Consider the following 72,089-nt stretch of genomic DNA (forward strand, 5'->3'; position numbering starts at 1 on the left):
TGTCATTCTAACTGGTGTGAGATGGTATCTCACTGTGGTTTTGATTTGCATTTCTCTGATGGCAAGGGATGACGAGCATTTTCTCATGTGTCTGTTGTATGAATGTCTTCTTTTGAGAAATGTCTGTTCATATTCTTTGCCCACTCATTGATGGGGTTGTTTGTTTTTTTCTTGTGAATTTGTTTGACTTCTTTGTAGGTTCTGGATATTAGCCCTTTGTCAAATGAGTAGATTGCAAAAATTTTCTCCCATTCTGTAGGTTGCCTGTTCTCTCTGATGGTAGTTTCTTTTGCTGTGCAGAAGCTCTTTAGTTTAATTAGATCCCATTTGTCAATTTTGGCTTTTGTTGCCACTCCTTTTGGTGTTTTACACATGAAGTCCTTGCCCATGCCTATGTCCTGAATGGTATTACCTAGGTTTTCTTCTAGGGTTTTTATGGTTTTAGGTCTAACATTTCAGTCTGTAATCCATCTTGAATTAATTTTCATATAAGGAGTAACGAAAGGATCCAGTTTCAGCTTTCTACTTATGGTTGGCCAATTATCCCAGCACCATTTATTAAATGGGGAATCCTTTCCCCAGTTCTTGTTTTTCTCAGGTTTGTCAAAGATTGGATGACTGTAGATGTGTGTTATTATTTCTGAGGGCTCTGTTCTGTTCCATTGGTCTATATCTCTGTTTTGGTAACAGTACCATGCTGTTTTGGTTACTGTAGCGTTGTAGTATAGTTTGAAGTCAGGTAACATGATGCCTCCAGCTTCGTTCTTTTCGCTTAGGATTGTCTTGGCAATGCAGGCTCTTTTTTGGTTCCATGTGAAGTCAAAAGTAGTTTTTTCTAATTCTGTGAAGAAAGTCATTGGTAGTTTAATGGGGATGGCATTGAATCTATAAATTACCTTGGGCAGTGTGGCCATTTTCACGATATTGATTCTTCCTATCCATGGGCATGGATATTCTTCCATTTGTTTGTGTCCTCTTTTATTTCACTGAGCAGTGGTTTGTAGTTCTCCTTGAGGAGGTCCTTTTCATCCCTTGTAAGTTGGATTCCTAGGTATTTTATTCTCTTTGAAGCTATTGTGAATGGGAGTTCATTCATGATTTGGCTCTCTGTTTGTCTTACTGGTGTATAAGAATGCTTGTGATTTTTGTGCATTGATTTTGTATCTTGAGACTTTGCTGAAGTAGCTTATCAGCTTAAGGAGATTTTGTGCTGAGACAATGGGGTTTTCTAAATATACAATCTTGTCATCTGCAAACAGGGACAATTTGACTTCTTCCTTCTGAAATAAATACCCTTTATTTCTTTCTCTTGCCTGATTGCCCTAGCCAGAACTTCCAACACTATGTTGAATAGGAGTGGTGAGAGAGGGCATCCCTGTCTTGTGCCAGTTTTCAAAGGGAAAACTTCCTGTTTTTGCCCATTCAGTATGATATTGGCTGTGGGTTTGTCATAAATAGCTCTTATTATTTTGAGATACGTTCCATCAATACCGAGTTTATTGAGCGTTTTTAGCATGAAAGGCTGTTGAATTTTGTCAAAGGCCTTTTCTGCATCTATTGAGATAATCATGTGGTTTTTGTCTTTGGTTCTGTTTATATGCTGGATTACGTTTATTGATTTGTGTATGTTGAACCAGTCTTGCATCCCAGGGATGAAGCCCACTTGATCATGGTGGATAAGCTTTTTGATGTGCTGCTGAATCCGGTTTGCCAGTATTTTATTGAGGATTTTTGCATCGATGTTCATCAGGGATATTGGTCTAAAATTCTCTTTTTTTGTTGTGTCTCTGCCAGGCTTTGGTATCAGGATGATGTTGGCCTCATAAAATGAGTTAGAGAGGATTCTGTCTTTTTCTATTGAATAGTTTCAGAAGGAATGGTACCAGCTTCTCTTTGTGCCTCTAGTAGAATTCAGCTGTGAATCCGTCTGGTTCTGGACTTTTTTTGGTTGGTAGACTAGTAATTATTGCCTCAATTTCAGAGCCTGCTATTGGTCTATTCAGGGATTCAAATTCTTCCTGGTTTAGTCTTAGGAGAGTGTAAGTGTCCAGGAAATTATCCATTTCTTCTAAGTTCTCTACTTTATTTGTGTAGAGGTGTTTATAGTATTCTCTGATGGTAGTTTGTATTTCTGTGGGGTAGAGGTGACATCCCCTTTATTATATTTTAATGCATCTATTTGATTCTCCTCTCTTTTCTTCTTTATTAGTCTTGCTAGTGTCCTATCTATTTTGTTGATCTTTTCAAAAAACCAACTCCTGGATTCATTGGTCTTTTGGAGGGTTTTTTGTGTCTCTATCTCCTTCAGTTCTGCTCTGATCTTAGTTATTTCTTGCCTTCTGCTAGCTTTTAAATGTGGTTGCTCTTGCTTCTCTAGTTCTTTTAATTGTGATGCTAGGGTGCCAATTTTAGATATTTCCTGCTTTCTCTTGTGAGCATTTAGTGCTATTAATTTCCCTCTACACACTGCTTTAAATGTGTCACAGAGATTCTGATATGTTGTATCTTTGTTCTTTTTGGTTTCAAAGAACATCTTTATTTCTGCCTTCATTTCGTTATGTACCCAGTAGTCATTCAGGAGCAGGTTGTTCGGTTTCCATGTAGTTGAGCGGTTTTGATTGAGTTTCTTAGCCCTGAGTTCTAGTTTGATTGCACTGTGGTCTGAGAGACAGTTTTTTATAATATCTGTTCTTGTACATTTGCTGAGGAGTGCTTTACTTCCATCTGTGTGGTCAATTTTGAAAGAAATGCAATGCGGTGCTGGGAAGAATGTATATTCTTTTGATTTGGGGTAAAGAGTTATGTAGATGTCTATTAGGTCTGCTTGGTGCAGAGTTGAGTTCAATTCCTGGATATCCTTGTTAACTTTCTGTCTCGTTGATCTGTCTAATGTTGACAGTGGGGTGTTAAAGTCTCCCATTATTATTGTATGGGAGTCTAAGTCTCTTTGTAAGTCTCTAAGGGCTTGCTTTATGCATCTGGATGCTCCTGTATTGGGTGCATATATATTTAGGATAGTTAGCTCTTCCTGTTGAATTGATCCCTTTACCATTATTTAATGGCCTTCTTTGTCTCTTTTGATCTTTGATGGTTTAAAGTCTGTTTTATCAGAGACTAGAATTGCAACCCCTGCTTTTTTTTGTTCTCCATTTGCTTAGTAGATCTTCCTGCATCCCTTTATTTTGAGCCTATGTATGTCTCTGCATGTGTGATGGGGCTCCTGAATAAAGCAACTTATGGGTCTTGACTTTTTACCCAATTTTTCAATCTGTGTCTTTTAATTGGTACATTTAGTCCATTTACATTTAAGGTTAATATTGTTATGTGTGAACTTGATCCTGTCATTATGATATTAGCTGGTTATTTTGCTCGCTAGTTGATGCAGTTTCTTCCTAGCATCGATGGACTTTACATTTTGACATATTTTTGCAAAGGCTGGTGCCTGTTGTTCCTTTCCATGTTTCATGCCCTCCTTCAGGATCTCTTGTAGGGCAGGCCTGGTGGTGACAAAATCTCTAAGCATTTGCTTGTCTGTAAAGGATTTTTTTTCTCCTTCACTGATGAAACTTAGTTTGGCTGGATATGAAATTCTGGGTTGAAAATTCTTTTCTTTAAGAATGTTGAATATTGACCCCCACTCTCTTCTGGCTTGTAGAGTTTCTGCTGGGACATCTGCTGTTAGTCTGATGGGCTTCCTTTTGTGTGTATCCTGACCTTTCTCTCTGGCTGCCCTTAAGATTTTTTTCCTTCATTTCAACTTTGTGTAATCTGGCAATTATGTGTCTTGGAGTTGCTCTTCTCGAGGAGTATCATTGTGGCATTCTCTGTATTTCCTGAATTTGAATGTTGGCCTGCCTTACTAGGTTGGGGAAGTTCTCCTGGATGATATCCTGAAGAGTGTTTTCCAACTTCCTTCCATTTTCCCCGTCACTTCAGGCACACCAATAAGATGTAGATTTGTTCTTTTCTCATAATCCCATACTTCCTGCAGGCTTTGTTCATTTCTTTTCACTCTTTTTTCTACACACTTCTCTTCTCACTTCATTTCATTCATTTGATCTTCAGTCGCTGGTATTCTTTCTTCCAGGTGATCGAGTTGGGTACTGAAGCTTGTGCATTTGTCATGTAGTTCTCGTGTTACGGTTTTCATCTCTATCAGTTCTTTTAAGGTCTTCTCTGCATAGATTATTCTAGTTATCCATTCATCCAATCTTTTTTCAAGGTTTTTAGTTTCCTTGCGCTGGTTACGTAGTTCCTCCTTTAGCTCTGAGAAGTTTGATCGACTGAAGCCTTCTTCTCTCATTTCGTCAAAGTCATTCTCCATCCAGCTTTGTTCCATTGCTGGTGATGAGCTGCATTCCTTTGGAGGGGGAGATGAGCTCTGACTTTTTGAATTTCCAGCTTTTCTGCACTGCTTTTTCCCCATCTTTGTGGTTTTATCTGCCTTTGGTCTTTGATGATGGTGATGTATTGATGGGGTTTTGGTGTGAGTGTCCTTTCTGTTTGTTAGTTTTCCTTCTAATAGTCAGGACCCTCAGCTGTAGGTCTGTTAGTGTTTGCTTGAGGTTCACTCCAGACCCTGTTTGCCTGGGTATCAGCAGCAGAGGCTGCAGAAGACAGAATATTGCTGAACAGAGACTGTTGCTCTCTGATTCTTGCTCTGGAAGCTTCATCTCAGGGGTGTACCCTGCCGTGTGAGGTGTCAGTCTGCATCTAATGGAGGATATCTCCCAGTTAGGCTACTCAGGAGTCAGGGACTCACTTGAGCAGGCAGTCTGTCCGTTCTTAGATCTCAACCTTCGTGCTGGGAGATCCGCTGCTCTCTTCAAAGCTATCAGACAGGGGCACTTACCTCTGCTGAGGTTTCTGCTGCTTTTTGTTTAGCTATGCCCTGTCTCCAGAGGAGTAGTCTACAGAGGGAGGCATGCCTGCTTGAGCTCCGGTGGGCTCCACCCAGTTTGAGCTTCCCCAGAGGCTTTGTTTACCTACTTAAGCCTCAGCAATGGCGGACACTCCTCCCCCCCCAGCCTCGCTACCACCTTGCAGTTAGATCTCTGACAGCTGTGCTAGCAATGAGGGAGGCTCCATGGGCGTGGGACCCTTTGGGCCAGGTGTAGGGTATAATCTCCTTGTGTGCCATTTGCTAAGACCCTTGGTAAAGCACAGTATTTGGGTGGGAGTTACCCAATTTTCCAGGTGTTGTGTGTCTCAGTTTCCCTTGGCTAGGAAAAGGAATTCCCTTCCCCCTTGTGCTTCCCAGGTGAGGCGATGCCTCACCCTGCTTCAGCTCTCCCTGGCCGGGCTGCACCAGCTGACCAGTACCCATTATCCAGCACTCACCAGTGAGATGAACCTGGTACCTCAGTTGAAAATGCTGAAATCACCCGTCTTCTGTGTCACTCACGCTGGGAGCTGGAGGCTGGAGCTGTTCCTATTTGGCCATTTTGGGTGCCACCTCCTGAATATATCGTTCTGCTTTCTCCTGGCCTGTAAGATTTTTGCTGAGAAGTCTTGCTAGACATATTGGAGCTTCTTTATATGTTATTTGCTTATTTATTTTCTCTTACTGCTTTCCAAATCCCCTTTTTGTCTGAGCTTTGACAGTTTTATTATAATATGTCTTGGAGTAGTCTTAGTTGTATTGAATCTCATTGGTGATCTTGATCTTCTTTAACCTAGATAATTACATCTTTCCCTGGGTTTGGAAAGTATTTTGCTATCATTTCTTTAAATAATATTTCTACTCCCTTATTTCTCTACTCACTCTTGAATGCCAATAACTTGTACATTGTACATTTTATCTTTTGATGCTATCCCATAAATCCCATAAGCTTTCTCTATTCTTTTTAGTACCTTTTTCTCCTCTGTGTATTTTTCAATAATCTGTCTTTCTGTCTACATATTCTTTCTTCTGCTTCAGTAATTCTGCTGTGGATGCTCTATTATATTTTTCATTTTATTCATTGTAATATTCAGCTCAGCATTTCTGTTTGATTTTTATATTATTCTTTCAATTTCTTTGTAATAGTTTTTATTTTGGTTAGTTATTATTTTCCTTATTTTCTTGAATTGTTTCTGTGTATTTTATTAAAGTTTGTTAAGCTTCCTTAAAATAGTTGTTTTGTATTTGCTATCACTCAATTTATATATCTCCATCTCTTCAGGGGCAATTGCTGGCACCTTACTTTGTCCATTTGGTGATGTCATGCTTCCCTGATTGTTCTTGACCCTTATGGTTATAAGTTGACGTCTGCCTATTGAAAAGGTAGGTACTTAAATCAGTCTTCATAGTATTGCTTTGTCTAGGAATATTTTTCAACAATAATCCTGTCCAGGGATTTTGAACCAGTCATCTGGTGTGTTCCCTAAACTGTAATCCCTGCAGTCGTTGAAGACCTGGGGGTACTCTAAGCCTATGACTTCTGTGGCCAGTGCAGCAGTGGGTTGGAATTCTATGGCTTCTGAGACTGGGATAGTGCCAGGCTAGAATTCAGTGGTCCCTTCTGAGGCTGGCACAGCAGTGGGGTGCACCCAAAGCTCATGGCCATTGAGATCTCCATGTAGTTATGGGTTATTTGGAGTCCAAAGCTGCTATAGTCAGCCAGTGGTGATGCAGGCCAGAATTCAAGTCCATCTCATACATGTTTATGGGTTTCCATATGGCACTGAGGCAGATCTAGAGGTTCAGTTTAGAGATATTGGCATGTAGGTCTGTCTGGTGCTAGGTTTCACTATGGCATGACCCAGGATTGAGGTCCAAGCAAAGTCCAATGCTTACTTCTCTGTCTTTCCCTAAGATAGTATCTCTCTCTGCACTGTTCCCTGATGTTGGGGGATGGATAACATGTGTAAGGTAAAATTGTCCTTCCTACCCTCTTCAATGTGTCTTTTTTTATCATTATGTTATAACCAGGGGCTGTGATCACTCACCTGGTTTTCTTAGCTCTTGTAAAGATATTTAATGCACAGATAATTATTCAGATTATCCATTTCCTATGGGAGGAAAAAATTATCCATTTCCCATGCTTTTTTGGGAGAATGGTCACTGGAGAATTCCATTCCAATATTTTGCTCCACTTTCCTCCCAAATAAAAAGAAGACATTTGAGAAATCAATGTACATAAGAAAATAATAAAATGAGTTTCCACTTGTAAGTTAATAGCATGTTTTAGGCTCTAGTTAAAAAATGTTTTGTAAATTAGGTCATCCGGTTTATCCAGCAAACAGAAAAATCAAATAGTAAGAGGGTAATTAATTATTACTCATCTTATATGAGAAAATTAGAACTCATATTGAGATTGGTGAGTCAAAAGTCACACACCTTATCAGTGGCCAAATTAGTGTGCCTGGAATATAAATAAAAACCAGTCTCATCCCAATAAGCAGGCTTAGGTTCTATGGTAGATAAGATTGCATTGAACTGTGAGTTATATAAGCCTTTTTGTAGGCATATTTGGAGAATACATTATATTAATACTTTGATTCTTTCCCTAAGATGGGAAAATAAGAAAAAAATAAGAATCATGATGTGCACATATTATTCACTTTTATTCACCAAAATAACTAAATATTTAAAGCATTATATTAAAGCTATAGAATATATAAAGTTGAAAAGATGAATAAAACTCTTCACCAGACTCAGAGGAGTTTGTAATCCTCAAAGGGAGATATACACATGACTCAAGAAGGTCATATTAATTCCACTGTGGTAAATAAAGGAAGGGTTTGTGGAGTAGGTAGAGTTTAAACTGAGACTCAGAAGACGGACACGGTTTTTCAAATGAAAAGAGTGGTGCTGTTTTTTATGTGGAAGAGGGTACTGAAACACAGAACTTTAAGAAAAACATATAGGAGGGGCATAATGTGAAAAAATGAGCTAGGAGCTGACTTGCATGATAGCTAAATAGAAGAGTGAAAACAATTGTATTTTCATTAGGATCAGTCTTTGAAGTTGAGAAGGAGGGAAGATAGAAATCAAAACTATTGCTTTGGTGAAAGACAATACTATAGAAATAATAAATTGGGCCAGGAATGGTGACTCACACCTGTAATCACAGCATTCTGGGAGGCTGAGGAGGGTGGATGGCTTGAGTCCAGGAGTTCAAGACCAACCTCAGCAACATGGTGAAACCCCGTCTCTACAAAAAAAAAAAAAAAAAAAAAAAAAAAAAAAAAAAAAACAGGCATAGTGGTGCACACCTGTAGTCCCAGCTACTTGAGAGGCTGAGGTGGGAGAATCACTTAAACCCAAGAGACAGAGGTTGCAGTGAGCCAAGATTGTGGCACTGCACTCCAGCCTGGGCTATAGAGTAAGACCCTATCTCCCTACATCAAAAAAAGAAAAAAGAAAAGATAAACTGACTTATAAGTCTTTCAAGAATAATTTGATTATTATAGATTAGGAGATATTCTAAAATGATTCAAAAATAATATCTATGAAGTGCTATATTACTAAACAAAAAGGGGACTAGCTACTAAATATCAATTAATCCCAGGAAATACCAGTCAGTATATAGGTCCCACCATTTTCAGAGCATGATGGGGACAAAAATTGCAAAGTATAAAACATACTTATCCTCGTTATAAAAGCTCACTAATTCAGATGTCTGGATCCTATGGGAAGCTATGTTGGCCCAGGGACAGGACATGAAGATTGAGACAAGAGGACTGAAAGTAGGATGAGAAAGACAGTTTAACTGTATGTCTAAGACAAGTAGGAAAGGGTAGGAATACAGATGGTGTCAGAAATCTGATGGAAAATCAGGTAGGATAGTATGAAGTCAGAAGTTGGTAAAATATATCTTTAAAAAAGGGCACACAAATTCACTTAAAACACACACACACACATAAATATGAGTCATCTAAAGATGTAAAAATCACTAGGAAAAAAACCATAAGAAATTCACATTCCAAATAAGTAGCATTAGATAAAAGTATCGACAAGATCTGTCAAGGATAGAGGAGGCAGTGAATGTCACATGTTATTCACTCTACATAAGAATCAAAGTTCTTGAGTCAACATCTATATGTCCACGAGAGATCCATTCATGGCAAAAAAAAAAAATTATTCACGTTGAGCTGAGTCAGGGAAAACCAAGACATCTAACACATATATATGTATTAAACAATACAGGAATTGAGAAACATTTAAAATAATTAGAATTATATTTCTCATTTATTTGAAAACCATACCATTCTATGCTCCAGTGATTATGGCTTGTCAATTCGTACTCACCCAGATGAAGTCAGGAAAAACTTCCAAACAATTCTAGAATGCCAAAACACTAAGATTCCAGTCAGTGAAACAGAAAGCAGGAGCCAACGAGTAGATATCCCTATAATCAATTGAAACACAGAAGAAAGTCAACTCTAAACTTATTCTTACAGTAACAATTTAAATTTTCTATGTATCATAACAATTATTCTCCAATATAAATTTCTGTTTTCAAGATCACACCGCATTCATTTTATTTTTTATAACCTCCTCAGCAGGTTCTGGATTCCCTGCTTGATCTACTTGGTTCTCATACCATAAACAATGGCGTTCAGAGCTGGGGGAATGAGGTGGTGCAGGATGTTGAGCAGGATGGAATCCACAGGAATTGTCTTCCTGGCCAGGTTAGTGATGACCAGAACCAGCAGGACTGTGCTGAAAAAGAGGATTAGGATGAAGTGGGAACCACACGTGCTCAAGGCCTTGGCCATAGCACCCTCGGCCTTGATACTTAGCACAGTTTTCAAGATTAAAAAAATAAGAGAGAACAATAAGGATGAGGTCAGAGCCCAGGAGGGTCCAGCATGTAACAAACTGGTAGCACTGATTCAAGTTGATGTAATCACAAGAGAGTTTAAAAACAGACGCGTTAGTACAGATGCAGTTCTTGATGATGTGTCCTGCACAGTATCTGAGTCGAGAAGAAATTATGGGGATAGGCATAGTAAGAAGTCCATTCCTGACCACAACAAAGATGGCAGCCCTAGTGACAAATTGATCAGTGATGATGAATGAGTACTGTAGGGGCTTGCAGATGGCCACATAGCGGTCATAGGCTATGATTATGAATGTGCATGACTCCATAGTCAGAAAACTGTTCAAGATGAACAGCTGAAGGAAGCAGGCAGGGAAGCTGATTGACCTGAGATCAAACCAGAAGATGGCCAGGACCTTGGGGATGATGGTGAGGCAGAGTACAATGTCCAGTAGGGAGAGGAGGCTGAGCAGGTAGTACAGGGGCTGGTGCAGAGAGGTTTCCATACAGATGGTGGTTAGAAGGGTGGCATTGGCCCCCATGGCCAGGAGGAAGAGGAGGCTGAGGGGCAGAGACAGCCAGTGCTACCAGCTCTGGAAACTGGGGAAACAAATGAGGAAGAATTCAAAGACTGGGGAAGCAGAGCAAGATGGCCGAATAGGAACGGCTCCAGTCTCCAACTCCCAGCGCGAGCGACACAGAAGACCGGTGATTTCTGCATTTTCGACTGAGGTACTGGGGTCATCTCACTGGGGAGTGCCGGACAATCAGTGCTGGTCAGCTGCTGCAGCCCGACCAGCGAGAGCTGAAGCAGGGCAAGGCATCGCCTCACCTGGGAAGTGCAAGGGGGAAGGGAATCCCTTTTCCTAGCCAGGGGAACTGAGACACACAACACCTGGAGAATCGGGTAATTCCCACCCCAATATTGCGCTTTAAGCAAACGGGCACACCAAGAGAATATATCCCGCACCTGCCCGGGAGGGTCCCACGCCCACGGAGCCTCCCTCATTGCTAACACAGCAGTCTGTAATCTAACTGAAATGGCAGAAGTGAGGCTGGGGGAGGGGCGCCCGCCATTGCTGAGGCTTAAGTAGGTAAACAAAGCCACTGGGAAGCTCGAACTGGGTGGCGCTCACAGAAGCTCAAGGAAACCTGCCTGTCTCTGTAGACTCCACCACTGGGGACAGGGCACACCTAAAAAAAAAAAAAAAACAACAACACCAAAAAGACAGCAGAACCTCTGTAGATGCAAACGCCTCTGACTGACAGCTTTGAAGAGAGCAGTGGATCTCCCAACACCGAGGTTGAGATCTAGGAAGGGACAGACTGCTCAAGTGGGTCCCTGACCCCTGAGTAGACTAACTGGGAGACATCCCCCACTAGGGGCAGTCTGACACCCCACACCTCACAGGGTGGAGTACACCCTTGAGAGGAAGCTTCCAAAGTAAGAATCAGACAGGTACACTCGCTGTTCAGCAACATTCTATCTTCTGCAAACTCTGCTACTGATACCCAGGCAAACAGGGTGTGGAGTGGACCTCAAGCAATCTCCAACAGACCTACAGCTGAGGGTCCTGACTGTCAGAAGGAAAACTATAAAACAGGAAGGACACCTATACCAAAACCCCATCAGTACGTCACCATCATCAAAGACCAGAGACAGATAAAACCACAAAGATGGGGAAAAAGCAGGGCAGAAAACCTGGAAATTCAAAAAATAAGAGCGCATCTCCCCCTGCAAAGGAGCGCAGCCCATCGCCAGCAACGGATCAAAGCTGGTCAGAGAATGACTTTGACGAGATGAGAGAAGGCTTCAGTCCATCAAAATTCTCAGAGCTAAAGGAGGAATTACATATCCAGCGCAAAGAAACTAAAAATCTTGGAAAAAGAGTGGAAGAATTGACAGCTAGACTAATTAATGCAGAGAAGGTCATAAATGAAATGACAGAGATGAAAACCATGACACAAGAAATACGTGACAAATGCACAAGCTTCAGAAACCGACTCGATCAACTGGAAGAAAGAGTACCAGCGATTGAGGACCAAATGAATGAAATGAAGCGAGAACAGTAACCAAAAGAAAAAAGAAGAAAAAGAAATGAGCAAAGCCTGCAAGAAGTATGGGATTACGTAAAAAGACCAAATCTACGTCTGATTGGGGTGCCTGAAAGTGAGGGGGAAAATGGAACCAAGTTGGAAAACACTCTTCAGGATATCATCCAGGAGATCTTCCCCAACCTAGTAGGGCAGGCCAACATTCAAATTCAGGAAATACAGAGAACGCCACAAAGATACTCCTCGAGAAGAGCAACTCCAAGACACATAATTGCCAGATTCACCAAAGTTGAAATGAAGGAAAAAATCTTAAGGGCAGCCAGAGAGAAAGGTCGGGTTACCCACAAAGGGAAGCCCATCAGACTAACAGCAGATCTCTCGGCAGAAACTCTACAAGCCAGAAGAGAGTGGGGGCCAATATTCAACGTTCTTAAAGAAAAGAATTTTAAACCCAGAATTTCATATCCAGCCAAACTAACTTTCATAAGTGAAGGAGAAATAAAATCCTTTACAGATAAGCAAATGCTTAGAGATTTTGTCACCACCAGGCCTCCCTTACAAGAGACCCTGAAGGAAGCCCTAAACATGGAAAGGAACAGCCGGTACCAGCCATTGCAAAAACATGCCAAAATGTAAAGACCATCGAGGCTAGGAAGAAACTGCATCATCTAAGGAGCAAAATAACCAGTTAATATCATAATGGCAGGATCAAGTTCACACATAACAATATTAACCTTAAATGTAAATGGACTATATACTCCAATTAAAAGACACAGACTGGCAAACTGGATAAAGAGTCAAGACCCATCAGTCTGCTGTATTCAGGAGACCCATCTCACATGCAGAGACATACATAGGCTCAAAATAAAGGGATGGAGGAAGATCTACCAAGCAAATGGAGAACACAAAAAAGCAGGGGTTGCAATCCTAGTCTCTGATAAAACAGACTTTAAACCATCAAAGATCAAAAGAGACAAAGAAGGCCAATACATAATGGTAAAGGGATCAATTCAACAGGAACAGCTAACTCTCCTAAATATATATGCACACAATACAGGAGCACCCAGATTCATAAAGCAAGTCCTTAGAGACTTACAAAGAGACTTAGACTCCCATACAATAATAATGGGAGACTTCAACACTCTACTGTCAACATTAGACAGATCAACAAGACAGAAAGTTAACAAGGATATCCAGGAATTGAACTCATCTCTGCACCAAGCGGACCTAACAGACATCTATAGAACTCTCCACCCCAAATCAACAGAATATACATTCTTCTCAGCACCACATCACACTTATTCCAATATTGACCACATAATTGGAAGTAAAGCACTCCTCAGCAAATGTACAAGAACAGAAATTATAACAAACTGTCTCTCAGACCACAGTGCAATCAAACTAGAATTCAGGACTAAGAAACTCAATCAAAACCGCTAAAATACATGGAAACTGAATAACCTGCTCCTGAATGACTACTGGGTACATAACGAAATGAAAGCAGAAATAAAGATGTTCTTTGAAACCAAAGAGAACAAAGATACAACATACCAGAATCTCTGGGACACATTTAAAGCAGTGTGTAGAGGAAAATTTATAGCACTAAATGCCCACAAGAGAAAGCAGGAAAGATCTAAAATTGACACTCTAACATCACAATTAAAAGAACTAGAGAGGCAAGAGCAAACACATTCAAAAGCTAGCAGAAGGCAAGAAATAACTAAGATCAGAGCCGAACTGAAGGAGATAGAGACACAAAAAACCCTCCAAAAAATCAATGAATCCAGGAGTTGGTTTTTTGAAAAGATCAACAAAATTGACAGACCACTAGCAAGACTAATAAAGAAGAAAACAGAGAGGAATCAAATAGACGCAATAAAAAATGATAAAGGGGATATCACCACTGACCCCACAGAAATACAAACTACCATCAGAGAATACTATAAACACCTCTACGCAAATCAACTAGAAAATCTAGAAGAAATGGATAATTTCCTGGACACTTAAACTCTCCCAAGACTAAACCAGGAAGAAGTTGAATCCCTGAATAGATCAACAGCAGGCTCTGAAATTGAGGCAATAATTAATAGCCTACCCACCAAAAAAAGTCCAGGACCAGATGGATTCACAGCTGAATTCTACCAGAGGTACAAGGAGGAGCTGGTACCATTCCTTCTGAAACTATTCCAATCAACAGAAAAAGAAGGAATCCTCCTGAACTCATTTTATGAGGCCAACGTCATCCTGATACCAAAGCCTGGCAGAGACACAACAACAAAAGAGAATTTTAGACCAATATCCCTGATGAACATCGATACAAAAATCCTCAATAAAATACTGGCAAACCGGATTCAGCAGCGCATCAAAAAGCTTATCCACCATGATCAAGTGGGCTTCATCCCTGGGATGCAAGGCTGGTTCAACATTCACAAATCAACAAACGTAATCCAGCATATAAACAGAACCAAAGACAAGAACCACATGATTATCTCAATAGATACAGAAAAGGCTTTTGACAAAATTCAACAGCCCTTCATGCTAAAAACGCTCAATAAATTCGGTTTGATGGAACATATCTCAAAATAATAAGAGCTATTTATGACAAACCCACAGCTAATAACATACTGAATGGGCAAAAACTGGAAAAATTCCCTTTGAAAACTGGCACAAGACAGGGATGCCCTCTCTCACCACTCCTATTCAACATAGTGTTGGAAGTTCTGGCTAGGGCAATCAGGCAAGAGAAAGAAATCAAGGGTATTCAGTTAGGAAAGGAAGAAGTCAAATTGTCCCTGTTTGCAGATGACATGATTGTATATTTAGAAAACCCCATTGTCTCAGCCCCAAATCTCCTTAAGCTGATAAGCAACTTCAGCAAAGTCTCAGGATACAAAATTAATGTGCAAAAATCACAAGCATTCTTATACACCAGTAACAGACAAACAGAGAGCCAAATCATGAATGAACTTCCCTTCACAATTGCTTCAAAGAGAATAAAATACCTAGGAATCCAACTTACAAGGGATGTCAAGGACCTCTTCAAGGAGAACTACAAACCACTGCTCAGTGAAATCAAAGAGGACACAAACAAATGGAAGAACATACCGTGCTCATGGATAGGAAGAATCAATATCGTCAAAATGGCCATACTGCCCAAGGTAATTTATAGATTCAATGCCATCCCCATCAAGCTACCAATGAGTTTCTTCACAGAATTGGAAAAACCTGCTTTAAAGTTCATATGGAACCAAAAAAGAGCCCGCATTGCCAAGACAATCCTAAGTCAAAAGGACAAAGCTGGAGGAGTCACTCTACCTGACTTCAAACTATACTACAAGGCTACAGTAACCAAAACAGCATGGTACTGGTACCAAAACAGAGATATAGACCAATGGAACAGAACAGAGTCCTCAGAAATAATACCACACATCTACAGCCATCTGATCTTTGACAAACCTGAGAGAAACAAGAAATGGGGAAAGGATTCCCTATTTAATAAATGGTGCTGGGAAAATTGGCTAGCCATAAGTAGAAAGCTGAAACTGGATCCTTTCCTTACTCCTTATACGAAGATTAATTCAAGGTGGATTAGAGACTTAAATGTTAGACCTAATACCATAAAAACCCTAGAAGAAAACCTAGATAGTACCATTCAGGACATAGGCATGGGCAAGGACTTCATGTCTAAAACACCAAAAGCAACGGCAGCAAAAGACAAAATTGACCAATGGGATCTAATTAAACTAAAGAGCTTCTGCACAGCAAAAGAAACTACCATCAGAGTGAACAGGCAACCTACAGAATGGGAGAACATTTTTGCAATCTACTCATCTGACAAAGGGCTAATATCCAGAATCTACAAAGAACTCAAACAAATATACAGGAAAAAAACAAATAACCCCATCAAAAAGTGGGCAAAGGATATGAACAGACATTTCTCAAAAGAAGACATTCATACAGCCAACAGACACATGAAAAAATGCTCATCATCACTCGCCATCAGAGAAATGCAAATCAAAACCACAATGAGATACCATCTCACACCAGTTAGAACGGCAATCATTAAAAAGTCAGGAAACAACAGATGTTGGAGAGGATGTGGAGAAATAGGAACACCTTTACTCTGTTGGTGGGAATATAAAGTAGTTCAACCATTATAGAAAACAGTATGGCAATTCCTCAAGGATCTAGAACTAGATGTACCATATGACCCAGCCATCCCACTCCTGGGTATATACCCAAAGGATTATAAATTATTCTACTACAAAGACACATGCACACGTGTGTTTATTGCAGCAGTATTCACAATAGCAAAGACTTGGAATCAACCCAAATGTCCATCTGTGACAGACTGGATTAAGAAAATGTGGCACATATACACCATGGAATACTATGCAGCCATAAAAAAGGATGAGTTTGCATCCTTTGTAGGAACATGGATGCAGCTGGATACCGTCATTCTTAGGAAACTATCACAAGAACAGAAAACCAAACACCACATGTTCTCACTCATAGGTGGGAACTGAACAATGAGATCACTTGGACTCGGGAAGGGGAACATCACACACTGGGGCCTATCATGGGGAGGGGGGAGGGAGGAGGGATTGCATTGGGAGTTATACATGATATAAATGATGAATTGATGGTTGCTGACTAGTTGATGGGTGCAGCACACCAACATGGCACAAGTATACATATGTAACAAACCTGCACGTTATGCACATGTACCCTAGAACTTAAAGTATAATAAAAACAACAACAACAACAACAAAATATTCTAATAGTCATATTAAAAGAATAAAACAAAACAAGCAAAAAAAAAAAAAAAAAAGACTGGGGAAGTGGAGTTGTTGCTGGGTAATGTCATGAAATAAATTCTCAGCTGAGAAAACTTCACCTGAAATTGTGTTTGATAAGACACAGGAATTAGAAATAGAAAACAAAGCTGTTAAAATATTTGCTAACACTTTCTAATTTATAAAATGTATGAGATACAGATGACCAATCCCAAATGAAGGCAAACTTTAGTAAATATTAACACAAGTAGTGAAAGGTTTAGTAAATTATTTCTGAAGTTAATTTAGAAAAGCAAATAAAACAGACTAGACAAAGGTTTAGAAGGAAAATGATTTTTAAAAAGTCATTAAAACTGCTGTAAAACACAAAAAAATTCCAAATTATACTGGCAAAGCAAACTGAATAATTTGTAGATCCCACAGGCTAGAAACATCCATAAGTTTACAGAGTAATCTAGAATTAATAAATATGTCATAAAATAATTTAATTACAGGGTCCTTTCAGTAAGTAATACATAATTCGTTAGATAGGGGGAAAATAATTATTCCTCTCTTTTTATTATACACCAAAGTACATTTGAGATGGAAAAGATGTATAATATACTCCCAATCCTATTATAAACTAGAGGAAAATAAAAGTAAATATTGATTAAATATATAGAGGAACTCCCAAACTCCCTATCACTCTGACATATTGTACTGTGTCACAACCCATCCTAGACATACTTGATCCAAGCCTGCACAGGTGCAATTCACTGTTCCTATAGAAAGTTAGACTCAAAGGTTATCCTGTTTTCATTAACATTTATAACCATAACCTAAAATGAGAACTTAGTACACATATTGATGACAATAACTTTCTCTGGTTAATTCATTCCTCTACCAACTTCAAGCAATTTTTCATATTTTCTGTTATTTTCAAATACTAAATCTCCTCTTCTCTCAGATAATCTCTCTAACTGCTTCATAAAGGCAGTAGAAACATTAGATGCAAGTCCTCTACTTCCCGTGTTAGACTCATAAACTCACCATCATCTACATCCTTGCTCTCCTTATTGCACCAGCAGAGTCAAGGATCTATCCCTCCTCTGAATGGCAATCCTTGACCTCACAATTTGATTCTATTCACCTTGACCTTCTTAGGAATCCTGACTTATGAATTATCCAGCCCATTCCCTAAGTATTCAACTCTTCCTAAATCCTTCCCTTGGATATTCAAAATGTGCAAGTCTCTCGTATCTTAATTATTTTCTTAATCTATCTCACATCCTCATTTGGATAAAGACCATAATTTCATTTTTTTGAGAAAAATACCAATCTCTTTCTTCTTCCTATTTCACACCCAAACTTAAAGGACCAAAGGAGGCAAAGGACATGAAAAAGCAGAACAGTGACTGTTGGCTTCAGTAGTTCAATTGAGAAGTAGTCAGTGGGTGAAAAAATGGCCTTGAGGATGAGGAAAATTGGCATGTTTTAGAGGTATAAATATAATGATAGTGCTATAAAGGCAGTGATTAGACTAGTTGCATAGAAGAAGAAAAGGTAGAATTCTAAGACTGCACTGTCTTTTCTGACTCAAATGACTAAGAAAGTTTCACAAAACAAAAAATAGGCTCTCAAAAGATTTCATATATGTTGTGGAGGCAGATTATGGATCCAATTTTGACATGTTGAGTTTATTGGATCTGTAAACTATCAAAATATATATGAAACAAAATGTTAGAGAAAGCATTTTAAATTCACTTGAAGGTTAAAGAATTGGAAATCATCAACACATAACATATAGCTCAAACCATAGGACTTTAATAGATATACTTATGGAGAATATATAAATTAAAGACAAAAAGAGCATAAAATAGAACCCTAAGAAACACCTACCCTTAATCTTAGGACCGAAAGAGGTAAAGAGATTGCAAGGAGACCTAAAAGGAGTGAACAGAGACATAATTGAAAGTCAAATGGAGTGAACAGATATGCTCACATGAAGAATTTTAGTAACGTGAGAAAGAGATTATCCATTGTATTTGGCAATTAGGTAATCATTGGTGGTCCAAGCAAAGTTTCATTTGAAAAGAGAAATAGAATGCCGGAAGACAGAGAGCCAGCAGGACTGGAGTGAATGGACACAGAGAGGACTGATCACCTCATCGGAGATCTTCACTTCAACAAACAGTTTCACAAGGAGGGAAAACTGAATGCACAGGTAGAACAGCATGTATTAATGCATAGATTTTTTTTTTTTTTTTTTTTTTTTTTTTTTTTTTTTTTTTTTTTTTACAAAAAACAGTGTGAATACATTTAAACTGAGGGGCAAAAGACTAGGAAGAAAAATATTGGTGATAAAAATGGGGAAAAAAGATAAAGCCACAGCTTTGGGGAGACAACTACTATTTCCATTTAAATACTGCACAAAACACACCACTGCCTAACTTTCTCTCTTCTCTCTCCCCAATCCACCATAAAATCTCTGAAGTACATAGAACGTATTTTCTCTTTTTTTATTTCATGTTGTTTTTACAGTACCCGGAACTTAATAAATTATTAACAAATGTTTGTGAGGTAAATGTCTTAATTGTGGAAAGGGTGTTGACTTTTAAAGACTGAAATAAGGAAGAAAAAGGAAAATATTAACCAAAGAAACCAGGGGACCTGGTTTCTTTGTGGAAACTGAGGCAAGCCGCGGGGAGAAGCTCAAGATAATAGGAGCTGAGTGAGCTGTGGGCCAGAGGTAGGGACAGTGACAGCACAAATCTCTTGTGGAAGCTTGGGGGATCTTAAACAAGTCATTCAATTTTAGTGCTCTCTGGCCCCAAAAGCCTGACACTTGGTGGGAGGGATACCCCTGATTCACCCCACTGACCTACTAGGTCATTACCTTCATACATACAGTGCCACCAAACTACCTGGTAGTTCCTCCAAATGAAGAGAATGTCTTAGAGATCTTGCAATCCACCACTGCAGAAAATATCCCATCATTTTAAAATGTTCTCATTTCTTGCCCTCTGCTCATTTTCTCTTCCTTAGTCCACTGTCTCTGAATCCTTTCCTTAACTTGTGCTTTTTCCCACCTCTTATGTGTAGTCTCCATTTACAATTGTGCTTTACAGTTCCCAGACTCTGATCCATCCTCTTCAAGTCCTCATTCCTCTCACATTGTGGAGAATTATTCTAACTCAATTCATCTTCTGCTACCTGGATTTTACTAAGAAGACTGTACTTAGTATAAAGGATAAGAGAGGAGAGTATGAAAAGGAATGGGAGTAGAGAAAAAGTGATTAGATACTTGGACATACTGTCAGATGGAGTTATAGACATAAATATGAATCAAACTTTTGATATATTCTGTTAATAACTATTATAAAGGAACACTGCACTGACAGAAGTAACAGTGATCAGAGAGAAGTGGATAAATTTTATTCTGCTTTGCTTTTGTTCAACTATGCTTTGAATATTATGTCCAATTCAATGCACCCTGATTTGGGGACCACTTCTGAAACTGTACCACACAGAAAAAAGTACCCAGGATAAAGAAGATACTAAAAACTCATTTTAAGAAATAGATATTTTAACTAAGTGAAGTCTTCCAAAACATATGACTGACCTTCAAGGGGAAGAAGAGAAAACTAGGGCTATTAGGAAAAAAATCACAAGGAAGTCTGTTTCTGCTGCCTATAAATCATGTCTAATAATGAGAGGAACCTTTTTCTCCTATTAAGACTGGAGCATGTTGGGAGAAGGCAATGAGCACATTTCCTCACCAGCTCTTGCCCTGAGCCTCTTGGACTTGTGTCATATTTAACTCAAAATGCTGTCCCAGAACCATTATTTCCCTCTTTTAATTCCCTAGATTGCGATTTCTGGGCACACATGCATGAAGTTCTCAGCCACAGAACACATGGGATCCCTTGTATGGAATAATATGAGATTGCTGAGACTATAGAAGAGCCTTCCATGAAGAAACTGGGATTCCTAAATCTTCATGCAATCGGTATCAGAGCCCATGGACTTTTTCTTCTTATTTTGTGGGGATCAATATAAGCATGAGGAGAAAGTCTACTGTTGAGTCCTCTGATGACCCAGGGTCTCCTGGCCCAACACAGCATTGCTCCCCTCCCTTATCCGTGAAACTCACAGAGGATACAATAGATTAGGTCCTGCTTGAGGAATCGACTGCCTGCATCCAGTAACCAGAGCTGAAACTGCTTCCCAATCTAGAGGGTTTTATGATCTACAGTCACTTCCTCACACTGTCCCATCCCCTTCTCCAAGCCAGCTGGGAGCAGTAGTTTGGGATACTGGGTCCCAGTAGTTAAGTTAAAGGTTCCCATGAGAGCCAGGCTGGAGTGGCACAATCTCAGCTCACTGCAACCTCTGCCTCCCAGGTTCAAGTGATTCTCCTGCCTCAGCCTCCCGAGTAGGTGGGATTACAGGCACCTGCCACCACGCCTGGTTAATTTTTGTATTTTTAGTAGAGACAGGGTTTTATGTCAAGTGACCCACCTGCCCCTGCCTCTGAAAATGCTGGAATTACAGGCGTGAGCCACCGTACCCAGCAGGGAACAGTATTTAAATATGAGTGAGAATTCAATTCTGCATGTGTCTACTTAACTACACAGACCATCCCCCTAAACATTCTCTTATTCTACATTCAACATCATAAGATGTTGTATTGACAGATTTCCTTGTATTGAAACTTTTCAGAATTTCTTAACAAACCTACAATATTTCCTTCTTTTTATGGTAACTGAAATTCAACTCTACTATTTGATATCTGTATGAATTTTCACAGCTAATTTACTATACGTAATCTCAGTCATTAAATATTTATTTATAATTATAAACTATATGTCCAGAATGAGATTAGTCACAGGGATAAGAGATAATGGTCCTTGCTCTCATCAAAATTTTATTATGGTAATTGCATTACATTATAGTATCAGTAGCTTCCCATCGTTCATAAAATAAAACCAACTTTCCTAATATGGACTACTGAAAAATATGTATGAACTGGACTGTAAGCTTCATGAGGACTAAATTCATGTTAATTTTGTTCCCTATTAATATGATGTCTAGTACAGTGTTTACAATGTGGTAGAATCAACATACTTTTATCGAATTAATTCAAGATCGTACATTCTCCATCTCCTCCTTACTTCTTCAGTGTATTTAGAACCACTTTTTTTCAGTGAATGATTATTCCTGCCATAGTCATTGTTGAATGTCTCTTGGGGTTGTGATTATGAAGTTAAAGTGAAATCAGTCAGTTGATTTTTTTTTCCTTCACCTCCTAGGTCCAACCACAGAGAAGGCAAACAGTTGGGTTTAATCCAGTATGTTCTTAATTTTCTACCTGACCACAAATCTCTTGTGTTCTTTGACCTATTTTGTGGTTGAGCAGGCTGATCTCTATGGCCTAGTTCAACTGAGCTTTCTGAAATGACTTCCTGGCTTCCAGTTCAGATAATAGTAGCCACCTGAAGGAGATCAAAATATGGACGGACAAGGTTGGGCATTTATTATTATTCCTATCTTTTGCTTTGATACCGTTCTGTTAGTGGCTGTTTCTTTGTAGCCAGAGGTCCTATTGGGAAGCATCTCTTCCAAAGCTCCAGTGCTTACTAAGTTTGAGGAAAGTTACTTCCTCTCCTTGCCCTTCAGGACTGGGGCTGGTAGTGAGTTCCTGCTGTTGTTATCTCCTACGTGCTTCTTATTGATTCCCTTGACCCTGCCAAGACCCCTGTAAATAGTCTCTTTATTAAACTCTTTTTTTTTTTTTTCGAGACTGAGTCTTGCTGTGTCACTCAGGCTGGTGTGCAGTGGCATGATCTCAGCTTACTACAAACTCCATCTCCTGGTTTCAAGCAATTCCGCCTCAGCCTCCCAAGTAGCTGGGATTGCAGGCACCCACCACCATGCCTGGCTAATTTTTGCATTTTTAGTAGAAATGGGGTTTCACCATGTTGGCCAGGCTGGTCTCTAACTCCTGATCTCTTGATCTGTCTGCCTCGGCCTCTCAAGAGTGCTAGGATTACAGGCATGAGACACTACACCCAGCCTCTTTATTAAACTCTTGTCAGTGAAATCCTTTTCTTATGCTGTTTCCTGCTCATATTGTAAACGGTACAGTAGTTAGTACCAGAAGGGTACTCAAGAATAGACACTTAACATGAGATGCTAGGATTCAGTTATTCACATATTGATGAGAATGTGGATAACTAACTTTCCAAGGCAAAATGGAACATTGGATGTAGCATGGAATGGCATCCCAATAATGCAAATTACCAGCAGTTTGTGTAGAACGACAGACAGGTGGAGGACAAGGATCTATGGTGAGGACTGTACGCTGTCTGGGTGAAAATCCTAGCACCATCACTTACTAGCCATGGTACTTTGGACAAATCACTTTACCTCTCTGGGTCTCAGTTTTCACATTTAACATGACGATAGTAATAGTGACCTATTTTGTAGAATGCTTGTGAAGATTAAAACAGTCAACACTTAGAACAATACTGAGCTTGTAGTAAACACTATATGAGTTAGTTATTATCAGTTGCACTATTTTATATGAAACTGATTCCTTGGTGTCCTCATCTTTTCTTTTGGGTGATTACTCCTCATATACTCCTCAGACTTTTCTCCTACTGGGCACCAACTGTAAAATATAAAGTTCTACCTCTAATGCCTGTTTACTTCACTAATATGTATTTTTTTTCTCAGTGTACTGTCATCAGTATAAAGAGAAAGTCCAGATCATCTATTCTGGAGATAAAATACAAAGTCTGGGGCCTGGGCCTGGGCCTGGGCCTACTAAGAGTTCATATCAGACAGCCTCTTAAGGCCAGCGTTTGTGAAAGAAGACATTCTTAGTGAGTGGAAAGGGGGCAGTTCAGGAAAGGAAGATGGTAGAGATAGCTGTTGTCTTGGACTTGGCTCTAAGAGTAAGAGGAAAGGAACTGGGAGAGGCAGAGGAAAAGGGAGAGAAGGAAGGAGTGAGGGAGAAAGAGGGAAAGAATGAAAAGAGGGAAGGAAAAAGGAAGAAGGATTAGAAGAAAAAAGAAAAGGAACTGTAAGGAAAGAGAAGGAATAGGAAGTAAAGGGAAGAGAACAGAAGGGAAATAGGAAGGGGTAAAAGAAAAGAGGGAAAATGAAAGATGAAGGGAAAGGGAAAATGGAAGGAAAAGTTATCTTTTGGCAACAATAGACACTGGAGACTACTAGAGGAGGAAGGGAGAGGGGCAAGGGTGGAAAAACTAACGGTTTGGTGTTATGCTCAGTAACTGGGAAAGGGGATCATTTGTACACCAAACCTCAGCAGCATGCAATATACTCAAGTAACAAACCTGTACATGTACTCCCTGATTCTAAAAGATGCCACCAACGGTGGATTGGAAAAAGGAAATGTGATAAATATACACCATGAAATACTACACAAACATAAAAAAAAAAAAAAGAGAGAATTTCCAGTCACAACTCTCTCCTTATGGTGTTTGGTGGCTGGAATTCACATACCTTTTGCATCCTAAAATCTATAAATAAATGGGTATTTTATTGGCTTAGAGTTATTTGTAACACTTATTTTACTATCCTAATATCTAGTATAATCTGTAGAAGTAACACTTGTTCAATCATCATTTTGATTATTTGTGATTCTTTTTCCTTCATAGCTCTTACTCAGGCCTTATTAATTTTATCAATCTTTTCTACCAAACCAATGCGGAGATTGGTTAACTTTTCTCTACTGTTTCTGTTTTATATTTTATTGACTCTTCTCTTGTCTTTTTTTTTTTTTCACCTTATATTTTAGGATCATGGGGTATACATATGCAAGTTTGTTACGTGGATAAATTGCATGTTGTAGGGGTTTGGTGTACAGAATATTTAGTCATCCAGGTAATGAGAATAAGACCTTGTAGATAGTTTTTTGACCCTCACCCTTCTCCCACCCACCACCGTCAAGTAGGCCCCAATGTCTATTGTTCCCTTCTTTGTGTTCAACTGTATTCAATATTCACTCCTGCTTATACATGTGGTATTTTGTTTTCTGTTCCTGCATTCACTCACAAAGGACAATGGTCTCCTACTGCATCCATATTGCTGCAAAGGACATGATTTCACATTTATGGCTGTGTAGTATTCCATGGTGTATATGTAACACATTTTCCTTATCCAGCCCACCACAGATGGGCATATAAGTTGACTCCATGTCATTGCTGTTGTGAATAGTGCTCCAATGAACATTCAAATGAATGTGTCTTCATCATAGAACTATACATATTCGTTTGGATATATACCCAGTAACAGGATTTCTGAGTCAAATTGTAGTTCCATAGTTAGTTCTTTGAGAAATCTCCAGACTGCTTTCCACAGTGGCTGAACTAATTTACATTACCACCAGCAGTGTATAAGTGTTCCTATTGCTCTGGTATCTTGCCAGCATCTGTTACTTTTTGGCTTTTTGATAATAGCCATTTGACTGCTATAAAATGGTATCTCCTTGTGGTTTTGATTTTCACTTCTTTAATGGTTAGTGGTGTTGAGTATTTTTTCCTATGCTTGCTGACCACACGCATGTCTTCTTTTGAGAAGTGTCTGTTCATGCCATTTGCTCATTTTTTAATAGGGTTGTTTGGGTTTTTCTTGTTGATTCATTTAAGTTTCTTATGGATTCTTGATATTAGACCTTAGTCAGATGCATAGTTTGCAAATATCTTATCCTATTATATAAGTTATCTGTTTACTGTATTGATAATTTATTTTGCTGTGCAAAGTTTTTTGTTTAACAAGGTCCCACTTGTCTATTTTTGTTTTTGTTGCAATTTCTTTTGGAGTCTTCATCATAAAATATTTACCAGGGCCTATATCCAGAATGATATTTCCTAGATTTTCTTATAGGCTTTTATAGATTTAAGTTTTATACTTAAGTCTTTAATTCATCTTGAGTTGATTTTTTTATGGTGATAGGAAGGTGTCCAGTTTCAATCTTCTGCATATGGCAGCCAGGTATCTCAGCATCATTTATTGAATAGGGAGTCTTTTCCCCATTGCTTGTTATTGTTGACTTTGTTGAAGATAAAATATAGCAGATGTGCAGCATTATTTCTGGGTTCTGTAATCCTTTCCATAGGTCTGTGTGTCTTTTTGTACCAGTACTCTGTTTTTTGGTTACCAAAGCCCTGTAGTACAGTTTGAAGTTGGGTAATGTATTGCTTACAGCTTTGTTCTTTGTGCTTTGGCTATTCAGTATCTTTTTAGTTCCATATGAATTTTACAGTAGTTTTTTTCTAATTCTGTGAAAAATGTCATTAGTAGCTTGGTAGGAATAGTATTGAATCTCTAAATTGCTTTGGGCAGTATGGGGAATATTTTAACAATATTGATTCTTTCTATCCATGAGCATGGAATGTTTTCCCATTTTTTAATGTTGCCTCTAATTTCTTTCAGCAGTGTTTTGTAATTCTGGTTATAGAGATATTTTATCTCCCTGGTTATCTGTATTTCTAGGTTTTTAAATTTTTGTGGCTATTGTAATGGGATTGTATTGTTGACTTGGTTCTCAGCTTGGATAGTATTGGTGTGTATAGGAATGCTACTGATTTTTGTACATTGATTTTGTGTCCTGGAATTTGCTGAAGTTTTTTTTTTAAATCAGATTTAGGGGCCTTTAGGCAGAAACTATGGAGTTTTCTAGATATAGAAGGATATCTTCTGTGGAGAGAGATAGTTTCACTTCGTCTCTTCCTATTTGGATGTCTTTTATTTCTTTTTCTTGCCTGATTGCTCTGTCCAGGACTTCGGGTAGTATGCTGAATAGGAGTGGTGAGAGTGGGCATTCTTTTCTTGTTCCAGTTGTCAAGGGGAGTGCTTCCAGCTTTTGCTCATTCAGTATGATGTTGGGTGTGGGTTTGTCATAGCTGGCTTTTATTATTGTGAAGGATGTTCCTTGGATGGATGCCTAGTTTGTTGTGGGTTTTTAACATGAAGGGATGTTGAATGTTATCAGAAGACTTTTCTGTGTCTATTCAGATGATTACATAGTTTTGGTTTTCGTTCTGTTTGTGAGATGAACCCCATTTATTGATTTGTATATGCTGAACCAATTTTGCATCACGGAAATAGACCCTATCTGATCATGGTGGATTAGCTTTTTGATATGCTACTGGATTTAGTTTGCTAGTTTTTGTTTGTTTGTTTGTTTGTTTTTTAGGATTTTTGCATCTATGTCCATTAGGGATATTGGCCTGAAGTTTTCTTTTGTAATTGTGTCTCTGCCAGATTTTGGTATCAAAATGATGCTGGCCTCATAGAATAAATTGGGAAGTCTTTCCTTCTCAATTCTTTGGAATAGTTTCAGTGGGATTGGTACCAACTCTTCTTTACACATCTTGAAGAATTCACTTGTGAATCCATATGATCCAGGGCTTTTTCTGGTTGTTAGGGTTTTTTTATGACTGAGTCAAATTTGGAACTCAATACTGGTCTGTACAGGGTTTCAATTTCTTCCTCATTTCATCTTGGAAGGTCGTATGTTTCGTATGTTCCAGGAATTTATCCATTTTTTCTAGATTTTATCATTCGTGTCTGTAGAGATGTTCATAATAGTCTCTGAAGACTTTCTGTATTTTTGTGGAGTCAATAGTAGCATCCTCTTTGCCGTTTCTGATTGTGTTTATTTGGATATTCCCTTTTTTTATTATTAGCCTAGTTAGTGGTTTATCAATCTTAATTTTTTCTTCACAGAACAACGTTTTGGTTTCATTGATCTTTTGTATAGTTTTTTGCATCTCAGATTCATTCAGTTTATCTCTGGTTTTGGTTATTTCTTTTCTTCTACTAGTTTTGGAGTTGTTTTCTTCTTGTTTTTCTAGTTCCTCTAGGTATGAAGTTAGGTTGTTAAACTTTTGATGTGATCATTTGGCACTATATGCCTTCCTCTTGACATTGCTTTAGCTGTGTCCCAGAGATTCTCATATGTTGTATCTCTGTTCTCATTAGTTTCAGATAATTTATTGATTTCTGCTTTAATTGCATTATTTACCCCAAATCATTTGGGAATGGATTGTTTACTTTCCATGTAATTGTATGGTTTTGAGAGATTTTCTTGGTATTGACTTCTATTTTTGTTGTGCTGTTATCTGAGAATGTAGTTGGTATAATTTCAATTTTGTTGAATTTATTGAGAATTGGTTATAGGTGAGCATGTTATTGATTTTAGATTAGTACCCTGTGCAAAGTAGCAGAATGTATACTCTGTGGATGTTGGGTGGAGTGTTCTGTAGATGTCTCTTAGGTCCATTTATTCAAGTGCTTAGTTTAGGTCCTGAAGATCTTTGCTAGTTTTCTGCCTCAATCATCTGTATGATACTATCAACGGGGTATTGAAGTCTCCCATTACTATTCTGTGGTTATCTAAGTATCTTTATAGGACTCTAAGGACTTCTTTTATGAATGCTCAGTGTTGGCTGCATACATAATTAGGATAGTTGAGTCTTCTCAATGAATTGAACTCTTTATCATTATGAAATGACCATCTTTGTCCTCATTGATCCCTGTTGGTTTAAAGTCAGTTCTGTGTGAAATAAAAATAGCAACACTTGCCCTTTTTGTGTTCCATTTGCTTGATAGATTTTTTCTCCATTCCTTTGCTTTGAGCCTATGGATATCATTGCATGTGAGACAAAGTTCTTGAAGACAGCACAGAGTTAGGTCTTGCTTCTTTATCAAACTTACAAATTTGAACATTTTAAGTAGGATTTTTACACCATTTATTCTCAAGGTTAATATTAATATATGCAGATTTGATCCTGTCATGTTTTTAGTTGGTGGTTATGTAGACTTGATTGTGTACTTGCTTTATAGTGCCAATAGTATAGGTACTTAAGTGTGTTTTAGTGGTGGTCAGCAACAGTCTTTCATTTCCATGCTTAGCACTTCCTTAAGGACCTCTTGTAAGGCAGGTCTGCTGCTAACAAATTTCCTTATCATTTGCTTGTCTAAAAAGGATTTTATTTCTTCTTCTCTTATGAAGCTTAGTTTGGCTGGATATGAAGTTCTTGATTGGAATTTCTTTTCTTTAAGGATAGTGATAATAGGTCCGCAGTCTCTTTCGGTTTGTGATGTTTTTGCTGAAAGGTCCACAGTTAATCTGGTGGGCTTCCTTTTGTAAGTGGTCTGCCCCTTCTTTCTAGCTGTCTTTAATACATTTTATTTCATGAAAACCTTGGAGAATCTGATGACTATGTGTCTTGAGGATAGTCATCTTGTAGATGGGGTTCTCTGCATTTCCTGAATTTGAATGTCAACCTCTCTACTGAAGTTGGAGAAATTTTCATGGAGAATATTTTCAAATGTGTTTTCCAAGTTGCTTGCTCCCTCTCCCTCTCTTCCAGGGATGTAAATCAGTCATAGGTTTTGTCTCTTAACATAATTGCATATTTAATAAAAGTTGTGTTTATTCTTTTTTATTCTTTATTCTTTTTTTATTTTATTTTTATTTTTTTATTTGTTTTATTTTTTTATTTTTTATTTTTTTATTATACTTTAAGTTCTAGGGTACATGTGCATAACGTGCAGGTTTGTTACATATGTATACTTATGTCATGTTGGTGTGCTGCACCCATCAACTCGTCAGCACCCATCAATTCATCATTTATATCATGTGTAACTCCCCAATGCAATCCCTCCCTCCTCCCCCCTCCCCATAATAGGCCCCAGTGTGTGATGGTCCCCTTCCCGAGTCCAAGTGATCTCATTGTTCAGTTCCCCCCTATGAGTGAGAACATGTGGTGTTTGGTTTTCTGTTCTTGTGATAGTTTGCTAAGAATGATGGTTTCCAGCTGCATCCATGTCCCTACAAAGGACGCAAACTCATCCTTTTTTATGGCTGCATAGTATTCCATGGTGTATATGTGCCACATTTTCTTAATCCAGTCTGTCACAGATGGACATTTGGGTTGATAACAAGTCTTTGCTATTGTGAATAGTGCTGCAATAAACATACATGTGCATGTGTCTTTGTAGTAGAATAATTTATAATCCTTTGGGTATATACTCAGTAGTGGGATGGCTGGGTCATATGGTACATCTAGTTCTAGATCCTTGAGGAATTGCCATACTGTTTTCCATAATGGTTGAACTACTTTACAATCCCACCAACAGTGTAAAAGTGTTCCTATTTCTCCACATCCTCTCCAACACCTGTTGTTTCCTGACTTCTTAATGATTGCCATTCTAACTGGTGTGAGATGGTATCTCATTGTGGTTTTGATTTGCATTTCTCTGATGGCGAGTGATGATGAGCATTTTTTCATGTGTCTGTTGGCTGTATGAATATCTTCTTCTGAGAAACGTCTGTTCATATCCTTTCCTCACTTTCTGATGGGGTTGTTTGTTTTTTTCTTGTATATTTGTTTCAGTTCTTTGTAGATTCTGGATATTAGCCCTTTGTCAGATGAGTAGGTTGCAAAAATTTTCTCACATTCTGTAGGTTGCCTGTTCACTCTGATGGTAGCTTCTTTTGCTGTGCAAAAGCTCTTTAGTTTAATTAGATCCCATTTGTCAATTTTTGCTTTTGCTGCCGTTGCTTTTGGTGTTTTAGACATGAAGTCCTTGCCCATGCCTATGTCCTGAATGGTACTACCTAGATTTTCTTCTAGGGTTTTTATGGTATTAGGTCTAACATTTAAGTCTCTAATCCATCTTGAATTAATCTTCGTATAAGGGGTAAGGAAAGGATCCAGTTTCAGCTTTCTACTTATGGCTAGCCAATTTTCCCAGCACCATTTATTAAATAGGGAATCCTTTCCCCATTTCTTGTTTCTCTCAGGTTTGTCAAAGATCAGATGGCTGTAGATGTGCGGTATTATTTCTGAGGACTCTGTTCTGTTCCATTGGTCTATATCTCTGTTTTGGTACCAGTACCATGCTGTTTTGGTTACTGTAGCCTTGTAGTATAGTTTGAAGTCAGGTAGTGTGACGCCTTCAGCTTTGTCCTTTTGACTTAGGATTGTCTTGGCAATGCGGGCTCTCTTTTGGTTCCATATGAACTTTAAAGCAGTTTTTTCCAATTCTGTGAAGAGACTCATTGGTAGCTTGATGGGGATGGCATTGAATCTATAAATAACCTTGGGGAGTATGGCCATTTTCACGATATTGATTCTTCCTATCCATGAGCATGGTATGTTCTTCCATTTGTTTGTGTCCTCTTTGATTTCACTGAGCAGTGGTTTGTAGTTCTCCTTGAAGAGGTCCTTTACATCCCTTGTAAGCTGGATTCCTAGGTACTTTATTCTCTTTGAAGCAATTGTGAATGGAAGTTCATTCCTGATTTGGCTATCTGCTTGTCTGTTACTGGTGTATAAGAATGCTTGGGGTTTTTGCACATTAATTTTGTATCCTGAGACTTTGCTGAAGTTGCTTATCAGCTTAAGGAGATTTTGGGCTGTGACGATGGGGTTTTCCAAATATACAATCATGTTATCTGCAAACAGGGACAATTTGACTTCTTCTTTTCCTAACTGAATACCCTTGATTTCTTTCTCTTGCCTGATTGCCCTAGCCAGAACTTCCAACACTATGTTGAATAGGAGTGGTGAGAGAGGGCATCCCTGTCTTGTGCCAGTTTTCAAAGGGAATTTTTCCAGTTTTTGCCCATTCAGTATGATATTAGCTGTGGGTTTGTCATAAATAGCTCTTATTATTTTGAGGTACGTTCCATCAATACCGAATTTATTGAGCGTTTTTAGCATGAAGGGCTGTTGAATTTTGTCAAAAGCCTTTTCTGCATCTATTGAGACAATCATGTGGTTCTTGTCTTTGGTTCTGTTTATATGCTGGATTACGTTTATTGATTTGCGAATGTTGAACCAGCCTTGCATCCCAGGGATAAAGCCAACTTGATCATGGTGGATAAGCTTTTTGATGTGCTGCTGAATCCGGTTTGCCAGTATTTTATTGAGAATTTTTGCATCGATGTTCATCAGGGATATTGGTCTAAAATTCTCCTTTTTTGTTGTGTCTCTGCCAGGATTTGGTATCAGGATGATGTTGGCCTCATAAAATGAGTTAGGGAGGATTCCCTCTTTTTCTATTGATTGGAATAGTTTCAGAAGGAATGGTACCAGCTCCTCCTTGTACCTCTGGTAGAATTCAGCTGTGAATCCATCTGGTCCTGGACTTTTTTTGGTGGGTAGGCTATTAATTGTTGCCTCAATTTCAGAGCCTGCTATTGGTCTATTCAGGGATTCAACTTCTTCCTGGTTTAGCCTTGGGAGAGTGTAAGTGTCCAGGAAATTATCCATTTCCTCTAGATTTTCTAGTTGATTTGTTTAGAGGTGTTTATAGTATTCTCTGATGGTCATTTGTATTTCTGTGGGGTCAGTGGTGATATCCCCTTTATCATTTTTTATTGCGTCTATTTGATTCCTCTCTCTTTTCTTATTTATTAGTCTTGCTAGCGGTCTGTCAATTTTGTTGATCTTTTCAAAAAACCAACTCCTGGATTCATTGATTTTTTGGAGGGTTTTTTGTGTCTCTATCTCCTTCATTTCTGCTCTGATCTTAGTTATTTCTTGCCTTCTGCTAGCTTTTGAATGTGTTTGCTCTTGCCTCTCTAGTTCTTTTAATTGTGATGTTAGAGTGTCAATTTTAGATCTTTCCAGCTTTCTTTTGTGGGCATTTAGTGCTATAAATTTCCCTCTACACACTGCTTTAAATGTGTCCCAGAGATTCTGGTATGTTGTATCTTTGTTCTCATTCCTTTCAAGGAACATATTTATTTCTGCCTTCATTTCGTTATGTACCCAGTAGTCATTCAGGAGCAGGTTGTTCAGTTTCCATGTAGTTGAGCAGTTTTGATTGAGTTTCTTAGTCCTGAGTTCTAATTCCCTTTCACTGTGGTCTGAGAGACAGTTTGTTATAATTTCTGTTCTTTTGCATTTGCTGAGGAGTGCTTTACTTCCAATTATGTGGTCAATTTTGGAATAAGTGTGATGTGGTGCTGACAAGAATGTATATTCTGTTGATTTGGGGTGGAGAGTTCCATAGATGTCTATTAGGTCCGCTTGGTGCAGAGATGAGTTCAATTGCTGGACATCCTTGTTAACTTTCTGTCTCGTTGATCTGTCTAATGTTGACAGCGGAGTGTTGAAGTCTCCCATTATTATTGTATGGGAGTCTAAGTCTCTTTGTAAGTCTCTAAGGACTTGCTTTATGAATCTGGGTGCTCCTGTATTGTGTGCATATATATTTAGGAGAGTTAGCTCTTCCTGTTGCATTGATCCCTTTACCATTATGTATTGGCCTTCTTTGTCTCTTTTGATCTTGGATGGTTTAAAGTCTGTTTTATCAGAGACTAGGATTGCAACCCCTGCTTTTTTTTGTTCTCCATTTGCTTGGTAGATCTTCCTCCATCCCTTTATTTTGAGCCTATGTATGTCCCTGCCTGTGAGATGGGTCTCCTGAATACAGCAGACTGATGGGTCTTGACTCTTTATCCAGTTTGCCAGTCTGTGTCTTTTAATTGGAGCATTTAATCCATTAACATTTAAGGTTAATATTGTTATGTGTGAACTTGATCCTGCCATTATGATATTAACTGGTTATTTTGCTCGTTAGTTGATGCAGTTTCTTCCTAGCCTCGATGGTCTTTACATTTTGGCATGTTTTTGCGATGGCTGGTACCGGTTGTTCCTTTCCATGTTTAGGGCTTCCTTCAGGGTCTCTTGTAAGGCAGGCCTGGTGGTGACAAAATCTCTAAGCATTTGCTTATCTGTAAAGGATTTTATTTCTCCTTCACTTATGAAACTTAGTTTGGCTGGATATGAAATTCTGGGTTTAAAATTCTTTTCTTTAAGAACGTTGAATATTGACCCCCACTCTCTTCTGGCTTGTAGAGTTTCTGCCGAGAGATCTGCTGTTAGTCTGATGGGCTTCCCTTTGTGGGTAACCCGACCTTTCTCTCTGGCTGCCCTTAAGATTTTTTCCTTCATTTCAACTTTGGTGAATCTGGCAATTATGTGTCTTGGAGTTGCTCTTCTCGAGGAGTATCTTTGTGGCGTTCTCTGTATTTCCTGAATTTGAATGTTGGCCTCCCCTAATAGGTTGGGGAAGTTCTCCTGGATGATATCCTGAAGAGTGTTTTCCAACTTGGTTCCATTTTCCCCCTCACTTTCAGGCACCCCAATCAGACGTAGATTTGGTCTTTTTATGTAATCCCATACTTCTTGCAGGCTTTGTTCATTTCTTTTTCTTCTTTTTTCTTTTGGTTTCTCTTCTCGCTTCATTTCATTCATTTGATCTTCAATCGCTGATACTCTTTCTTCCAGTTGATCGAGTCGGTTACTGAAGCTTGTGCATTTGTCACGTATTTCTCGTGTCATGGTTTTCATCTCTGTCATTTCGTTTATGATCTTCTCTGCATTAATTAGTCTAGCTATCAATTCTTCCACTCTTTTTTCAAGATTTTTAGTTTCTTTGCGCTGGGTACGTAATTCCTCCTTTAGCTCTGATAAGTTTGATGGACTGAAGCCTTCTTCTCTCCTCTCGTCCAAGTCATTCTCTGACCAGCTTTGATCCGTTGCTGGCGATGGGCTGCGCTCCTTTGCTGGGGGAGATGCGCTCTTATTTTTTGAATTTCCAGCTTTTCTGCCCTGCTTCTTCCCCATCTTTGTGGTTTTATCTGTCTCTGGTCTTTGATGATGGTGACGTACTGATGGGGTTTTGGTATAGGTGTCCTTCCTGTTTGATAGTTTTCCTTCTGACAGTCAGAAGGACTGTCTGTTGGTCTGTTGGAGATTGCTTGAGGTCCACTCCAGACCCTGTTTGCCTGGGTATCAGCAGCAGAGTTTGCTGAAAATAGAATATTGCTGAACAGCAAGTGTACCTGTCTGATTCTTCCTTTGGAAGTTTCCTCTCAGGGGTGTACTCCACCCTGTGAGGTGTGGGGTGTCAGACTGCCCCTAGTGGGGGATTTCTCCCAGCTAGGCTACTCAGGGGTCAGGGACACACCTGAGCAGGCAGTCTGTCCGTTCTCAGATCTCAACCTCCGAGTTGGGAGTTCCACAGCTCTCCCCAAAGCTGTCAGACAGAGTCGTTCGCGTCTGCACCGGCCCCCGCTGCTTCCCCTGTTGGTCTTCAGCTGTGCACTGTCCCCAGAGGTGGAGTCTACAGAGACAGGCAGGCTTCCTTGAGCTGCTGTGTGCTCCACCCAGTTCGAGCTTCCCAGCGGCTTTGTTTACCTACTTAAGCCTCAGCAATGGCGTGCTCCCCTCCCCCAGCCTCGCTGCTGCCCTGCCGATAGACTGCTGTGTTAGCAGTGAGGGAGGTTCCGTGGGCGTGGGACCCTCCCGGCCAGGTGTGGAATATATTCTCCTGGTGTGCCTGTTTGCTTAAAGTGCTGTATTGGGGTGGGAGTTATCCGATTTTCCAGGTGTTGTGTGTCTCAGTTCCCCTGGCTAGGAAAACGGATTCCCTTCCCCCTTGCACTTCCAGGTGAGGCAATGCCTCGCCCTGCTTCAGCTCTCGCTGGTCAGGCTGCAGCAGCTGACCAGCACCGATTTTCCGGCACTCCCTAGTGAGATGACCCCAGTACCTCAGTTGAAAATGCAGAAATCACCGGTCTTCTGTGTCGCTCGCGCTGGGAGTTGGAGACTGGAGCTGTTCCTATTCGGCCATCTTGCTCCGCCCCCCCTTTATTCTTTTCTCTTATTTTTGTCTGAATGAATTGATTCAAAGAGTAATCTTCAAGCTCTGAGATTATTTCCTTAGTTTGTCTATTCTGCTGTTAGTATTTCTAATTGTATTACAAAATTCCTGTAGTGAGTTTTTCAGCTCTATCAAATCAGTTTGGTTATTTCTTAAAATGGCTATTTGTCTTTCAGCTCTTCTATCATTTTACTGGATTCCTTAGATTCCTTGGAGTGGGTTTCCACTTCCTCCTGAATCTCTATGATCTTTGTTGCCATCCAGATTCTGAATTCTCTGTCTGAGATTTCAGCCATCTCAGCCTGGTTGAGAACCATTGCTGGGAACTAGGTGGTCATTTGGAGGTAAGAAGATACTCTGTCTTTTTGAGTTGACAGAGTTCTTATGCTCGTTTTTCCTCATCTGTGTTGGTTGGTGTTCCTTTAATATTTGAATTTGTCCTTAGGATGAGGCTTTTTGCTTTTATATTCTTTGGTGCCCCTGAGGGTTTCTCTGTGGTGCAAGCTGGATTCAATCAACTATCTTCATAGATATTTTCAGGGGGCCACAGCTCAACTCAGCACTCCTGGGTTGTGTGCTGTAACCCTGAGGGGTTGGGACAAGGCCCATGGCTTTGTTCTCTGGTCCCTCTAAGTTAAGCACCTACTGCACTGGAGGAGCAAAGGTGTTCACAGTCCAATGGAGGGTGCTGCCAAAAGTGCTTCATCAGGGAACAGGCAAGAGAGTTCTCACTTGCATGTCTGTTAAGGCAGTGTCAGGGCAGCACATGTGCTGGCAGTGGCAGAGTGGTGGCATGGTGGCAGTGACAATGCAATGACAGTGGTAGTTTAATGGCATGGCGGGGTCCATGCATACGTGTGCGTTGGCAGGGGTAGGGTGACATTGAGGTTTGTGTACGTGTGTGTGCATTGGTGATGGTGGGGTGTCAATGTCTTCATGACTCTAGCAAAACAGTGGGGTCAGGAGGCAGGTGAGTGCATGCCAGAAGGGGTGGGGGGGCTTCTGCCAAAGCTCTGACAATTAGGTGGAGTCTGCTAGTGAAGGAGCTATGGCATTTGTCACTGGGAAGCTCCTTGGTTTGGCAACTGAGGCTGTGATGCAAGCACGTGCAGCCATGCTGGGACCCTGAAAGAGGCTGGCAGACAGCACAGCACTCAGATCAGACTTGCCTGGTCCCACAGGCAAGATATCCCTGTGCTGTACAGGTCCAACAGTCAACAAGGTCAAAGCCACCTAGAGGAGCATGACAAGTCTTGGGGGTTGGGTGTCTCTGACTGTGCTCTGCTGCAGCCAGTCCTATGCCAAACCCTCTGGTCTCCACATGGAGTCCTGTTCCTTCCATGTCTCCAAACAGTTCTCTCTGATAGTTCAAATATTCATGGGGGTTGTGGGGTCTCTTGCAGCTAGGATTCCAGAGGTACATGGAGAGTGGTCCACATCATGCCTATTCAATTCACCCCTTCCCCAGGAGCTACTCAAGGCCAGAAATGAGACCTGGTGCTCAGCAAGCCCAGGCAGGATTTCCAGCTTCCTCCTCTTTCAGCCCAGCGTCTGTGTCCTCCCTCAGTCTGCTCTCAATTTCTCCATTCCAAAGATCTTCTCACAGTGTTGTGAGTATTCTTGATGGTTTTGTCTCTTGGTGGGAGAAGCTCTTTCTGGCTGTCTAGCCGGCCATATTGGCTCTTCTCTATTCTGCCCTCATCACTATAAATACCTTACTCTTGTTTACCTTGGAATTAATTTATTGTTCCTTTTCTAAATTCTTAAGTTGTCAACTTAGGTAATTGATTTTACAACTTTACTCTTTTCTAATACAGGCATTTAAAGTATAAGTTTTTCTCTGTTTTCCCTTTGGTTGCATCTCACAACTTTTGCTATACGTACTTTTCCATCAGTTTGAAATATTTTCTAACTTCCTCTGTGATTTCCTACTTGATCCATGGGTTATTGAGATATATTTATTTAGCTTCCAATTATTTAACTATTTTCATGCTATCTTATTGTTAATGTTTTCCAATTTAATTCTGTATTGATAAGAGACTATGACCCTGCACACACACCAAAAAAAAAAATCTCCTGCCCCTGCTCCCCATGACTTTCTGCCCCCATGTGACATTAGCAATAAGCCTAAAGTTCCCTCACTCAAAAGATGAGAAGCCTCCCTCATACTGCCTATTAGAACAAAACTCATTCCCTGCACTTTATGCTTCCACAGAGGAAGGCTCTTCTTCCTCTCACCACAAGGGGGACATATGGGAGTAAATATATCTCTCTTCTCTCGGGTTTCTCCTCTCCTTTGCTTGCTTTTCCATATGGGAAGAAGGGTCACTAATACAGTTGACCAGAGATTGTTGGGAGCAATGGATGCAATGGATGGGGTTATTGTGTTTCAAAAGTGGAAATCATGTTCTAATCTGTTTCAGGACCTGCCTCATGGATATGTAAGGATAGTAGTAAATGCTCTCTTTTTTTGTATTTAAATACCATAGCCTAAGCTGTATAAAAGACTATGACCTGCTTTTTAGAGAGAAACCTGGAAAACAGTCACTCATTCTTTTTGCATTTTATATTCCGCAAAGGTTCCATTTATGAGATTTTGTGATGTCTTTCAGATGGCTGGATAATTGTGCTTGCCTCATGTCCAGGTGGAATAAGGTAGTAGGAAGAGGTGCAAAGATTTAGAATTAACAGAAGGTAATTAAGAGTCTCTTCTTTGTCCTCTGGTTCCCCTTATATTTCCTAATTATGACTTACCAGAGAACCCTTCATTAAAGACATTTTAAAACAAACAAAACCTGCAAACCTTTACAAGAGGAATTCTAAAAGATATACTTCAGGCAAAAGAATACATATCCCACTTGGAAGATCCGAGATGAAAAACATATACTTTTTAGGCTGTAGGTTGGTCTGTTGCAACAAAGATTCCCCAAAATATGGTGGTTTCACCCAGATACAGGTTTATTTCTGTTTCAGGTTCAAGTCATGGTTGGTGGCCCAGACAGTGTCAGGAACAAAGCTTTTCTGTATTGTTATCCTTCCATCTTCAGTTCACATTTCTGTCTTGTGATCCAAGAAAGCTGCCTGAGATCCTATTATCATATCCACTCTGCAAGCATCAGCAAGTGGTCTAAATGGAAAGATAAGCAAATGACTTCCTATTATAGCCTACCAAAATGAAGCTTAGACTTTCTAGGGTTCAGAGAGTTTGTACAATAGATGTCACACATCATAGCCTGAGTTTCTCTAGGACAATTTACCAGAGTTAATCCCTACACTGGGAATCAAGCTGATTAGAATATATAATTCCTCCTGCAATAAAAACAGCTTATACCAGTCCTCCCTAATTCATCTACTTGCAACGGCCAAGTTAAAGGCCTAATACTAAGCCTCTAAGACAGAGTACTAGTTATGAGTAAAATTTACTAAGAAAAGAGAAACTAGAAAAACCAACTATTAACTCTATCCCTCCTACCAATATGAAATCCCAAAATAAATCTTATCACCTGAGCATCTTACCTCAAGGTAGCAGTGACTTGACTTCTTCCATGACTAAACAAAATGTGTTACCTTCTAGGAACAGAAATAATTAGGCCAGATCTTAGGGAAACATCAACAAACAGGTTGCAATATATCAATTGTAGCAGTCGTCTTTTAACTTTTCACCCAGTTCCTATTAACAGAAATGGAAGATCTAATTGACACCACTCCACATGCCCTATTTCCAAAAGAGAAACCCATTTTTAAGTGTCCATAACTGCTGCTATACTTATTGCTTTATTTATTATAGCTATGCTTACCTACACTGGAATCCAGCACATTTTATAATTATTAGATGCTAATAATTATATGGTTACTTTTGGGTTTTTTAATGAATATTTATAAAACAAACATATACGCAGTACTTGGTCTTATTCCTTCTTTATCCAAAGCATGGCTATAAATAAGTTAAAAATACAAAATACAAAGAGATATCTTTTAAAATAAATTTACTAGACAGATTTCTTCCTTGAAAATGGAAATTATATTTTATTATTCCTAGAACCTATTACCATAACTTCTCCACTTATGCTTGTTTTAAATAAATAAGTAATACCCATACTGCAATAAATGCTATTTTCTTACATTATGACCTTCTCAGCTGCTTTGAAGAGACCCTATTGGTAAACAGGAGCCAATGATCTGGGGGTCCCAGCACTAACTTAGAGGTTTTGAAGAAACTCTAAACCTAAAAACAACCAAAGGGTGGAACTGTACAATTCCAGACAGTGTCCCACAGTCTACCACTGGGCAAAGGTGAGAAAGATGGCACATTCAGAGCTATCATCTATTTCTCCTATCCCCAAGTCCTACTGACACAAGGAGTAGAGAAATGTTGAAGTCAAGAACAAAAGAAAACACAGCAAAAATATTCACAAATCCAGGTGTCCAAGTACATCCCAATAAGCCAAGTATCTGTGGGTGTTCTTTAGCATGGCACTAGTAATACTAGAAGGACTACTCACTGCAAAATGGTCTGTATTCATGTAATCTACACAAGTCATAGGCTCCTGGCTGTGTCCTCAGAATGAGCCTCTGAAGGAAACAATGAGAATATGTTCAGATCAGTCCTTTTGTGTAAACACCCTGAGCACTTGCTGGCAGATCTGCTAAGTCTTCACCCCATAGACAAGAGGATTGAGTGCAGGTGGCATGAGGAGATACAGTGTGGCCAGAAGAACATGGACATGGTGGGGTACATGGTGACCAAAGCGGTGAGTGAGGAAGGAGAAAATTCCAGGGACATAGAAGACCAGGATGACACAAACATGAGATCTACATGTGCTAAAGGCCTTAAGTTGGGCCTCACCCCCTGGTACCTTCAGCACTGCCTGGAGGATGTGGGCATAGGAAACACCAATGGCCAGGACATCCAGCCCAATCACAAGCAAGGCCACAGTCAGCCCATAAACTTGGTTGACTGTGATTTCTGAGTAGGCAAGTTTCACAACAGCCATAGGTTCACAATAAGCATGGCCTCTGACGGTGGTTTGGCAGAAGATGTTTTTGCAACAGAATGGGGAAGGGGATGAGGAGTAGTAATCTCTGCATCAGCACTGCCATTCTGATGCGCCCTATGACTCCTGGATGCAGGATCGTGGAATGGTGCAAGGGGTGACAAATGGCTACATAGCGATCCAGAGCCATGGCCACAAGTAGCCCCGACTCCATGGAGGAGAATGCATGGATGAAGAATATCTGGATCAGGCAGATGGTGTAGGCAATCTCATGGGCATGAACTAGGAGCACTGCAAGGGCTTTGGGTGCAGTGGAGGAGGCCAGAACCAGGTCAATGGGAGCTAGCATGGACAGGAAGAGGTACATAGGTTGGTGTAAGGATGGGTCCATCAAGATAGTGAAGAGAATGGTAACATTGCCCACTAGAGCAAGGAGGTAAAAGATGCCCAGGGACAGTGTGATCCAGTGCTGGCTTTCCTCTAAACCCGGAATCCCTATCAGGAAAAAAGAAGGCTGGGGTAGCCTCCAGCTTGAATCGATAAGGGGTATTATCAACGGCTTGGAGAGGAAAGAGAAAAAAGAAACCAAAGTCATGATTTCTGCATTCCTGCTACGTTATCACATTGTCCAAATCGGGCAGCCATCATCATGAGAAGAATAAAGTGACTTCACCTGCAACCGAAGGGAATAAAATTAGCTACAGGGAAGAAAATCTCCTTTGGTGGAGATAATTGTTTTACAGGTGAGACATCCACATGTCTGAATTAATACAAGCTTGGTTTTGTTTAGAGATAAGAGTAAACATAAGCTGCTTTTGGAGAGATACTTAAACTCTACTAATCAGTTGCTTATATTTTGGAACTGTCAACTTCAAAGAGTTATTTTTATTAGCCTCTTGGCACTAACGACCACTGTAAATCAATCTGTTGTTTTTGAAATAGTCTTCCTCTGTTTCCATGACATGGTACTCTAGAGTTATTCCCCAGCCTCAGTCCCACCGTTTTCTCTATGTTATTATGTCATTGATTCCAGGGATCCATCCTCTCCTCTCTTCCCTATTCTGTAATTATCTCTTAATTGACTTCATTTATTCCCATGGTTTTAACTGTTTATATACTTTTATTTCTTCCAAACTTATGTTTCTTTACCCAAATATCCTTCTGAAATATAATTCATTTTTCCATTTGCTTTATGAATATCTGTACACCACATCCTCAACATATTCAACATTGGATTAATTCACCTATTTTTCCCAAATTTGTTTTACTTACTTTTTGGCCATAATTTTGAATTACATCCCTAGCTACCTATACAACCCTATCCAAAAACTTGACACCTGTCTTTGCTCATAATCCTCATCCCCTTTTATTCATTCACCAATTCACATTGACTTTATTTTAACCCCTCTTATATCCACTCCTTCTTCTCAACCCTCAATATCACTCCCTTAGTTCACACCCAACTTCTCTCACCTGGACTATTTCATAACATCTCTCTGCCTTTGCCATAAACACCTTCCCAATTCACTCTCAACTCTGAAGTCATGGATTTTTTTCTAAAATGCAGATCTCATCATATCACTCCTAAGATTAAAATCCTTTGGTGAATTTAATGCATGGAATAAAATCATACTTTGAGACTGGCATAAAAGGTTATCAAAAGTTATCTTTTGTGCATTACTTTTGTCTTACAGTTAATATATTTCTACATATATGTTTTACTAATCATCCCTGCATTCTTGGAGTTATATGTATACACTAGGCTTACCTATGCCTTTTGTGGAATCTGTCTCCAAATTTCTTTATCTGAATTGGTCCTTCAAAATTCAAAGTCCACTGTCACCCCTCAAAAGGACTCATTGCCTGTGTCAGATGAATACTGATTATGTTCAGAGCACTTTATAATCTTCCTTTATTATCCATAACTTTCTGACATATCTCTAGAAATTCTATCATTGTCTTAATGATTTGTTTTCTTAAAGAAACGTATCTTATTATACTTTATAATTATAAGACAGCATGGTGAACATTTCACAATGTAGTGAGATAAATGAGAGCACTGGAGGAAAACAGACTTAGTTTAAATTTTGTCCATTTCATATTCTAGGAATAAAACCTTGGCAAGATACTAAAACTCTCTCAGTCTTGATTTCCTTATGTTATAAATAACATCAATCTTACAGGTTTATTGTAAATATTAATTAAGTAATGTATGTAAAGTCTTGATATGTAGATTAGTCTATAAATTATAGTTATAATTATTTTAATGTTAGCAATAGAAGATGACTGAGAATTAGATCACAGCCTTCTTCCTTTTCTTCTTTGTCTCCATGACTCTCCTTCTCTTTTTCAAACTTTTGATATGTTTACCTCTCATCATGATGTTATAACAATTCAGTGTCTTTGACAACCCCATGTTAACATGAAGTATCAAAATGTTATGTTTAGCCTTGTCCATGGGTTTCACCCTTGAAATACTAAAAGAAAAAAACTTGAAACTGGATACGTGTATGTCTGTATGTTTGTCTCAAAGGACAGGAGTAGTCTGAAATAACTGTATTTTTCTCTATTGGGATGGTGGTGCACATGTGCGTGTAAAGATTAAAAAGTAAGAATGACTTAGTTCTTGTGGATAATGCATCTATAGATTACTCAGAGGGCTTTTTGTACAAATTAATGATGACAATCATATTGCCCCAAAACTCTGAATATGATAGCTGTAAAGTCTGAAATGCCACGTAGGCATATATCTCCCAGGCTTTTCTGTTTTTCTTCTAGAGTCAACCTGAAATAACAACGACATTTTTATTGAGACATCCAGGGGAATCTCATTATCTAACAAAAATTCACCTTTCAGTGCTTAACATTCCACGTAGAAAGTCCATTGTCTTTTTGCCTACCTCCTTCTGTTGCACACTTCAGCCCATTTCTCATTTTTTAGCTAAGAAGTCAGAGAACAGCTGTGCATTTGTGGAAGGCACTCAAAACATGAATAGTAGTAGTGTGAGCAGAGCAGTGAGGCTAAAACCAAACTACAGAGGGTGAAGCAGAGAAGCAGAGACACATGTAACTGAGTATAACCTGCTTCTACTTTGTGTTGTATGACTCGTAAGCCTAGGGTAAAAGTCTACAACTGCTTAGTAAATGTTAATTTTTTTTACTTATTTTAATTTGATTTCTGACTCAGAGTAAGGGGGGATGGGAGGTGGATAAGGCATTTAAAAAATCACCTATTGAGCACAATGTACACTATTCAGGTGATGGGTACACTAAAAGCCCAGACTTCATCACTATACAATTCATTCATGTAACCAAAACCACTTGTACTCTTAAAGCTCTTGAATTTTTTTTTTTTCATGGAGGGGGTAGTTTAATATTTTAAAAATTGAAATAAAATGTACATACAGGAAAGTGACAGACCGTAAGTGTACAGTATGATGTATTTTAACAAAGTGACACATTCATGTGATCAATTCAAGATATAGAACATTAGTGGCACACAAGAGGATCCCTTATAACCTTAATTTACAAGTAACTACCACACCAGCTTCTATCACCATGGATTAGTTTTTCCTGTTTTTGAATATTGTGTGAATGGAATAATGCAGTATGTTCTCTTTTTTGAACTTTATGTAATTAGACGTAAATATCTTGAGCTTCTTTCATTCAATGTTATGTCTGAAATTTACCCATGTTGTTACATATTATAGGAGCAGTTAATTCTTTTTCATTATAATACTATATAGTGTTGTATTGTAGAAATAGCCACAGTATAATTATTAATTAATATGGGCATTTGAGTTGTTTCTAGTTTTTGGTTACTGTGAGTAATACTATTTTTATATGGATTTTGGTGCACATATGTAGGAATTTCTGCTGAGTATATACTAGCAGAATTGCTGAGTCATCGGGTATGTTATTTTTATATTCAGCTTTAGTAGATTCTGCCAAACTGTTTTACAAAATAGTTGCACCAATGTATACGCCTACCAATAGTGTATGAGTGTTCCAGTTGCACCATTGATTCTTGGAAACACTTGTGCTGTTGTTGTTTTAAAGTAATTTTGGCCATTCTGATAGTAATGTAGTGGCATCTCATTGTGGTTAATTTGTATTTCCATGATTATAATTAGGTGAAAACATTTTCATATGCTTATTGGCCATTTGGATTATTGTCTTAGTTGCTGCAGGCTGCCACAACAAAAATACTGTAGACTAGATAGCTTAAATAACAAATATTTCTTAGCTTCTGGAGGCTGGTAAGTCCATGATCACTGCACTAGCAGATTTGGTGTCTGATAAGGGCCTTCCTGGTTCACAGATGGCAATCTTCTTGCTGTGTCCCTGTATGGTAGAAGAATGGGAGAGCTCTCTGAAGTCTCTTTTATGTGGTCACTAATTCCATTCCAGAGGGATCCATAATACCTTCATGGCCTATCATCTTCTGAAGACTCTGCCTCCTAATAGTATCACTGGGCAGTTAGAATTTCAATTTATGAATTTTGAGGGGACACAAACATTCAAACCATAGCAGAAATCTTCTTTTTGTGAAATTGCCCGTATAGGGCTCTTTTGACTGTTTTTTAAAATATTGAATCTATTTGCCTTTTTCTTCATGACTCATCGGAGTTCTTTTTAATATTTGAATGTGATTCTTTGTCAGATAGATGTGTGGAAAATATCTTCTACTCGATGGCTTGATTTTTCACTCCCTCAGTCTTCTCTTAGGTTTAATGAAGTACAACATATGAATCCTTTTCTTGAGAGTTAGTATTTTGGGGTCTGTTTGAGATGTCTCCTATGCTGGGGTTACGTTGTCTTGTATATATCATAAGATTCTAGAATCCTTTTTTTTTTTTTATACTTTAAGTTCTAGGGTACATGTGCATAACGTGCAGGTTTGTTACATATGTATACTTATGCCATGTTGGTGTGCTGCACCCATCAACTCGTCAGCACCCAACAATTCATCATTTATATCATGTATAACTCCCCAATGCAATCCCTTCCTCCTCCCCTCTCCCCCCTCCCCATGATAGGCCCCAGTGCGTGATGTTCCCCTTCCCGAGTCCAAGTGATCTCATTGTTCAGTTCCCACCTATGAGTGAGAACATGCGATGTTTGGTTTTCTCTTCTTGTGATAGTTTGCTAAGAATGATGGTTTCCAGCTGCATCCATGTCCCTACAAAGGACGCAAACTCATCCTTTTTTATGGCTGCATAGTATTCCGTGGTGTATATGTGCCACATTTTCTTAATCCAGTCTGTCACAGATGGACATTTGGGTTGATTCCAAGTCGTTGCTATTGTGAATAGTGCCACAATAAACATACGTGTGCATGTGTCTTTGTAGTAGAATAATTTATAATCCTTTGGGTATATACCCAGTAGTGGGATGGCTGGGTCATATGGTACATCTAGTTCTAGATCCTTGAGGAATTGCCATACTGTTTTCCATAATGGTTGAACTAGTTTACAATCCCACCAACAGTGTAAAAGTGTTCCTATTTCTCCACATCCTCTCCAACACCTGTTGTTTCCTGACTTCTTAATGATTGCCATTTTAACTGGTGTGAGATGGTATCTCATTGTGGTTTTGATTTGCATTTCTCTGATGGCGAGTGACGATGAGCATTTTTTCATGTGTCTGTTGGCTGTATGAATATCTTCTTTTGAGAAATGTCTGTTCACATCCTTTCCCCACTTTTTGATGGGGTTGTTTGTTTTTTTCTCGTATATTTGTTTGAGTTCTTTGTAGATTCTGGATATTAGCCCTTTGTCAGATGAGTAGGTTGCAAAAATTTTCTCCCATTCTGTAGGTTGCCTGCTCACTCTGATGGTAGTTTCTTTTGCTGTGCAAAAGCTCTTTAGTTTAATTAGATCCCATTTGTCAATTTTGGCTTTTGCTGCCGTTGCTTTTGGTGTTTTAGACATGAAGTCCTTGCCCATGCCTATGTCCTGAATGGTACTACCTAGAATTTCTTCTAGGGTTTTTATGGTATTAGGTCTAACATTTAAGTCTCTAATCCATCTTGAATTAATCTTCGTATAAGGGGTAAGGAAAGGATCCAGTTTCAGCTTTCTACTTATGGCTAGCCAATTTTCCCAGCACCATTTATTAAATAGGGAATCCTTTCCCCATTTCTTGTTTCTCTCAGGTTTGTCAAAGATCAGATGGCTGTAGATGTGCGGTATTATTTCTGAGGACTCTGTTCTGTTCCATTGGTCTATATCTCTGTTTTGGTACCAGTACCATGCTGTTTTGGTTACTGTAGCCTTGTAGTATAGTTTGAAGTCAGGTAGCATGACGCCTCCAGCTTTGTCCTTTTGACTTAGGATTGTCTTGGCAATGCGGGCTCTTGTTTGGTTCCATATGAACTTTAAAGCACTTTTTTCCAATTCTGTGAAGAAACTCATTGGTAGCTTGATGGGGATGGCATTGAATCTATAAATAACCTTGGGGAGTATGGCCATTTTCACGATATTGATTCTTCCTATCCATGAGCATGGTATGTTCTTCAATTTGTTTGTGTCCTCTTTTATTTCACTGAGCAGTGGTTTGTAGTTCTCCTTGAAGAGGTCCTTTACATCCCTTGTAAGGTGGATTCCTAGGTATTTGATTCTCTTTGAAGCAATTGTGAATGGAAGTTCATTCCTGATTTGGCTCTCTGCTTGTCTGTTACTGGTGTATAAGAATGCTTGTGATTTTAGCACATTAATTTTGTATCCTGAGACTTTGCTGAAGTTACTTATCAGCTTAAGGAGATTTTGGGCTGAGACGATGGGGTTTTCTAAATATACAATCATGTCATCTGCAAACAGGGACAATTTGACTTCTTCTTTTCCTAACTGGATTCCCTTGATTTCTTTCTCTTGCCTGATTGCCCTAGCCAGAACTTCCAACACTATGTTGAATAGGAGTGGTGAGAGAGGGCATCCCTGTCTTGTGCCAGTTTTCAAAGGGAATTTTTCCTGTTTTTGCCCATTCAGTATGATATTAGCTGTGGGTTTGTCATAAATAGCTCTTATTATTTTGAGGTACGTTCCATGAATACCGAATTTATTGAGCGTTTTTAGCATGAAGGGCTGTTGAATTTTGTCAAAAGCCTTTTCTGCATCTATTGAGACAATCATGTTGTTCTTGTCTTTGGTTCTGTTTATATGCTGGATTACGTTTATTGATTTGCGAATGTTGAACCAGCCTTGCATCACAGGGATAAAGCCCACTTGATCATGGTGGATAAGCTTTTTGATGTGCTGCTGAATCCGGTTTGCCAGTATTTTATTGAGAATTTTTGCATCGATGTTCATCAGGGATATTGGTCTAAAATTCTCTTTTTTTGTTGTGTCTCTGCCAGGCTTTGGTATCAGGATGATGTTGGCCTCATAAAATGAGTTAGGGAGGATTCCCTCTTTTTCTATTGATTGGAATAGTTTCAGAAGGAATGGTACCAGCTCCTCCTTGTACCTCTGGTAGAATTCAGCTGTGAATCCATCTGGTCCTGGACTTTTTTTGGTGGGTAGGCTATTAATTGTTGCCTCAATTTCAGAGCCTGCTATTGGTCTATTCAGGGATTCAACTTCTTCCTGGTTTAGCCTTGGGAGAGTGTAAGTGTCCAGGAAATTATCCATTTCTTCTAGATTTTCTAGTTGATTTGCATAGAGGCGTTTATACTATTCTCTGATAGTAGTTTGTATTTCTGTGGGGTCAGTGGTGATATCCCCTTTATCATTTTTTATTGCATCTATTTGATTCCTCTCTCTTTTCTTCTTTATTAGCCTTGCTAGCGGTCTGTCAATTTTGTTGATCTTTTCAAAAAACCAACTCCTGGATTCACTGATTTTTGGAGGGTTTTTTGTGTCTCTATCTCCTTCATTTCTGCTCTGATCTTAGTTATTTCTTGCCTTCTGCTAGCTTTTGAATGTGTTTGCTCTTGCCTCTCTAGTTCTTTTAATTGTGATGTTAGAGTGTCAATTTTAGATCTTTCCTGCTTTCTCTTGTGGGCATTTGGTGCTATAAATTTTCCTCTACACACTGCTTTAAATGTGTCCCAGAGATTCTGGTATGTTGTATCTTTGTTCTCATTGGTTTCAAAGAACATCTTTATTTCTGCTTTCATTTCGTTATGTACCCAGTAGTCATTCAGGAGCAGGTTGTTCAGTGTCCATGTAGTTGAGCGGTTTTGATTGAGTTTCTTAGTCCTGAGTTCTAGTTTGATTGCACTGTGGTCTAAGAGACAGTTTGTTATAATTTCTGTTCTTGTACATTTGCTGAGGAGTGCTTTACTTCCAATTATGTGGTCAATTTTGGAATAAGTGCGATGTGGTGCTGAGAAGAATGTATATTCTGTTGATTTGGGGTGGAGAGTTCTATAGATGTCTATTAGGTCCGCTTGGTGCAGAGATGAGTTCAATTCCTGGATATCCTTGTTAACTTTCTGTCTCGTTGATCTGTCTAATGTTGACAGCGGAGTGTTGAAGTCTCCCATTATTATTGTATGGGAGTCTAAGTCTCTTTGTAAGTCTCTAAGGACTTGCTTTATGAATCTGGGTGCTCCTGTATTGGGTGCATATATATTTAGGAGAGTTAGCTCTTCCTGTTGAATTGATCCCTTTACCATTATGTAATGGCCTTCTTTGTCTCTTTTGATCTTGGATGGTTTAAAGTCTGTTTTATCAGAGACAAGGATTGCAACCCCTGCTTTTTTTTTGTTCTCCATTTGCTTGGTAGATCTTCCTCCATCCCTTTATTTTGAGCCTATGTATGTCTCTGCATGTGAGATGGGTCTCCTGAATACAGCAGACTGATGGGTCTTGACTCTTTATCCAGTTTGCCAGTCTGTGTCTTTTAATTGGAGCATTTAGTCCATTAACCTTTAAGGTTAATATTGTTATATGTGAACTTGATCCTGCCATTATGATATTAACTGGTTATTTTGCTCATTAGTTGATGCAGTTTCTTCCTAGCCTCGATGGTCTTTACATTTTGGCATGTTTTTGCAATGGCTGGTACCGGTTGTTCCTTTCCATGTTTAGGGCTTCCTTCAGGGTCTCTTGTAAGGCAGGCCTGGTGGTGACAAAATCTCTAAGCATTTGCTTATCTGTAAAGGATTTTATTTCTCCTTCACTTATGAAACTTAGTTTGGCTGGATATGAAATTCTGGGTTTAAAATTCTTTTCTTTAAGAACGTTGAATATTGGCCCCCACTCTCTTCTGGCTTGTAGAGTTTCTGCCGAGAGATCTGCTGTTAGTCTGATGGGCTTCCCTTTGTGGGTAACCCGACCTTTCTCTCTGGCTGCCCTTAAGATTTTTTCCTTCATTTCAACTTTGGTGAATCTGGCAATTATGTGTCTTGGAGTTGCTCTTCTGGAGGAGTATCTTTGTGGCGTTCTCTGTATTTCCTGAATTTGAATGTTGTCCTGCCCTACTAGGTTGGGGAAGTTCTCCTGGATGATTTCCCGAGGAGTGTTTTCCAACTTGGTTCCATTTTCCCCCTCACTTTCAGGCACCCCAATCAGACGTAGATTTGGTCTTTTTATGTAATCCCATACTTCTTGCAGGCTTTGCTCATTTCTTTTTCTTCTTTTTTCTTTTGGTTTCTCTTCTCCCTTCATTTCATTCATTTGATCTTCAATCGCTGATACTCTTTCTTCCAGTTGATCGAGTCGGTTACTGAAGCTTGTGCATTTGTCACGTATTTCTCGTGTCATGGTTTTCATCTCTGTCATTTCGTTTATGATCTTCTCTGCATTAATTAGTCTAGCTGTCAATTCTTCCACTCTTTTTTCAAGATTTTTAGTTTCTTTGCCCTGGGTACGTAATTCCTCCTTTAGCTCTGATAAGTTTGATGGACTGAAGCCTTCTTCTCTCCTCTCGTCAAAGTCATTCTCTGACCAGCTTTGATCCGTTGCTGGCGATGGGCTGCGCTCCTTTGCAGGGGGAGATGCGCTCTTATTTTTTGAATTTCCAGCTTTTCTGCCCTGCTTCTTCCCCATCTTTGTGGTTTTATCTGTCTCTGGTCTTTGATGGTGGTGACGTACTGATGGGGGTTTGGTATAGGTGTCCTTCCTGTTTGATAGTTTTCCTTCTGACAGTCAGAAGGACTGTCTGTTGGTCTGTTGGAGATTGCTTGAGGTCCACTCCAGACCCTGTTTGCCTGGGTATCAGCAGCAGAGGTTGCCAAAGATAGAATATTGCTGAACAGCGAGTGTACCTGTCTGATTCTTCCTTTGGAAGTTTCCTCTCAGGGGTGTACTCCACCCTGTGAGGTGTGGGGTGTCATACTGCCCCTAGTGGAGGATTTCTCCCAGCTAGGCTACTCAGGGGCCAGGGACACACCTGAGCAGGCAGTCTGTCCGTTCTCAGATCTCAACCTCCACATTGGGAGATCCACGGCTCTCCCCAAAGCTGTCAGACAGAGTCGTTCGCATCTGCACCCTCTCCCGCTACTTCCCCTGTTGGTCTTCAGCTGTGCGCTGTCCCCAGAGGTGGAGACTACAGAGACAGGCAGGCTTCCTTGAGCTGCTGTGAGCTCCACCCAGTTCGAGCTTCCCAGCGGCTTTGTTTACCTACTTAAGCCTCAGCAATGGCGCGCGCCCCTCCCCCAGCCTCGCTGCTGCCTTGCGGATAGATCGCGGCAAACTGCTGTGTTAGCAGTGAGGGAGGCTTCGTGGGCGTGGGACCCTCCTGGCCAGGTGTGGGATATATTCTCCTGGTGTGCCTGTATGCTTACAGCGCAGTATTGGGGTGGGAGTTACCCGATTTTCCAGGTGTTGTGTGTCTCAGTTCCCCTGGCTAGGAAAACGGATCCCCTTCCCCCTTGCGCTTCCAGGTGAGGCGATGCCTCGCCCTGCTTCAGCTCTCGCTGGTCAGGCTGCAGCAGCTGACCAGCACCGATTGTCCGGCACTCCCTAGTGAGATGACCCCAGTACCTCAGTTGAAAATGCAGAAATCACCGGTCTTCTGTGTCACTCGTGCTGGGAGTTGGAGACTGGAGCTGTTCTTATTCGGCCATCTTGCTCCGCCCCCTCAGCTCTTGAATTTTTTAAAATAAATTGTAATTAAAAGTTATTAAACAGGAAGTCCCTCTATGATTCTTAGAGGAAAAGCAGAAAGGACTTTATTCACAGGAACCTAAAGGCAAAGCTGTATTTAGTTCTTCAACCACAAAGCAGAGGACAATTACCAAAGAGTAGATGTTGTTCAATTGGTACTTATTCATCTAATTCAATCCAAGCAAACTTTCTTTTGTGAAGTTGTGCTCAGATTCTGTAAGGTAGTATGACATGTCTCCTTTTCTTTCCTATTGTAATGCCTTTACCACTTTGTCCCTGCATTAAGACCTCACACTCTAAGCCAGGCATCATGTCAGTCTTTAAAGAGCAGGGACTTTGCATTACTTATTTCAGCAACCCCAGGGCAAGCTCCAGAAGCACCCTGAATCTAGTTGGTAATCAGTAATGTTGGCTGAATAAGTAAACACTCATATGATTAGATTAAAAATAAATAAGTGTATTAGTGTTTTAAAAGACTGAGAAACACAGGAAGGTGATAAGGCAGAGGCTAAATGTAAGCATAGGAATCATGTAGCAAACAGTGGCGTGTCTTTTGAGGGGGTTACTGATTAAGCCTCAATATTCCTCACCTTTAGTGATACTCTGGGTGCTTCATGGCAGAAAGAGATCTGCTGAATCTCTGCCACAAGAGAAGGTGGTGAAATCCTGGACGTGTTCAGTAATAAGAGGGTTCCTTTGGTCCTTAGTAATCACTCTGCACTGCTTCTAGCAGGAAGAAAGTCTCCATCTATGGGATATGATCAGGCCCTCTCTCCCCAATCTCCTTCTTAACAGTGTCCTGAACTCTATGATAGTGGGAGAAAAAGAAGAGGCAAGAACTTACAGAAACTGTAGGGGAGGGAGGACACAGAAAGAGTGGGTCCATGATAATGACCTAATAAAAGAGGAAGATACAGAAATCAAACACCAGGAGGCAGAGCTCCACTCACAACATGGATAATAAAGTAAGCCTGGCACAGGGCAGTGTCCTCCTGGTCTCTGGGCTGTCTTTGATGATGTGCCCTTTAAAGTCTTGGGTCAGCCTGGAGGGAGACTCCACAACACAGAGAGAACTAGGAAAGGGAGAAAATTCTCAGACTCTGAAAAGTCTGGGAATTTTCATTAAGAGTTTTCTGGAAAATTCAAGAAGGTTCCACTACAGCCTTCCCTGCTCAGCCCCAGGAACTCCCTAAGTCTCCAGTTCAATCTCCATGACGACCTCCTGCCCTAGTGTGTGGGTAACAATGATGAAGAGGATTTTCTATTCAGAATGGCTGCACAGTGGTCTCTGAATGTCAAAGGGACATCAAATGCATCCCTTGAGGTCTGTGCAGCTAAAATTTTCCAAAGTTGTGAAACGTGAGTACTAGCTCTGGCAAGACTTGGGTAGAGGTAGCAAATCAGCTGTATCTACATGCACAATACATATGGTGAGGATGCCACCTAGGACCATTCCAAATGGCCCTGTGAATGCCTCAGGCTGACCATGAAGGCTTAAAGACATTGGTAGGTGTCTGTAGGCTCACAGATTAACTCTCAACCCTCCCCTAATCCTTTTCCATCTATATTCTTTTCTCTCCCTTTCCCCCACTCTCATAGAGTCCAGACCACTGTTAAGAAGGAGATTAAAGACAGAGGGACAGGTCACATTTCACAGAAGAGCCTCCATGTCCACTAGCATCTAAATGGTAGAAGCCAGGAGGAGAAAGTTTGTTTGAGGAGTCAGGCCGAGAGAGAACAACTATTCTAACTCAGAGGGAAATAAGCTTAAGACTACTAAGAAGTGTCAGACCAGAGGTATTGGGGGAGCCACACTAGACAAGCCGAGAAATAACCCCTATCACAAGGGCTCTGAGAAGGGCAGAATTCAGCTGGCAATAGTCTTCCCCCAACTATAGACCTAGAAACTGACCTCATTTTCCACTGCTAAATTCCTGCGCACCAACTTATCACTGTTTCTGTCATCTTCATCTGAAAAGAAAGTTTATTCTTGATACTTTCCCAGGGCGGTGATGGTGACTTTGAGCACCACTGGGCAAGCAGTATGTTATTACCAATTGGCAGGTCCCAGAGGACTCATAGACAACCTGGACAAAGCCTAAGTTAGTCCCCAGATTGGCTGGAAAGGCACAGAGCTAAGGATACATACAGCCCACAGGGATGGGTGATTGGGCAGAAAGGCCAAGTAGGGAGTGGTTCCTGCACATAACCACGTGGATCATGTCTGTGCAGTGTTAGTCATTACCCGTAAGCCTGTACATCCTGACAGAGAGCTAGGAAACCTCATGCAGTGAGCTGGGAAATTTCACATTGCTCTGTGAGCTCAGACTCCTCATTCTCACAGAACAATCTTGGGTCCCAGTAAATTCTTTAGTGGATGCTGTTGTTCAATGTGCTCATTCTTTCAGATGCTGCGGGTGTCGGCGACTGGAAGTTCATAACTAAGTCACTCCCCTTTGGCCAAAGAGAGAGCCCTCGCCAAAGGTTACTTTTCCTTCTCCAGCTCAGTTCACACCCAGTGACTGCTGATATAAGAATACAAAATCTTGACTCCCTTTCTTCAATCTTAAACAACACTGAAGAGTCATCCTAGCTCGAGAGGTCCCATTGGGTTGACTGAGTCATTTGAGACAACTAGATCATAGTTTAATTTCTTCTTCTGCCCCATTTTGCTCCTCTCACTCCCTAACAATCATTGTTCTCCTGTATGTTTCTCGATAAACTTCCTCCATGCAAATCTCTGCTTCAGAGTCTGTTTCTGAAAAAACGACAAATGCTGCCTGCCTCAGGTGAGTTGAGAATTTTGCCTCTTTTCTGTAGGATTGTGACAAACCCAGGGGCCTCAACCCCATTGCCATGGTGCATGTGGGACAAATAGGGATTCTCCAACAGTCCATCCCAGGAAGTTCCCAATGAGATGGGCTGAGGCCTTCTCAATCTTATTTTTCCATCACCAAGCAGATCTTTTCCTTGGTCCCATCTCTGTTAACCAGTAACAGCTTCCCACTGAAGTAACAGAGCTTCTCCACTACGTGGAGTGATGCTTCCCACTCCACCTAGTAGCCACATTCTCCTTGGGAATAAATAAGTAGATGGCAGATTGGTAGATTAGGTATCTACCAATTCCAGATAGTCTATTAGATGTTCATAAATATCTATATGATAAAATGGTTTTTGCTAGTCATGGGATGATATATATTAAGTACATAGGACCTCCCCAGTCTGGGGAGTTCAGAAAAGCCCACCCTATTCAAGTTAGTGCCCATAAGAATTGGTTAAAAGTGAAAGGAGGTGTGAGGATAGGCTGAGGATACAAACCTGTGAAGCAGGAGGAAAGGGACCCTGGTATTTTTGAAGACCTGAAAGGATTGCTAAAATTTGCAATTTTAGTACTCAGGAACTGAGCCTAGAGTTTAAGCAGGAACTGGAGCATGCTAGGTCTTTTAGGCCGTATTAAAAGGCCATGGAACACCGTATCGAATTTTAAGCAGAGGATTGACACATGATCAAAATCTCATTAACAAAATATCATCCTATGAGAATGGATGAGAAGAAGTCAAGAGTAGACGGTGGGAGACCTGTTGAAAAGCAAATGCAGCCATCTCTGGAAAGATGATACTCTTTTTTAACACTCTGAGGAAGTCCACCCTCACCCATTTTTTTCATCAACAATGGTAGTTGTCCTGCAGAGTGTTGGACCCTCCTAGACTCAGCTTTCCTCTGTTTTCTGAGAAAGTAAAAACCTGTTTCTCAAAGGTGAGAATTAAGTGTAAATATATGAAGGTATATTTATAAGTTGGAAGACACAAACTGGCCCTTCCATTTTGCCTAATATGTTACAACTTTCCCTATACTCTATAGCAGCCCTATAATGACTATAAGAGAAATATTAATATAATGCAAACCACACATCATTTTAAATTTTTAGTAGCCATCTTTAAAAAGTGAAAGAAAACATGTAAAATTGAATTTAATATGTTATTTTAGTTAGCATATCTAAAATAGTATCACTTTAACATGTAACCAATATATTTTTTAAACTCTGAACTTTTTATTGGCCTCCTGCTCCCTAAACAGTACTCTGCCTCTGCTGGCTTAATGTCTTAGAACTTTGGTGTCATTGGTCTCAGACACCACTTTGCCGTCCACTATCTGGCAGGTGGTAGTCTTTTGGATGGTTTGCGTGGAGTTGGGGCTGTCCAAGGCAACAACCAAGATTGAAGTCTTCGCTGTCTTCCAGCAGGTGGCGGTAGGTGGCCATCTCAGCCTCCAGCTTGTCCTTGATGTTCAGCAGGGCTTACTACTCCTGGGCCTAGCGCTGCCTCTCTGCTCAGATCTGTGCCAGCTCCGACTCCAGGTGCAGCAGGATCCCGTTGAGCTGCTCCATCTGCAGGGCATACCGGGCCTCCAACTCCCTCAGGCTGTTCTCTAAGCTGGCTTTCAGATTTCTCATCCAGTCCAGGTCTATCTCCAAGGACTGGACTATATGTCTCAGTTCCATGAGCGTCATCTCAGCAGCTCCAACCTTAGCGGACTGCGTGTGGTGCTCCCCTCAACCTGCCAAGACCAGTACTTGTCCAGCTTCTCTCAGTTCTTCCCAGCCAGCTTGTCATATTGCGCCTAATGTCTGCCATGATCTTGGCGCGGTCCTGACATTTGGGGGCATCTATCTCCATGGTCAACCCAGATCTGGCAATCTGGGCTTGTAGACCTTTTACTTCCTCTTCGTGGTTCTTCATGAAGAGCAGCTCCTCCTTGACAGCCTTGGTCTCTGTCTCCAACTGCAGCTGAGTGACATTGGTGTTATCAGTGACCTTGTGGAGCCCATGGAAGTCACTCTCCACAGACTGGCACATGACCAGCTCTGTCTCATACTTGATTCTAAAGTCAGGAGCCACAAGATGGGCATTTTTGATTTGCAGAATGATGCGGGCATTGTCCACAGTATTTGCGAAGATCTGAGCCCTTAGATACTCAAAGCCTTGAAGTAACACCCCCAGTCTCTGACCCAGGGTCCCTGCCTCTCCAGATGCTCCTGGATTTTGCTCTCCAGCTTCCAATTCTCAGTCTCCAGGCTCCTCACTCTGTCTACCTCAAGCCACCTAGAAGCTGGTGGACCAGAATGTGGAGATCAGGGAACCCGAGCCCCCAGCACCTGCATGGACGCTGGCCACACTGCTGACCTGCCGGGTCAGCTGGGCGGTTGGACTCACCCCAGGGACTGGTAGTTGGTAGAGAAGGTGGAGCGAGCGGTGAAACTCCTGCTGTGCAGGTAGGAGAGTGAGAGAACAGGACTCAGGCTTTGCTGACAACCACTTTAACATGCAATCAATATTTTAAAGTGTGAAAGAGCTATTTTGTATTATTCATTCTTTTTGTACTAAGCCTTCAAAATCAGTTGTGCACTTTACAATTATAGTATGTTGCAATTTGAACTGGCCACATCTCAAGGGCTCAATAACCACATATGGCTCTTAACTACTGTATTGAACAGCAGAGGTCTAGAGTTATGGGAAACTAAACACTCCTTTTATTTTCCTTAGGATACAAGTTTAATCTTGGTGTTGGTTGCATGGCACCATGACTCTTGAGTTGCATTGGATGCAGAAATTTTTTTAATTTGTTCAATTTCTGGGTCAGGTCAAAATTACAGTTTTCATTGTCTTTTGCAATACTACCCATCAAAGTTTCTTTGGGGATTTCTTTTATTATGTTTTTAATGGACAGATTAAATTTCAAGTGTTTATTGTGTACAACATGTTTTAAAGTATATATACAGTGTGGAATAGTTAAATCTAGCTAATTAGCATATGCACTACCTCACATAGCTATCATTTGTGTGGTGAGAACACCACTAAATGTTCACTATCTTTTCATTTTTCAAGAATACAATATGTCATCATTAACTATAGTCACCATGCTGTGCGATAGATTTCTCGAACAGCCTCCTCTAATCTAACTGTAATTATTCATCTTTTGATGAACATCTCTCAATCCCTCCCTCCCACCTAACTATCCAGACTCTGGTAACCACCTTTCTACTGTGTAAGACTTTATAGAAAACTTTTTCGAGGGGGAGCGGAGCAAGATGGCCGAATAGGAACAGCTCCAGTCTCCAACTCCCAGCGCCAGCGACACAGACCACTGATTTCTGCATTTTCAACTAAGGTACTGGGGTCATATCACTGGGGAGGGCCGGACAATCGGTGCTGGTCAGCTGCTGCAGCCCAACCAGCGAGAGCTGAAGCAGGGTGAGGCATTGCCTCACCTGGGAAGCGCAAGGAGGAAGGGAATCCCTTTTCCTAGCCAGGGGAACTGAGACACACAACACCTGGATAATCGGGTAACTCCCACAGCAATACTGCACTTTAAGCAAACGGGCACACCAGGAGATTATACCCACACCTGGCCGGAAGGGTCCGACGGCCAAGGAGCCTCCCTCATTGCTAGCACAGCAGTCTGCGATCTAACCACAAGGCAGCAGCGAGGCTGGGGGAGGGGCGCCGCCATTGCTGAGGCTTAAGTAGGTAAACAAATCCACTGGGAAGCTCGAACCAGGTGGAGCTCACAGAAGCTCAAGGAAACCTCCCTGTCTCAGTAGACTCCGCCTCTGGGGACAGGGCACAGATAAATAACAACAATAAAAAATCAGCAGAACCTCTGCAGACGCAAACGACTCTGTCTGACAGCTTTGAAGAGAGCAGTGTATCTCCCAACACGGAGGTTGAGATCTGAGAAGAGACAGACTGCCTGCTCAAGTGGGTCCCTGACCCCTGAGTAGCCTAACTGGGAGACATCCCCCACTAGGGGCAGTCTGACACCCCACACTTCACAGGGTGGAGTACACCACTGAGAGGAAGCTTCCAAAGTAAGAATCAGACAAGAACACTCGCTATTCTATCTTCGGCAACCTCTGCTGCTGATACCCAGGCAAACAGGGTCTGGAGTGGACCTCAAGCAATCTCCAACAGACCTATAGCTGAGGGTCCTGACTGTCAGAAGGAAAACTATCAAACAGGAAGGACACCTATACCAAAACCCCATCAGTACGTCACCATCATCAAAGACCAGAGGCAGATAAAACCACAAAGATGGGGAAAAAGCAGGGCAGAAAAGCTGGAAATTGAAAAAATAAGAGCGCATCTCCCCCTGCAAAGGAGCGCAGCCCATCACCAGCAACGGATCAAAGCTGGTCAGAGAATGACTTTGACGAGATGAGAGAAGAAGGCTTCAGTCCATCAAACTTATCAGAGCTAAAGGAGGAATTACGTACCCAGCGCAAAGAAACTAAAAATCTTGAAAAAAGAGTGGAAGAATTGACAGCTAGACTCATTAATGCAGAGAAGATCATAAACGAAATGACAGAGATGAAAACCATGACACGAGAAATACGTGACAAATGCACAAGCTTCAGTAACCGACTCGATCAACTGGAAGAAAGAGTATCAGCGATTGAGGATCAAATGAATGAAATGAAGCGAGAAGAGAAACCAAAAGAAAAAGAAGAAAAAGAAATGAACAAAGCCAGCAAGAAGTATGGGATTATGTAAAAAGACCAAATCTACATCTGATTGGGGTGCCTAAAAGTGAGGGGGAAAATGGAACCAAGTTGGAAAACACTCTTCAGGATATCATCCAGGAGAACTTCCCCAACCTAGTAGGGCAGGACAACATTCAAATTCAGGAAATACAGAGAACGACACAAAGATACTCCTCCAGAAGAGCAACTCCAAGACACATAATTGCCAGATTCACCAAAGTTGAAATGAAGGAAAAAATCTTAAGGGCAGCCAGAGAGAAAGGTCGGGTTACCCACAAAGGGAAGCCCATCAGACTAACAGCAGATCTCTCGGCAGAAATTCTACAAGCCAGAAGAGAGTGGGGGCCAATATTCAACGTTGTTAAACAAAAGAATTTTCAACCCAGAATTTCATATCCAGCCAAACTAACTTTCATCAATGAAGGAGAAATTAAATCCTTTACAGATAAGCAAATGCTTAGAGATTTTGTCACCACCAGGCCTGCCTTACAAGAGACACTGAAGGAAACCCTAAACATGGAAAGGAACAACTGGTACCAGCCATCGCAAAAACATGCCAAAATGTAAAGACCATCGAGGCTAGGAAGAAACTGCATCAACTAACGAGCAAAACAACCAGATAATATCATAATGGCAGGATCAAGTTCACACATAACAATATTAACCTTAAATGTAAATGGACTAAATGCTCCAATTAAAAGACACAGACTGGCAAACTGGATAAAGAGTCAAGACCCATCAGTCTGCTGTATTCAGGAGACCCATCACACATGCAGAGACATACATAGTCTCAAAATAAAGGGATGGAGGAAGATCTACCAAGCAAATGGAGAACAAAAAAAAAGCAGAGGTTGCAATCCTAGTCTCTGATAAAATAAACTTTAAACCATCAAAGATCAAAAGAGACAAAGAAGGCCATTACATAATGGTAAAGGGATCAATTCAACAGGAACAGCTAACTCTCCTAAATATATATGCACCCAAACAGGAGCACTCAGATTCATAAAGCAAGTCCTTAGAGACTTACAAAGAGACTTAGACTCCCATACAATAATAATGGGAGACTTCAACACTCCACTGTCAACATTAGACAGATCAACGAGACAGAAAGTTAACAAGGATATCCAGGAATTGAACTCATCTCTGCACCAAGCGGACCTAATAGACATCTATAGAACTTTCCACCCCAAATCAACAGAATATACATTCTTCTCAGCACCACATCGCACTTATTCCAAAATTGACCACATAGTTGGAAGTAAAGCACTCCTCAGCAAATGTAAAAGAACAAAAATTATAACAAACTGTCTCTCAGACCACAGTGCAATCAAACTAGAACTCAGGACTAAGAAACTCAATCAAAACCGCTCCACTACATGGAAACTGAACAACCTGCTCCTGAATGACTACTGGATACATAACGAAATGAAAGCCGAAATAAAGATGTTCTTTGAAACCAATGAGAACAAAGATACAACATACAAGAATCTCTGAGACACATTTAAAGCAGTGTGTAGAGGGAAATTTATAGCACTAAATGCCCACAAGAGAAAGCTGGAAAGATCTAAAATTGACACTCTAACATCACAATTAAAAGAACTAGAGAGGCAAGAGCAAACACATTCAAAAGCTAGCAGAAGGCAAGAAATAACTAAAATCAGAGCCGAACTGAAGGAGACAGAGACACAAAAAATCCTCCACAAAATCAATGAATCCAGGAGTTGGTTTTTTGAAAAGATCAACAAAATTGACAGACCGCTAGCAAGACTAATAAAGAAGAAAAGAGAGAGGAATCAAATAGACGCAATAAAAAATGATAAAGGGGATATCACCACTGACCCCACAGTAATACAAACGACCATCAGAGAATACTATAAACACCTCTAAACAAATCAACTAGAAAATCTAGAAGAAATGGATAATTTCCTGGACACTTACACTCTCTCAAGACTAAACCAGGAAGAAGTTGAATCCCTGAAAAGACCAATAGCAGGCTCTGAAATTGAGGCAACAATTAATAGCCTACCCACCAAAAAAAGTCCAGGACCAGATGGATTCACAGCTGAATTCTACCAGAGGTACAAGGAGGAGCTGGTACCATTCATTCTGAAACTATTCCAATCAATAGAAAAAGAGGGAATCCTCCCTAACTCATTTTATGAGGCCACCATCATCCTGATACCAAAGCCTGGCAGAGACACAACAAAAAAAGAGAATTTTAGACCAATATCCCTGATGAACATTGATGCAAAAATCCTCAATAAAATACTGCAAACTGGATTCAGCAGCACATCAAAAACTTATCCACCATGACCAAGTGGGCTTCATCCCTGGGATGCAAGGCTGGTTCAACATTCGCAAATCAATAAACGTAACCCAGCATATAAACAGAATCAAAGACAAGAACCACGTGATTATCTCAATAGATGCAGAAAAGGCCTTTGACAAAATTCAACAGCCTTTCATGCTAAAAACGCTCAACAAATTCGGTATTGATGGAACGTATCTCAAAATAATAAGAGCTATTTATGACAAACCCACAGCTAATATCAAACTGAATGGGCAAAAACTGGAAAAATTCCCTTTGAAAACTGGTACAAGACAGGGATGCCCTCTCTCACCACTCCTATTCAACATAGTGTTGGAAGTTCTGGCAAGGGCAATCAGGCAGGAGAAAGAAATCAAGGGTATTCAGTTAAGAAAAGAAGAAGTCAAATTGTCCCTGTTTGCAGATGACATGATCGTATATTTGGAAAACCCCATTGTCTCAGCCCAAAACCTCCTTCAGCTGATAAGCAACTTCAGCAAAGTCTCAGGATACAAAATTAATGTGCTAAAATCACAAGCATTCTTATACACCAGTAACAGACAAGCAGAGAGCCAAATCAGGAATGAACTTCCATTCACAATTGCTTCAAAGAGAATAAAATACCTAGGAATCCAACTTACAAGGGATGTAAAGGACCTCTTCAAGGAGAACTACAAACCACTGCTCAGTGAAATAAAAGAGGACACAAACAAATGGAAGAACATACCATGCTCATGGATAGGAAGAATCAATATCGTGAAAATGGCCATACTGCCCAAGGTCATCTATAGATTCCATGCCATGCCCATCAAGCTACCAATAAGTTTCTTCACAGAATTGGAAAAAAAGGCTTTAAAGTTCATATGGAACCAAAAAAGAGCCCGCATTGCCAAGACAATCCTAAGTCAAAAGGACAAAGCTGGAGACATCACGCTACCTGACTTCAAACTATACTACAAGGCTACAGTAACCAAAACAGCATGGTACTGGTACCAAAACAGAGATATAGACCAATGGAACAGAACAGTGTCCTCAGAAATAATACCACACATCTACAGCCATCTGATCTTTGACAAACCTGACAGAAACAAGAAATGGGGAAAGGATTTAATAAATGGTGCTGGGAAAATTGGCTAGCCATAAGTAGAAAGCTGAAGCTGGATCCTTTCCTTACTCCTTATACGAAGATTAATTCAAGATGGATTAGAGACTTAAATGTTAGACCTAATACCATAAAAAACCCTAGAAGAAAATCTACATAGTACCGTTCAGGACATAGGCATGGGCAAGGACTTCATGTCTAAAACACCAAAAGCAAAGGCAGCAAAAGCTAAAATTGACAAATGGGATCTGATTAGACTAAAGAGCTTTTGCACAGCAAAAGAAACTACCATCAGAGTGAACAGGCAACCTACAGAATGGGAGAAAATTTTTGCAACTTACTCATCTGACAAAGGGCTAATATCCAGAATCTACAAAGAACTCAAACAAATATACAAGAAAAAAACAAACAACCCCATCAAAAAGTGGGTAAAGGATATGAACAGACATTTCTCAAAAGAAGACATTCATACAGCCAACAGACACATGAAAAAATGCTCATCATCACTCGCCATCAGAGAAATGCAAATCAAAACCACAATGAGATACCATCTCACACCAGTTAGAATGGCAATCATTAAAAAATCAGGAAACAACAGTTGTTGGAGAGTATGTGGAGAAATAGGAACACTTTTACACTGTTGGTGGGATTGTAAACTAGTTCAACCATTATGAAAACAGCATGGCAATTCCTCAAGGATCTAGAACTAGATGTACCATATGACCCAGCCATCCCACTACTGGGTATATACCCAAAGGATTATAAATTATTCTACTACAAAGACACATGCACACGTATGTTTATTGCGGCACTATTCACAATAGCAAAGACTTGGAATCAACCCAAATGTCCATCTGTGACAGACTGGATTAAGAAAATGTGGCACATATACACCATGGAATACTATGCAGCCATAAAAAAGGATGAGTTTGCGTCCTTTATAGGGACATGGATGCAGCTGGAAACCATCATTCTTAGCAAACTATCACAAGAAGAGAAAACCAAACACCACATGTTCTCACTCATAGGTAGGAACTGAACAATGAGATCACTTGGATTTGGGAAGGGGAACATCACACACCGGGGCCTATCATGGGGAGGGGGGAGGTGGGAGGGATTGCATTGGGGAGTTATGCATGATATAAATGATGAATTGATGGTTGCTGACGAGTTGATGGGTGCAGCACACCAACATGGCACAAATATACATTTGTAACAAACCTGCACGTTATGCACATGTACCCTAGAACTTAAAGTATAATAAAAAAATAAGAAATAAAAAATAAAAAAACAAATATCTCAGAAAAAAAAAGAAAATGCAAATATTTGAAGAAGAATACAAATTTATCAGTTACTGATAACTAAATGTTAACCAAAAAAAGATTGAAAGCACCACTCGCTCTGGCATTAAGAGAGAGAACTCAAGGGCTCTGGAATAGGAGGAGGGAAGTGGCAGAATCTAGGAGCTCCCTAAAGATAGACTTCACCTACTTAACAATTTTGCCTAAGGTCAGTGCTGCCAAAAGGACCAGTTCTCTCCAGGGCATCTATTTCAACCATTTACCATCAAATAAAACTTACAACTGGCATATGAAAAAAAAAAAAAGTCACAAAACAACAGGTGTTGGAGAGGATGTGGAGAAATAGGAACACTTTTACACTGTTGGTGGGATTGTAAACTAGTTCAACCATTGTGGAAAACAGTATGGCAATTCCTCAAGGATCTAGAACTAGATGTACCATATGACCCAGCCATTCCACTACTGGGTATATACCCAAAGGATTATAAATTATTCTACTACAAAGACACATGCACACGTATGTTTATTGTGGCACTATTCACAATAGCAAAGACTTGGTATCAACCCAAATGCCCATCTGTGACAGACTGGATTAAGAAAATGTGGCACATATACACCATGGAATACTATGCAGCCATAAAAAAGGATGAGTTTGCATCCTTTGTAGGGACATGGATGCAGCTGGAAACCATCATTCTCAGCAAACTATCACAAGAAGAGAAAACCAAACACCGCATGTTCTCACTCATAGGTGGGAACTGAACAATGAGATCACTTGGACTCGGGAAGGGGAACATCACACACCGGGGCCTAACATGGCGGGGGAGGGGAGAGGGATTGTATTGGGGAGTTATACATGATAAAAATGATGAATTGATGGGTGCTGACGAGTTGATGGGTGCAGCACACCAACATGGCACAAGTATACATATGTAACAAACCTGCACGTTATGCACATGTACCCTAGAACTTAAAGTATAGTAAAAAATAAATAAATAAATAAATAAATAAATAAATAAATAAATGAAATTAAAAAAAGAATACTAAAAAGAACATGGATATTTATATATATATATATAGTGTACGTGTGTATATACTTACATACATCACACACAGAAAAGCACAATCTATAGCACATATGTAGCAATATCAGCCATGAACTTTTGTGTTCTATTTTACTTGTAGTTGTTAGTTTCATTGAAGCACAATCAAAACCTCTATTTGACATGTGAAAACACATAATGAGTCTAATGATGAAACTCCTGAAAAAGTACCAAATGTGAAGTTGATTATAAATAAATGAGTGTTAGAGATTATAGGTATATTGTGCCTATATTTAAATGTCCTATCTGTTATCTGACAACCATTTTCCAAATTTAATAGAGTTGGAGGAATGTGTGGGTATAAGAAAAGCATGTAAATCTAACTATTGGTCTCTGTCCAGTTCATTATAATTATTGGGTAATTGTATTATATTTGATTAGTTCTGTAGCATTTTTTAAAATATTCAAATTTCTTACTTTCTTCACTAATTAGTTTCATTAACAACATAGTTTCAGTTTAGACTGTGCTTTCTTCTCATATTTCATCAGCATATCTCTAATCCAGAGTAACAATGTTTACCTATGGTTCAGACATTTTTACACTGAAAATTGGTAATGCTTTTAAATAAAACCCAGATATGTTTTTAGCAAAAAAAAAAAAAAAAAAGAAAACTTTTTCATATTCTTCATTTGAGTGAGATCATGTATATTTGTTTTTTTGGTCTTAATATTTCACTTAATATAATGTCCTCCAGACTCATCCATACCACAGCACATGACAGGATTTTGTTTCCCTTTATAGCAGAAAATTAAATCAGTATGTCAAAGAGATAACTATACTCCCATGTTTATTGCAGCACTGTTTCCAATAGCAACATATGGAATCAACCTAATGCTATCAACAGATGAATGGGAGAAAGAATATATATATATATATTAGACTGGTCTTTCTGACTTCACAACGGGAAGACCTCATTTAGAAGAGAGGTGATCAATAAATCCACAGTTAGCTTAGCTTAGCTCCTCACAGAATCTCTACCAGGGATTAACTTTTCAGCAACCTATAGCCCAGCCTCTTTGTCTTAGAGTAGACATTACTCTTCCCCTACCCCTACCTTAAACCAGTGAAGTTTTTTTCTTTTTTTTTTTTTTTTTTTTTTTGGAACCAATGTGGCTATTCAGTAAAGAACTCCAAAATTTCTGGATACCTCCAAATGTGGTAATAGGAGCACCATTCTTTCATATAAGATGTATTTGGAAACTACAACTAGATGTTGTTAACAAAGGATGACGAAAGGTAGAATTGGAATTAGAAACAACTACAGCTTCAGATACACATCCAAATAAAAACCTATTTATTCTGTTAGTCAGACTATACAGACTTACTTGTGGCCTGATTCCAAAGAAATAAGTCTATTTCTCTAGAGGCATTGGCTTTGTTTCCTGTTAGATATTATATTCTTTTTGCTGGGGCAATGAACAAAAGATAAAAATTGACCCCATGCCCAGTCTGAAGTTTTCTGAGGAGTATTGTGGCTTGAGCAACGGAAAAGGTTTTATGTCCCAGACAGAGAAGCAGGAAAGAGCACTGAGAGCAAGAGCACTGAGATAGGAAGCCCAGGAGAGAGAAATCAAGGCAGCTGAGATTAATGGCCCTATCTTTTCTGGTGCTACCATGGCAATCTTCTCTAGGAGGGGTGAATTATAGTTGATAACAAAAACTCACTGAGTCTCCTAGTCTACAGCTGTCATAGACAATAATGAAGGTATAGATTTAATTCAAGAACCTTCGTTCTGGAAATCTCAGTTTTGTTTAAATGGGTAGTGTACAGTTCACATTAAGAAAAACTTTTCCCCATGGAAAAGCAGGGATACAGCAGATTTTGGGATATTGGCGATATTGGCAGAATCTGAATCTTCAACCCCAGCTCTGCTGCATTTCTACCAGAATTACTTCTTCCTGCTTATATGGAACACCTGGGTCCCTACTGATTTGCTTTAATGCGACCCCCAGAGCAAATGCCAGAGAAAAGGCAAGTAGGCAAGGCAAAAAAAAAAACTTTATTTCAAACCAATGTGAGGGAGGGACGAGGTTCACCGGCCTCCAGTGATGGAGGCTGACAAAGTCGCTCCGGCATTCTCGGGCGAGGTTCCTAGGTCCGCACAGGAGCAGGGGCCAAGGAAGTTCGCTCCGGCGTTCTCGGATGAGGTTCCTGGGTCCCGTGCAGGAGCAGGGGCCAAGGAAGCCCGCTCCGGCGCTCTCAGGCAAGGTTCCTGGGTCCCGCGCAGGAGGAGGGGCCGAGGAAGTTTGCTCCGGCGCTCTCGGGCAAGGCTCCCGGGTCCCGCGCAGGAGGAGAGGCCGAGGAAGTTTGCTCTGCGCGCCCGCCTGGAGCGGCTTTTATGTCCTGGCCCGGGAGTGGGAGGGCAGTGGGCGGGACATAGGCGGGTCAGGGGCAGGTCGATAGGCGTGGCTAGGCGGGTTCCGGTTGCTCTCCGTCGGAGGTCAGGTTGCACCTGTGCAGTCGACCCGTGTCTTTCCCGGGCGCAGGAAAGTTGACAGTGAAGAACCCGGAACTGCGCTATCTTGCCTCCGTTTGTCCAAACAGTTCAACCTTTTATTGATAATAGTGATAAGGGGCGGCGTGGTCTGTCTGGCTACTTCCTGCTGTTAAGGGACGTCGTTAAGGTTGGGGTCTATGGTTGGTATTTGGACGTACGGATGAAGAAGCATCTGGTTGAAGGTGACGCACGTGATCTCTTGAACTTTGGCTCGGAGAAATTTGATTAAAACAGGAGCGAGACATAAGACAAAACAGAGGATTAGTATGGGAATTAGGAACGGGAGCATCTGCTGTATTACAGGCAGCAGCCATACCGGTGGTCCAGGGGTGAAGGGGGTATTGTAGGTTTTTAGTTCTGCTTTAATCCTGTTTAGGGTTTGGATGTTAGTGTCCACGAGGCCTGACTCGTTTACATAATAGCAGCATTGTTCTCCTAAGAAGAGACATGTTCCTCCTTTTTCAGTAGTAAGTAAATCTAATGCTCGCCTATTTTGTGCTGCTACCTGGGCCACTGAGGTAATTTGATGCTGCAGAGAGGCCAGGCTTTCAGCTGAAGCCTCTATGGCCTCTCAGATTTGAGCTGCTAGAGATCAGGTAGACTGTACTCAGTGGGCAAGTGCCCCAGTTCCAAGCCCTGATGCCACTAAGGAGGCGGCCAGGGAGACTCTGATGACTAGGGGAAGGAAGACAGCCTGTTTTTGGAGATCATTAGGAGGAGGGTTAAATTGTACGATGAGTTCAGCTACTTCTGCTTTACTATATAAGGTTAAACTCGGTACTAGGGACACTGGGACACAAAGGGATTGACCAATGGATGTGTGATTAAGGACCTTGAAGAGAGTTTTGTTGCACCAGAAATAACCTCCGATGGGAGCCGTGTGGGTCTTAGCGGGTGGCTGGGTATAGTTACACCAGGAGGTGTTTGGGGTAGAGTAGCAGAAAGGAAGGATTGGACTTTCTGGGCTTTGGTATAGTGGGACTTGGAGTAAGAATGGTTTTGGGGAGGTGCCTATGGAGTTAGTTGTAGCCTTGAAAGCAGTAGGTAAAGGGACTGCCACTAAAGGGGCTCTTTCAAGGGCCGCACAGAGGAAACAGTGGGAGAGATTTGTTAGGTTGGCTGCCTGTGTTAGGTTTAACCTTGACGGACTAGTTTTAACCATGAGAAGGGGTCCTTATTGGAGGAGTGTAGTTGATCTTGTAAGGCCTGTTCTTGTGCTTGTATGGCTAAGGTTAAATTCTGTAGGGCTTGTATGTTTTGAGGAAGGGATTTTTGCTGGACAAGTGTTCTTTTTATCAGGAGAGTAACCATGGGATATGAACTAAGGATTGTGTAGCCTGTGTAGAGTCCACCTTTGACTCCGTCTGCCCATCGGGGGTCCCATGGGTCTTTGATATTTAATTGGTATTGAAGGGGGGTTCGTTGATTCGCAATGGTGAAGAGAGCAGTGGGTTTCGTCTGTCTCAAGGTTGCATAATGGATCTTACAATAAATATAAGGGCATCCTAGGTTCTTTTGTTTCCAGTAAGTCTTACAATTGTAATGTGTCTGATCGTGCAGGAAGCAGAGAGCCTTAGCTCCGGCCGCACTGCAACATGATAGGGTGAAATTCATAGTAAGATGGGGTTGGGAGCCTGAAGGGGGGCAGTCAGCAGTGCCTTGTAGCTGTGAGTGCTGTTTATTTTTGTGTGACCAAGTTTCAACTATAGAGAATCTCCATATGAAAGTTGGGTTAGTAATAGAGAATGAAATGCAAGAAAAAGATAGTAATATAAGTATGAAATAGTACTTCATCTTCAGTGTAATCACAGGGTACACCTTGTCACTGAAGATGTTCTATAAAGGTAAGCGGGAGAACCACTGTGATGGGCTATTATCTGGAGGCAAGTAGGGATCTGGGGTAAGATATTGGAATTCTGTTATGTTTATATAGAGTATGGCGAGAAATCGGGATAAGCGCAAGGGGTCAGGGAATGTGTGGTGGTTGAGAGAGTTTGGTGAATTTGAGACGGGTAGGGGTAAGTCTAGTAGATGTCCACTGATTGTCTTCTGTGGGGGCCTTTTTTAATTGTGATATATGGACCCAGTGCGTGTGTCCTAGAAGTTTGGCTGCTGTGTATGTGGATAGGAGGACAGTATAGGGGCCTTTCCACCTAGGCTGAAGATCTTTGGCTTGGATATCTTTTAAGTATACTTGGTCTCCTGGGCTGAGAGAGAGATGTGGGCTATAGGTGTCTGTTGGAGAGGGGTGTGCTAGTTCTGCATGTTGTCTCAGGAGTTGTCTCAAGAGGGTGAGGTATGGGAGATAAGTTGCCAGCGGGGAAGAAAGGGTGGGTAACTGCTGGAGGGTGAGTGGCCGGCTGTAAACTAATTCAAACGGACTGAGGCCTGTTGGACTCCATGGGGCTGCTCACAGCCAGGTTAGGGCCAGGGGAAGGAGAGTTACCCACGATTGTCGAGTCTCGAAGGATAGTTTGGTGAGTTGCTGCTTAATGAGCCCGTTGGCCTTCTCTGCTTTACCAGAAGACTGAGGTCTATAAGGGATGTGGAGTTTCCAGGTGATGTGTAGGAGGGCTGCCACCTGTTGGACTACCTTGGAGATGAATGCTGGGCCGTTGTCAGACTGAAGAGTGAGCGGGAGGCCAAACCTAGCAATAATGTGTTCAGTGAGTATGGAGGCAACTATATCTGTGGTTTCTCCTGTAGTAGGATAGGCTTCTATCCATCCTGAAAAAGTATCAACGAGGGTTAAGAGATATTTGAATTTTTTATGCCTTGGCATGTGGGTAAAGTCAATTTGCCAATCTTCGCCTGGTTGGTGCCCTCTGAGTTGATGGCTCGGATGGGGGTTGCGCAATGCACCTTGAGGGTTTGACTTGAGACATGTGGAACACTGTCGGTTGATTATAATTAGGTGTTTCATGAGTGTGGGGCAGTGAATGAGGGGGCTTAGGAGGTTATATAAAGCTTTGGGTCCTATGTGTAGGGAATTATGTATGTCTTTTAGAATGGTGTGGAGTTGAGTTTCAGGAATAACTAATTTATTATTGAGGTAAATCCAATTGTCTGCAGCTAGTTTGGCTGTTGGATCTTGTAATAGTTTGGTCTTTTCCTCTTGGGTATAAGTAGGGGTATATTGAGGAGAAAGAAAACAAATAGAGGGAAGCGTGGGAGTGGAGAATCTGGCTACCGACTTGGCAGTGGTTTTGGCAAAGTTATTGCCAGCCGCCACCGAGTTAGATGGAGTCTGATGACCTTTACAGTGTATGATGGCTGCTCTGGAAGGTGCTGATAAAGCGTCTAGTAGTTTGAGTATCTGTTTTTTGTTGACTATAGGGGTACCACTGGTGGTTAGGAACCCTCTCTCTTTCCAGATGACAGAGTGGGTGTGTGCAATCAAGAAGGCATACTTGGAGTCTGTGTATATGTTTACCGTTTTTCCTCTGGATAGGAGGAGAGCCCTGGTTAGTGCGATAAGTTCTGCCTGCTGTGATGTTGTTCCTTGTGGTAAAGGCTTAGCTTCTAGGACAGCAGAAGATGTAACTACCACGTATCCTGCCTGTCTGTTTCCTAGAGAATTTATAAAAGAACTGCCATCTACAAATAGGGTTAACTGTGAGCCTTCCAATGGCTGGTCATGTAAATGTAAGTGACTAGGTGGTTGGGCCTCTAAAAGTTCTGGACAGGAGTGTTCAGTACTAGGTTGCTTGAGAGGGTCAGGAAGTAGGGTTGCTGGATTCAGAGAGGAACAGACTCCTAGGGCAATGGTGGAGTCCTCTATGAATAGGAGGTGAAAGAGTTGGAGTCTGGATGGGGTTAGATGGCTAATACTTCTGTGGGCAATAAGATCTTGAAGGCGGTGAGTAGAGAAGACTGTTAGGTTACTACCCCTAATAAGTTTCTTTGCTTCTTGGGTTAGACAGGCTGCTGCTGCCAGGGCCCGAAGACAGGGCTGCCACCCTTGTACAGTGGGGTCTAATTGTTTAGATAGATATGCCATGGGGCGGTAGGTGGCGCCTATAGATTGGGCTAAAAGACCCACTGCAACTTTTTGTCTTTCATCTGTGAAAAGCTGGAAGGGGCGTTGGAAGTCTGGGAGTGAGAGAGTAGGATGTGAGAGAAGGCAGTTTTTCAGGTGAGTGAAATGTTTATAGATTAACTTTGGGTTAGACAAAGGTCCTTGGGGAGTCTCCTTGACAGCTGCATATAGAGGCTTAGCCAAGATTCTGAAATTAGGAATCCAGTGTCTGAAAAATCCTACTAGGCCTAGGAAGGATTGAATTTCCTTAGCGTCTTGAGGAGGAGAAAGATTTTGTATTAGAGTTAAGCGGTCTGTAGTAAGTGAGCGTGTCATAGGAGTGATCTCAATACCTAAATATATGACACATTGTTGTGCGAGTTGAGCTTTGTGTTTGGATGTGGGGAAAAGAGAGGTCAGCTTGTTACTGTGTTTATATAGAAAGAAGTAAATTTAAGAGACTCCATTTGGCTCTGTATTTGAGATGCTGTTAATCTGTGACTCTACCCCCAATCTTGTCCTTGCTAGAGACATCGCAATTAAAGTTGAAAAGATTTTGGGCTGTAAGGAATGTGCTTTGTTAGGCAAATGCTTAAAGCCTGCTTGTGGTTGAAGGTCAGTACCATTCTCTTAAATCTCAGTAAAAGAAAAACATCTGTCTCCTGCCTGTCCCTGGGTAAATGGAACATCTCCGTGTATCTGTATGTCTTACTGCTGATTTACTCCCTTATCTTTTGAGCAATAAATACTGAGGGAACTCAGGGACCGGTGCCAGTGTGGGTCCTCTGTGAGCACAGCACCGGTCCCCTAGGCCCCGCTTTTCTTTCTCTATACTTTGTCTCTGTGTATTATTCTTTTTCTCAAGTCTCTT

The 72,089-nt window shown here is 40.5% G+C and overlaps 3 pseudogenes; all 3 read right to left on the reverse strand.

The window, feature by feature from the left end:
• Positions 1 to 9,474: 9,474 nt before the first annotated feature.
• On the reverse strand, positions 9,475 to 16,671 carry LOC104660602 (annotated as a pseudogene).
• Positions 16,672 to 39,900: 23,229 nt separating this feature from the next.
• Positions 39,901 to 40,888, reverse strand: LOC104660601 (annotated as a pseudogene).
• Positions 40,889 to 55,442: 14,554 nt separating this feature from the next.
• Positions 55,443 to 63,844, reverse strand: LOC104660603 (annotated as a pseudogene).
• Positions 63,845 to 72,089: the final 8,245 nt, after the last annotated feature.

This window comes from Rhinopithecus roxellana, chromosome 15 (assembly GCF_007565055.1).
Source record: "Rhinopithecus roxellana isolate Shanxi Qingling chromosome 15, ASM756505v1, whole genome shotgun sequence".
Classification (NCBI taxonomy): Eukaryota; Metazoa; Chordata; class Mammalia; order Primates; family Cercopithecidae; genus Rhinopithecus; species Rhinopithecus roxellana.